The 60,948-nt window shown below is 33.1% G+C and overlaps 9 protein-coding genes across 15 annotated transcripts; 3 read left to right on the top strand and 6 right to left on the bottom strand.

Annotated features, from left to right (window-relative positions):
• Positions 1 to 3,752: 3,752 nt before the first annotated feature.
• Positions 3,753 to 4,931, bottom strand: LOC140878066 (uncharacterized). Its single transcript, XM_073281667.1, has 2 exons — positions 4,564 to 4,931; positions 3,753 to 4,395 (listed from the first exon to the last, which is right to left on the bottom strand). Exons 1-2 carry the CDS (start codon positions 4,929 to 4,931, stop codon positions 3,753 to 3,755), a joined length of 1,011 nt encoding a protein of 336 aa, XP_073137768.1.
• A 2,203-nt stretch (positions 4,932 to 7,134) lies between these two features.
• LOC140883795 (GCN5-related N-acetyltransferase 3, chloroplastic) lies at positions 7,135 to 9,652 on the top strand. Of its 2 annotated transcripts, none has more exons than XM_073290381.1 (4): positions 7,135 to 7,636; positions 8,082 to 8,140; positions 9,071 to 9,127; positions 9,377 to 9,652. In XM_073290381.1, exons 1-4 carry the CDS (start codon positions 7,160 to 7,162, stop codon positions 9,519 to 9,521), a joined length of 738 nt encoding a protein of 245 aa, XP_073146482.1. In that variant the 5' UTR covers positions 7,135 to 7,159; the 3' UTR covers positions 9,522 to 9,652. The 2 variants fall into 2 exon arrangements, with proteins under 2 accessions (XP_073146482.1, XP_073146480.1); XM_073290379.1 differs by having other exon boundaries at positions 9,068 to 9,127.
• A 280-nt stretch (positions 9,653 to 9,932) lies between these two features.
• On the bottom strand, positions 9,933 to 14,144 carry LOC140879478 (autophagy-related protein 18d-like). Of its 6 annotated transcripts, XM_073283188.1 has the most exons (7): positions 14,072 to 14,142; positions 13,815 to 13,886; positions 13,504 to 13,586; positions 12,414 to 13,198; positions 11,294 to 11,546; positions 10,365 to 10,488; positions 9,933 to 10,222 (listed from the first exon to the last, which is right to left on the bottom strand). In XM_073283188.1, the coding sequence occupies exons 4-7, from the start codon at positions 13,191 to 13,193 to the stop codon at positions 10,123 to 10,125; spliced, it is 1,257 nt and encodes a 418-aa protein (XP_073139289.1). In that variant the 5' UTR covers positions 13,194 to 13,198; positions 13,504 to 13,586; positions 13,815 to 13,886; positions 14,072 to 14,142; the 3' UTR covers positions 9,933 to 10,122. The 6 variants fall into 6 exon arrangements, 5 of the variants coding, with proteins under 5 accessions (XP_073139289.1, XP_073139288.1, XP_073139290.1 ...); XM_073283187.1 differs by lacking the exon at positions 13,504 to 13,586 and having other exon boundaries at positions 14,072 to 14,144; XM_073283189.1 differs by lacking the exon at positions 14,072 to 14,142 and having other exon boundaries at positions 13,815 to 14,019.
• A 402-nt stretch (positions 14,145 to 14,546) lies between these two features.
• LOC140879477 (uncharacterized) lies at positions 14,547 to 19,350 on the bottom strand. The gene is made up of 8 exons (XM_073283185.1): positions 18,563 to 19,350; positions 17,415 to 17,491; positions 16,763 to 16,931; positions 16,104 to 16,192; positions 15,839 to 16,003; positions 15,663 to 15,740; positions 15,059 to 15,162; positions 14,547 to 14,894 (listed from the first exon to the last, which is right to left on the bottom strand). Exons 1-8 carry the CDS (start codon positions 19,164 to 19,166, stop codon positions 14,789 to 14,791), a joined length of 1,392 nt encoding a protein of 463 aa, XP_073139286.1. The 5' UTR covers positions 19,167 to 19,350; the 3' UTR covers positions 14,547 to 14,788.
• A 4,612-nt stretch (positions 19,351 to 23,962) lies between these two features.
• On the bottom strand, positions 23,963 to 24,893 carry LOC140883315 (small ribosomal subunit protein eS27y-like). Its single transcript, XM_073289737.1, has 4 exons — positions 24,762 to 24,893; positions 24,572 to 24,673; positions 24,460 to 24,488; positions 23,963 to 24,332 (listed from the first exon to the last, which is right to left on the bottom strand). The coding sequence occupies exons 1-4, from the start codon at positions 24,762 to 24,764 to the stop codon at positions 24,206 to 24,208; spliced, it is 261 nt and encodes an 86-aa protein (XP_073145838.1). The 5' UTR covers positions 24,765 to 24,893; the 3' UTR covers positions 23,963 to 24,205.
• A 13,494-nt stretch (positions 24,894 to 38,387) lies between these two features.
• On the top strand, positions 38,388 to 41,436 carry LOC140882969 (uncharacterized). Its single transcript, XM_073289242.1, has 3 exons — positions 38,388 to 39,080; positions 40,266 to 40,538; positions 40,933 to 41,436. Exons 1-3 carry the CDS (start codon positions 38,523 to 38,525, stop codon positions 41,197 to 41,199), a joined length of 1,098 nt encoding a protein of 365 aa, XP_073145343.1. The 5' UTR covers positions 38,388 to 38,522; the 3' UTR covers positions 41,200 to 41,436.
• A 2,586-nt stretch (positions 41,437 to 44,022) lies between these two features.
• LOC140883441 (WRKY DNA-binding transcription factor 70-like) lies at positions 44,023 to 46,548 on the top strand. Its single transcript, XM_073289901.1, has 3 exons — positions 44,023 to 44,421; positions 45,684 to 45,785; positions 45,927 to 46,548. Exons 1-3 carry the CDS (start codon positions 44,090 to 44,092, stop codon positions 46,399 to 46,401), a joined length of 909 nt encoding a protein of 302 aa, XP_073146002.1. The 5' UTR covers positions 44,023 to 44,089; the 3' UTR covers positions 46,402 to 46,548.
• Positions 46,549 to 47,572: 1,024 nt separating this feature from the next.
• On the bottom strand, positions 47,573 to 50,831 carry LOC140883451 (WRKY DNA-binding transcription factor 70-like). Its single transcript, XM_073289918.1, has 3 exons — positions 50,488 to 50,831; positions 49,229 to 49,330; positions 47,573 to 48,195 (listed from the first exon to the last, which is right to left on the bottom strand). The coding sequence occupies exons 1-3, from the start codon at positions 50,808 to 50,810 to the stop codon at positions 47,697 to 47,699; spliced, it is 924 nt and encodes a 307-aa protein (XP_073146019.1). The 5' UTR covers positions 50,811 to 50,831; the 3' UTR covers positions 47,573 to 47,696.
• Positions 50,832 to 55,844: 5,013 nt separating this feature from the next.
• LOC140883450 (WRKY DNA-binding transcription factor 70-like) lies at positions 55,845 to 59,102 on the bottom strand. Its single transcript, XM_073289917.1, has 3 exons — positions 58,720 to 59,102; positions 57,639 to 57,740; positions 55,845 to 56,503 (listed from the first exon to the last, which is right to left on the bottom strand). Exons 1-3 carry the CDS (start codon positions 59,037 to 59,039, stop codon positions 55,993 to 55,995), a joined length of 933 nt encoding a protein of 310 aa, XP_073146018.1. The 5' UTR covers positions 59,040 to 59,102; the 3' UTR covers positions 55,845 to 55,992.
• Between the last annotated feature and the right edge of the window lie 1,846 nt (positions 59,103 to 60,948).

Genomic DNA, 60,948 nt, shown 5'->3' with positions numbered 1-60,948 from the left:
TTCAGACCGAAAGGCGCGCATGTTCAGTTGGTAAGACGCACTGGTTCGGCTCGAAGGGACGCGCACATTCAGATCCAAGAGACACAACTCTTCGGATTAATAATTAATTTTCGGAATAAAATAAAACAAAATAAATAAATTGTTTATTTATCCAAAAACTTAAATATGTGCCAAAGCCACGCCCACGCCTGGTCCGAGCCGGCCGGCCGATCGGACGGACGGCGGCGGCACGCGTGGCTTATGGTTCGAACCTAGCGTAGTCTAGGTTCGCTCCCTTTAACAAACATGAGTACCCCTTGGGACCCCAACCCATTGTCTAAACTTGGGCATTATATTGTGTCATCCATTCCCATATTTTACCAATGTGGGATAATGAGCATGAAAGCCCAATTCACCGTCTTATTTACCATCCATTATTTCCAACAATCCCCCACATGAATGTGATTTTATGCGAATATGTATTCATATGATAAAAGAGAGTTTCTTTCCGAAAAATTATTGCATGGGGAGAGGTAGCTTGCGGCTTTGAACCTTCCTTAGTGAAATACTATCGGATTTACTAGGCTACTTAGTGAACGTGATATTTTGAACTATTCATCCGTTGATGTAAACCAAGACAATAGTATTCACACAATAATTTTTCTCACACTTTATTTGTTCTCATGGTTTTGTCCGTTTTGGCCCTGGACAACATCTTGGATTCTTAAGTGTTTCATTGAAGCGGCCCGTCTTCACACTTAAATAGATGACCTCCTATTATATGAGTATCCTGTCATACCCTATTTTTTAAAGAAATATAGGAATCATTAAAAGTTTGTTAAAACTTATCCTCACTACTTGCACAGGTTGCACTTTTATCTTAGGAATGAGAATAGAATGAATTTCTAAGTGCAAGCGAACATTCATAACTTGATTTTCCCATTGAACCAAGATCTTGGGATCTCCAATCTACAAGGTTGGGTTTCCGCTATGAATATTCTTTAATTTTGTAGGTTTTAATCACATTCCTCTTGATAAGCAGTTTACTTGATCTCTCCCTAAATCTTTTGTCAATGGATCCGCTAAGTTATCTTTTGATTTGACATAATCAACTGCGATAACACCATTTGAGATCAACTGCCGAATGGTATTATGTCTTCGACATATGTGTCTTGACTTACCATTATACATACTACTTTGTGCCCTACCTATAGCCGACTGACTATCGCAATGTATCATTATTGCTGGCACTGGTTTCGTCCAACACGGAATATCTTCTAGGAAATTATGAAGCCATTACGCTTCTTCTCCCGCTTTATCTAGAGCTATGAATTCAGATTCCATAGTTGAACGAGCTATAAACGTTTGTTTAGATGATTTTCATGGCACAGCTCCTCCACCGATGGTGAACACATATCCACTTGTGGACTTTGAGTATTTTGTGTCTGAAATCCAATTTGCATCACAATATCCTTCAATTACAGAAGGATATGTTCCATAATATAATTCATAGTCCATTGAATACTTTAAGTATTTAAATACTCTTTCTAACGCTTTCCAATGATCATGACTAGGATTACTTGTAAATCTACTCAATTTATTTATTGAGTATGCAATATCAGGACGAGTACAATTTGTAATATACATTAGACTCCCAATAATCCTTGCATATTGCTGTTGAGATACGGGTTCACCACGATTTTTAGATAAATGTAAATTTAAATCTACGGGTGATCTTACAGGCGTAATATCATACACATTGAATTTCCTAAGTACTTTCTCAATATAATGAGATTGTGTTAGGGTAATTCCATCAGATGTTTTTTCAATATTAATTCCTAAGATTACGTTTGTTTTTCTCATATCTTTCATATCAAAATGTTTTGTCAACATTTTCTTAGTTTTCATGATGATATCATGATTACTACCCATTATGAGCATGTCGTCTACATATAGACAGACAATTACATACGAGTCATGTGTGCATTTTACATAAACACATTTATCACACTCATTAATCTTAAATCCATTTGACATAATTGTTTTGTCAATTTTTCCTGTCATTGTTTAGAAGCTTGTTTTAGTCCATACAATGATTTAATGAGTCGACACACTTTTTTTTCTTGACCGGGAGCAATGAATCCTTCAGGTTGTGTCATATATATTTCTTCTTCTAACTCACCATTTAAAAAGGCCGTTTTTACATCCATTTGATGAATTTCGAGATTATTTAAAGCAGCAATTGCTATAAGTACTCGAATAGATGTTATTCTCGTAACAGGTGAATATGTGTCAAAGAAATCCAACCCTTCTTTTTGTCTAAATCCTTTGGCCACTAACCTTGCTTTGTATTTTTCCACTGTTCCATCAGCTTTGTATTTCCTTTTTAAGATCCATTTGCATCATAAAGGTTTGCTTCCCGGTGGGAGATCTACTAATTTCCAAGTATGATTTTGCATGATGGAATCTATTTCACTTTTTATGGCCTCATTCCAAAGTGGAGCATCAGGACTAGATAGCGCTTCACTTAAAGTCCTTGGATCATTTTCTATAGCATAACTAAGAAAATCAGGACCAAATGTTTTAGCTATCTTAGCTCTCTTACTACGCCTTGGTTCTTCACTTTCACGAGTTTCCTCATTAGTGGATTCATGAACTCTTTTGAAAGAGCTCTTTTCTTTTCCTTCTTTACCAGGAAAGACGTTCTCAAAAAATGCAGCATTTCTTGATTCAATAATGGTATTTTAATGTATATCAGGAATCACTGACTTGTGCACTAGGAATCTATATGCACTACTGTTGTTTGCATATCCAATGAAGATGCAATCTACAGTCTTAGGTCCAATCTTCACTTGTTTTGGCTTTGGTATTTCTACTTTCTCCAAACACCCCCACACTTTCAATTATTTATATGAGGGCTTATGTCCTTTCCACAATTCGTAAGGAGTTTCATTCTTCTTTTTATGTGGAATTTTGTTAAGAATATGATTTGCCGAAAGTATTGCTTCCCCCCACAAGTTTTGTGGTAGTCCAGAACTTATTAGCATGACATTCATCATTTCTTTCAGAGTACGATTTTTTCTTTCCGCAACACCATTAGATTGTGGTGAATAAGGAGCAGTTGTTTGATGAATAATGCCAGATGCATTGCAAAATTCTTCAAACGGAGCAACATATTCACCTCATCTATCACTACGAATTTTCTTGATTCGTTTTCCAAGTTGATTTTCAACTTCATTTTTATAAGTTTTAAAAACTTCTAGAGCTTCATTTTTGCTTCTCAACAGAAACACGTAACAAAATCTAGTGCAATCATCAATGAATGTAATAAAGTATTTTTTTCCACTTCTAGTTTGAACAAACTTTAAATCACGAATGTCAGTGTGAATTAGTTCTAGAGGTATTGTACTTCTTTCCACTTTGTGAAAAGGTACTTTGGTTAATTTAGCTTCAACACACACTTCACATTTGTAGTTTGAATCAATCTTATTTATTGGAATAAGATTTAATTTTCTGAGTTTTCTCAAAGTGTTGAAGTTTACATGTCCTAATCTAGTATGCCATAAATTAGAACATTCAACCAAATAATTCAAAGTTTTAACTTTATTATTTTCAAACTCGCGAAGTACAGTCATTACATTCATCTTGAACAGTCCTTTTTCTATATAACCTTTTCCTAGAAACTGTCCATTTTTCATGATTACAACTTTTCCAGCTTCAAACACTATTCTAAATCCGGCCTTAACCAGTCTAGAGCTCGACACAAGATTCTTTCATATGTCCGGAACATAAAGGACATCGATGAGAGTAAGCTCCTTTCCCGAAGTCATCTTGATCACCACTTTTCCTAAGCCAATGATGTTGGAAGTCGCATTGTTACCCATATAGAGTTGTCTTTCACTTATAGAAGTATACTTCGAGAATAACTCCTTGCCAGCACAAACATGTCGTGTTGCTCCAGTGTCGATATACCATTCTCTAGGATGATCAACCATGTTAGCATCGAAGACTATTGCTGACAGATCTATCTCAGACAAGTCAATAGGCACAGATTTGTGTTGAACAACATTTGCTTGATACTGATTGTCCTTCTTTGGTAAGCGACAATCCTTGGCCTTGTGGTTCGTCTTCCCACAGTTCCAACATGTTCCTTTCCATTTCTTGTTCTTCCCTTGCTTCACATCTTTCCCAAAATGTTTCCTTTTCTTCGTAGCGTTTGGCTCCACCAAGTTTGCCTTTGCTTCCATCGGCATCTTACCAGTTTTGATCTCCGCTTTGCGATTATCTTCCTCAATTCGCAGTCTGACGATCAAGTCCTCGAGCCCCATTTCCTTGCGTTTATACTTCAAATAATTTTTGAATTCTTTCCATAAAGGTGGTAGCTTTTCAATCAGCGCAGCAACTTGGAAGGATTCACTGATCATCATTCCACAGCCATTATATCATGGAGAATGATTTGGAACTCTTGCATTTGGCTAATCACCGTCTTGGTATCAACCATTTTGAACTCAAGAAACTTTCTGACTACAAATTTCTTTGTGCGAGCGTCCTTGGTCTTATATTTTTTTCTCCAAGGATTCCCACAGTTCCTTAGCAGTCTTGGTTGCAGAGTATATTCTGTACAACGTAGTATCCAACCCATTCAGTATATAGTTCCGGCACAAGAAGTCGGTGTGAGACCATGCATCGAAAGCAGACCTTGCTTGTGTGTCAGCATCCGGTGCCGGAACAACAACAACTTCCTTCAAAAACCTCGCAAGATGAAGTGTTGTGAGGTAAAACAACATCTTCTGCTGCCATGTCTTGAAGTCGGTACCGGAGAACTTCTCAGGTCTCTCGGCATGCGCATTAGAAGCAGCAGGGGTCGTGACAACAACCGATGTAACAGGCGGCGGCGTGATAGGGGGTGGTGGTGGCGTTGGCGTAACTGGAGTCGGTGGAACAGCAGCCATGATAATTGATAACAACAGAATCTGTCTTAAACTTGATATCAAGTATATGATGAACAACCTCAGTACGCAATCAATGACACAACAATAGCGAGCCGAGAGTTTAACTCTCTATCTTTAAGACATATTTGCCCCACCTAGGTGTTTACGGGTTTAGCGCAAAATGTCTCCCAAGATAGAACGCTGACAACTTTGAGTAGTAACACTACAAACTCAAAGAACTTCGAACACAAAATGTTTTAAGAAACTCTTTAAGCAAGAGAAATGAGAGAGATCAGAACTCTCTATGCAAGACAAGAGAAGAAAGGAATGAGTGAATTGGTGAGAATGAATGCGAGTGGGGTGGTCTATTTATAGACGTTGGACAGTTGCATGCGGACGGATGCATCAGTTGGATGCACACTCGGCCGAGGGGATGCGCTGGTTCAGACCGAAAGGACGCGCATGTTCAGTTGGTAAGACGCACTGGTTCGGCTCGAAGGGACGCGCACATTCAGATCCAAGAGACACAACTCTTCGGATTAATAATTAATTTCCGGAATAAAATAAAACAAAATAAATAAATTGTTTATTTATCCAAAAACTTAAATATGTGCCAAAGCCACGCCCACGCCCGAGCCGGCCGGACGGCGGCAGCGGCGCGCGTGTGGCTTATGGTTCGAACCTATCATAGTCTAGGTCCGCTCCCTTTAACAAACATGGGTACCCCTTGGGACCCCAACCCATTGTCTAAACTTGGACATTATATTGTGTCATCCATTCCCATATTTTACCAATGTGGGATAATGAGCATGAAAGCCTCATTCACCATCTTATTTACCATCCATTATTTCCAACAAAAATATCTCTGAGACCGTCTCAAAACCTACTCTATTATCTCTATCTCGATTATATAGAGCACAAATTTTTATGTCCTAACTAATACATGGGTTTGTAAGTTGTATTATATTTAGTAATATCTATTTCATTAAGAAACTCATGTTAACTAAGTTTTGAAAAATCCGCTGAGCTGAAAGTCAGTTGGCGCCCACCTCATTTTTTTTAACAAAAAATTATTTTGAAATACACAGCCACATCATCAATCATCACCTTCACTCCCTTGTTTATAACCTTCACGCCTCACCCCCAACATCACTACCACAAATCATAATTTTCTATGTCAAAAATATTACTTTTAATGTAGATATAGAATTAGTCGATTCATTTCATAGATACCGATCAATGATCTATCAGACTAGACTGTCTCATCGTAGACATGTTCTTTCTCAAATCACAAAATATCATATTTTCATTTTTTTTAAGAAATATCATTAAACTTATTTTAAAAAATCTCTTATCCAAATAAAATCATTTTATATAATTATTTATACTCTGAAATGTTTAAATTAAATAATTGTATTACTCATGGCGTAAATAAAAAAATGGTTTTAATTTTTTTTTTACTATCAACCAAAAAGAAAATTCTTCATCCCACGCAAATTGGGGATAGGAGTAAATAACAAAAACAACGATTGAGTGTGCCACCCGATTCGCTGAGCGCCGCACATGGCTAATGAGAGTGTTACTCTGAGAATCTAGAAGACGTCTATATATAGCAATTGATATCAAAATAATTTAACTTTACACTATAAACCGTTAACAGGTATATGTATATCGTGTGCAGAAAGAAACTTAACATATACACAAGAACTATTATGAAATTGTCTCACATATTAATTTTGAGAGACAAATCTCCTATTTGACCTCACATATAAAAAATAATTAATGTTTATATCAAAAATATTACTTTTAATTGTAAATATATATAAAATTGATGTGTTTCACACACAGACACATATATTCATAAAATCGTCTGAAATTGACTCTAACATATATTATTACGATCACACGAAACTTATGCTTTGATTGCCAACGTAAATGGATTTTAAAATTTTATGAATAACTTAGTTTTGTTCTGTTTGAATGAAAAATTCAATCGGATTGGTATGCTCGAAAATGTATTATGTTATATTTTTTCCAAAAATAATATCTATTCCACTAGTTGAAAATCATTAAATATATATGAAATTTATATTTGTTAAGAACGAATGTTGTCAAATTATAATCCAAATATATATATATATATATATATATATATTGTTTATTTATATATATAATAATGAATTTAAGGCCATGAAGTTTTTATTTTAAACACCAATCCCTTCAAAATAAAGGATGTAGATTGGAGACCAATGGCAGCTGCAACAGCCGCACACGGCGGCAATCTAGCCACCGGACTCCGGCCCTCAACTCGACGGCGGCCACCGCTGCCACTCAAAGTTACAGGAAAAGTAAATTTCAACAATTCGCCACCTCCGATTTTCATCTCCACAGACATAGCTCACATAAACCCGCACCATCTGAAAGAGCTATACGTCCTCTGCAACCACTCCAGCCACCGCTTCCCGAACGTCGACGCTGGCGGTGGAGTCGAGCCTATCGACCTCGTTAAGCTCCGCACAGCCGTCTCTCACAGCTCCGTCGTCGTATCGGCCTTCACCAAGCCCGAATTTCTGACGCAAGGTTCTTCTAGTGGGGAGGTGGTGTCGAAATTTAATGGCATCGGTGGAGATTGGATCAGAAAAGTCACGCCGGAAAATGGACGGCTGATTGGCTTCGGTCGAGCGGTTTCGGACTGTGGGTTGACAGCTTCTATCTACGATGTCATGGTAAGGAATTACTCTTTTTTCAGTTGATTAGGTTTCGTTCTCGTGAGATGAGTAGACTGTCTATAAGTCAAAATTAATATTTTTAATATGAAAATAGTATATTCATGAATGGAGTTTTATTACATATAGGTCTCGTGAAATTGATCCGTGAATAGAAGATTTTTTATGTTTTCAATTAATTATATATTCCTATGATTTTTGTTATGATTCCAAGTTGTCAAGACATTTTGATTTCAAAGAACAAGAAATAAGAAAGTATGGGATGCTTATGGAAGTAACAAGATCGTCGTGATTCTTGATTTGTTTCCCTTCTTTCTTGATTTGACTGTAAAAGATTTGACAAAAGGGGAAATCATTGATTATTACAAACTTGATGTGACAAATTAATTTCCAACAAGAGAGTTGCATATTTCATGCTTGATAATCATGTTACAGTTTCTTACAGGTTCACCCTGCCTTACAAGGTAGGGGAATTGGCAGGATGATGGTTCAAAGAATTTTAAGGTTTGTGTTAATTAATGATGCTATTTGTAATACCTATGATAGTGTTTGGATCGAAAGAGATTTTAGGCTTCTCACTTTTTCTTTTAACAAAATTTTATAAAATTTTGAGACCCTCTTAAATACTAAATTCGTTCGCTAGTGTGTCATACATTAAATTAAATTGCAAATTAAACCTATCTATATTAACGTGAAAAATAGGTTAGTGGAAAATACCATCACCAACTTCTCACAAGTTTGAAAATAACTATCATCGTCAATCTACTATCTCACTAAACCTCTCACTCAGTCACTCACTCCATGTTTTGCTTTTAAAAAAAAACACTAGCAAAAGAGCACACGCGCATCGCGTGTAATGTTGATATTGTAATTATCAAATTATTTGTTGAAAGAATAAAAATATTGTAAAATTTCAGTCAGTAACGGAAGAGTGAGAAAAAAAAAGTTTACGTGGAGAAAACTTCCGGTGATTTTGATGATAAGGTGGAGGAAAGCAGTTGTGTTTTTAACATTTTTATGGTGTGTTTGTACATACCAATTGGTTAGTAAGAGGGGCTGAACCTTTATAAATAGTACTAGTCTCGGTGGCACACGCGATGCGTGTACATAAACAGTTTTTCTTTTCAAATTTGAAATAAATTTGTTGGGTGATCCAATCATTATCCAAGTTGTTTGAAGGAAAAAAAAAAAGGATGATATTTGAAATTTCAAATTTGTCATATCTTGTCATACCACCAGACAAAAAACAGTTACTATCCACTTCTCAGCCTTAATAAAATAGAAGAGATAAGGTATAAAAAAGTTTTATTTTATACACGCAAAACGTGTGCAATTTTTCACTAATTTTTATTTAAAAAGAGTTGAGAAGTGCTCTCAAACACTACCTATATCTTACGAGCTTAAAACGCACTAAAGTTCAGTTTTCTATAGCAGAATGCTCACTAGCATGGGTGTATATGACATTGCTGCGCTTTGCTCAGACAAAGAAAGGTAACTTCCATGGAATCTTTGCACAATTTGACATTGAATGGCACTTAACCATCATTTGGCTGGGATTCAAGTTTTAAGCATGAGGCGAAAATACAACTGAGAAAGATAGAAAGATGATGGAAGGAAGGGGTTAAAGCTACGATTCCATTTGAAAATTGCCACTACTTTTTAATGGTTCCCTATCCCAAACCATGTTTGTGCTATGCTCCATCGTCGCTTTCAATTCTGTTATCTTCGATACTTTTACAGGTTATTTTTCGGAGCATGTGGATTCGGAGACGATACATTGAAATCCACGACAATGATGTATACAAGAACGACTATTAGCCCTTCATTAGATGAACAAGCGATGGCTGCTGGTAGAAAGCTACTGATATTTCCCCCAAAACGATGACTTTGAAACGGGGAAAAAATCATTCTTTTATTACACGCAATAGTTTATTTGTGATGTTTTTGTTATACTTTTTGTAAGCATTGATTGATATCGACTTTATCTTCCGAAACACTGTTCAATTTTTATCAAGTTTTAGCCATTTTTATTCCAGTGATCGTGTTTGTTAATTTTTCTCGAATCAAAAAATAAAAAATAAAATAGCTCGGATCATCGCCCAAGAATTATATTTTATATTTTAAAATCACGATATGGAGAAAGGCTAAGACGACATTATGTCAGTTCAAAACTTTGTTTACGAAATGAAGTAATTCGATATTTTACTAAGCGAACAAAACAAGATCAATAATTTCTCGGTGACAGTATCAAAAATATTTACTTGGAAATTTGTACCATTGAAACAGGTCACAAAAGTTCACAGTGAATTGCTTTTTACTAATTTCAGACAAATTGCAGACTCGAATTAACATCCACTGATATAGTAGGGCATGTTACCAATTTACATGAGCTTAGAGATATGATATGTACATTTTATAGGGACCAAATTGATGAGTAGATGGATATACACAGGGAGGGAAATGCTAGTAGGTCATGCTATACCAAGTTAGCTCGGCGGAGCACTGGTTTCAGTTTTGAGAAATCTTGTGCATTCTTGTTGCACCATCAACCCTCCATTCGCTGGATCGAAGCTGCACCTGTGGAAACTGATGGTGGATTCGACAGGAAAAGGGAGTAATGCGTAAGGCAGATTTTTTTCACATATTTCACGAGTGGAGAATCACAGAATAATAAACGTACGACACTTGATAGGATTGCAGCGATTAGTGAATAAACAGGTGCTCTTACCTTCCATCCATGCCAACAATAATGACAGAGTTCTGAGAACCGAAAGCTGCAATGAATGGAGTACATTCTGGCAAGTGTAACTGAGCAAATGACCATTCAGAGCTGAAATATTTAGGTAAAACCCCTGGAGAAGTTCCAATAATACGATATTAAAAAGCAATAAGTACAATAAATAATAAATATACAAAAATGAGACAAAAAATTACAATTTTGGCAAAAATGGGAATTTGTTGTAAGAAACCATGTAAGCTTGTTGGTAAAACTTGAGCTGGATATGTAGGAAGCTGATGACAGGAAATCCAACTCTACTAGGGCGCAAAGTTACCCCCGTAGAAAACATTTATCAACAGTAAAGTTTGTAGGAAAATATGCATCCTAGTTTGGAAAATTTTAGTTTGATTTAATTAAATTAAGTAGGGTTGCATTGATTATGCTAGGGTTTCAATTTGATATGTTTCCTTGCAGATTTACAGACAATCAGGTTTGAAGTTTTGATCCATATTCATTCACATATTTACCAAGAAAAATATCAAACCTATAATATACTTCTCCATCAAATTCTCCATCTCCCACGAGTTTTAATTGTTTGGCCTGACAAACATCACGATGAGAAAGCACCTAGAGCATGGCTAAAAAGGTGGTACTGGAAGAGTTGGATCAACAAAACCATTTCATGGTAAATGATACACAATTGACGCAATTAGCAACTGAAAAAATTAAGCTACTGCTTCAACATGAAGATGTGAAAAACTATGGGCACATTTCATTACAGTAGAATGACAGTTGGAATAACTAGATATACTGGGGAAAACACTTTTTTGTCAATGCAAATCAACCTCAACATACCAATCAAGGCCCTCTACCAAGTCAAGACTTAGCCACTTACATCAAAGAGTTTCTTGAAAAAGAAAGGGACTCAAATGAATCACCTTTCATGAAAGATAATGATGAGCCAGGATTAGCACCGGTGCTTGGAGAAATCAGGGGATCAAGGGAGTTTGAAGAGTTCTGACTAAAGAAACCCTTAGCAGCAGCAGAAGCAATTGAACTGTCCTCACCCACAACCCTCACCCTGAGACTAAATAAGTGAACGGTACCTTTGTCACTCGAGACAGCCAACCATTGTACATTTGGGGATAAAGCAATACTGTATATATCTGCTTTGTCTACCCCTCTGCGTACCTGCAGCAATCATAACACCGAAATAAGAAGCCTGTAAAAATGAAATGGAGCACAAAGAATAGAACGCCATTAGGATCCAGTAAAAAAAATGTAAATACACTTACACCAGCATACAGAAAACTAATTGACTGCACCCCTGATCTCACAAAAGAAAGTCCTATGGCTTTTGATGCTCCTTCATATTATGGTGTTTAAATTGTTAGTGCTCCCCGGGCCCACTCATTGATTGGTTGCAGAAAATTATTGCACCAGACAAATGTCAAATGTAAAGTGAAAACTAAAACCCTTCTATACCATACTATGAATCTTTCCTTCTTCCTGTTTGGCGTAATTCATTCGTGTGAGTTAAACTCTTTCAGTCTATTACTCAGTTTACTCTATTTTCTTTTAAAACACTTAAAAATGTTGTTTTATTTTCCAAATTAAGACCCACTATTCAAGTCATCTAAATTATATAACAGGAACGAGGAGTATAACCAGCCTATTAAACTATCAGTTATGCATGCAAACTGAGAACTCAGAATACCATACTCTTGAATCAAACCTTAATGTTCGTACGACAAAAACATCGCAATCGATAGTGGATAGATAGGAATTGAACTGAAGTGTCTTAATGGAAATACCTTCAACTTTGCTAAGCATATTTACAAATATCGATAAAAGCATATAGAAGGGACCACATTTCCACAAAATTGTGAATGATCGTGAGTAGCAATGGGAAGAGAATTGTTCGATACTTAATGCACAGGTAAGTACTTAATGGAAGATGTGTAACAAAGAGTTGGTACTTGATGCACAGGTCTCAATTATATTGTGTCATGCATTTGCTACCTTAACATACTCGTGAGATTCACAAAAAATTATTACCTCCTGTAATCGAGTTCCATCCATAGTGTTGAAAATTCTTATCAGAGTGCCTCTCATGCTTGCAGTGGCAAGAAGAAGCCCATCCATGGTCAAGGTCAAACAAGAAATCTTAGAATCATGAGCATTGATTAATTTTGTCATATTCAGACCGAAATGTTCGACCCGCACCTGTCCTCGTCGCAGACCTGGGCAAGCCAACACAGATGTATTAAGGTGATGTGACAGGCAGCAAATTCCCCGGGGATTTGACAAGGTCTCTATTTGATGAAGAAGTTTCAGATCCATAAAATTATAAACATATATCTTGTGCTCAAGAACAACGACAACACGATCCCGTCTTAGTTTAACAGCACGAACCTCAGATCTGAAGGAAAATTCACCGATGCACCGGCTTTGATGATCATCCCAAATAATAACTTTATTTGGAGGGTATTGAGCATTGGCACTACTGCCAACGAGAGCTAAAATATTGCAACGAAACAACATTTCAACTATCTTAAATCCACCACTTTTTAGATCACGCCTGAAGGTTTCTTTGAAAGGATCGCAGTTGTATATACGAAAGCCATGACTCGTGCCAGCGGCAAAGCAACCATAATCCTGATTCCAAGACACAGAATATAACTCTGTATTATCATTGTCATTAAACTCCGAATCAGATTGCATAAGAGGGCCAGAAACCACGTCTATAGATGCATCATGACCACCATATCCTGCAGGTGGAAGTATCCCTCTAGATGTTGAAACAGCAGATGTCATGGTGGATGAGTGAACAGTCATCAGCACTACAGCAACAAGAAGTAGATAAATCCCAAAAACTTGGTTCAAATTAACATCCTTGGTATACACAAGAAATTTCAACTAAAAGTTTTCAGCTCAAGTATATCACTTATAAATGACAAATCAGCAATGTGTGTTATTAATAATCAGTTAATATATTCTATTCAATCAAAATAGAAAATGTAAACAAACTTCTTGATTGGAGCTCGCTTCAGGATGGTAAGTCATGCAAATTCACACATTTTTCACTTCTTGAAGAATCAAAAAACAACAAAACAAGTCCATTCATTTTTGACACAGCTTCAATTACCGTATGTTACTTATGCAGCATGAAATTCCATCTTTCTGCGCCACGCATCAAAACAGCCAAACATCTCATAACCCTCCCACTACCTATTAGCCACAAAGAATTACGGAGATGACACAGATTGTATCATCAGACACGATTACGAAAATGAAAACACAAATAGCATCTCACACCCAGGAATTTATTTCTGTTTTCCCATAAAAAAACATCGATAGACACAAACTGCTGATACACTATCCGAGATCAAAGTAACCCAAAATTAAATAACCACGATCAATAATTAAGATCGAAAAATTAACCAGACGATGACTTACGAAACTCGATCGCTATAAAATTATGCACAACGCTGGCATTCCATCATGATTTCACCATTATATTTACGAAACCTGCATTGTCGTTGATTATTATGATTAAACAAAAAAAAAAAGAGTAAAGGACACTCATTATAAAATCAAATCCAATCCAATCCAGAAAATTTCCCTCCATTTTCACCGAAACCCCTAAATACTGACATCATTACGCGTATCGCATCACTGAAAATATGTAAAATTTGCAGAGTTAGAAGCGTCACCTGCGGTGCTGAAAGTGAATTTCCACAAAAAAAAAAAAAAGGACTCGGCCAATTTCCAAGTAGATTTTTCTTCAAGCAAAATGGGAAATTTAGAGTGAGAAAATGGGGTGAGGTCCGATTATGACACGTGGTGGGACACGATAATCTGACGGTATATAACAGTTTGATTACGAAACTGATTTTTTTCTCCCGCATTTTGCGGGACCTACAATCTCCATATTTACTTATTGACCTGACCGACCACACGGCTAAAATCGTTAAAAAATAAAAATAAATAAATAAAATTTAATACTCATTTGGCTTCCAAATCCAATTTTTTTAATATACATATACATCAATTTTAAATTATGAGAATCGTAACGAAAACTACATCAAGCATGTAAAAAGGAAAAAAAAAAAATACATTAAGCCAACATTTCGAGAAATATGTATAGTTTTCATCTCATTGATTTTAAGTTTTAAAAAATAAAAGAAAAAAAATATACACAGATATGTAACTCATTGATCCTTTGATACATTCGTTGGATGAATGACAAAGATACAAGTATAATGAATGAGCAGCATACAGATAATCTCCAGTAAATATGCCTTCTTAGACATTGTGTCAAAGATCAATCACCAAGATTGATTGACCTTGCAGTTCTCTTCTTCGCTTAAATTCGACGTGATGGGCTTGGAAAACGCGATTGTTGTGGATTTCAAGATCACGTTAGGGGATTAAAACAACTGGAAGAGCAGAGTAGTTGATCCATCCCCGTATGAACGAAGATCGGCAGGTCGAACCAGTGCCCTGCATAAAGGGCAAGTCCTCTCTCTTTCGAACCTGAAAGAAGAAACAGGGTCGAGATAAATGCTGCCAAATGCTAACGAGGTAGGTTCTAACTAATTACTGACGTATGCAAACATAATACAGTTTGAAAATACGAGTGAAACTGTGTATTATCCACGAACATTAGAAGAAAGTAAGCACTGGGGGGAAAACACTACCATTCTGAAACACAGTCTTCACAGAATATATGTTTGCATCGTAACAAAATCGGGGTGTGCATCTTCTCCTGGCATATAGCACATAAATCTCCTGCCGCATTCACCTGAGCAGAATATTTTGATGTTCAGTTAGTATGCAATGAATTCTATATGCCTAATTGGATGCAAAGCTAACATTGTGGCACAATGTGGGTTAGATGGTAAAAGTTAGTGATGGAAGAAAAAAACAAAGAACTTCAGAGAATTTCACGCGACTCATCAGCCTATAGCCATGTCCAGTCAACTCAGGAAAAACCAAGTCAAGTGGATCTGATAAATTACACTTTTATCAGTTCATCCTATCAATATTTAAAATATGAAAGAATGGCACTTTATGAGCTGTTAATCAGATTGATCTCATTTGTCAGGAAATTAATTTGAAAATGTGGATGAAAAAGCACAAGTTTTTATCACAGATTGCCACGAACACAGAGCCAGACATTGATGCGACATTGAAAATTTAGGAGTAGCCAAAACCATTTTAAAGCTATTATAACATTTTAGATTATTGTACGTGAAAGAGGGAGAACAGATGAAAATTATTAGGCCACCAGGAATATTGCACCTGCTCTGATGTGGCATAAGACCCAAAATGAATGTCCTTCCGAGATAATGCCTTCAAAGCAGCAATAAAGGACCGAACCTGCAGGGCAATAAGACAGACATAGAGCCAATGTCTTTTAAGTTTTGGATTTCAAGATTCGAGAACCAGACACAATGGGAAGTCAGCAAATAAAATACCTTCTCAACAATTGATGTAAGCTTGAAGGTTAAATACAGCCCTGTTGTCAGTGATGAAAAAAGACTGCCATACTCTTTGTTTAGGAAGAATCTATACCATACCGGGGTCGGTAACAGGGCACGGTACAGAAGCAGCATGTACTCAACCAGAGTCAACAACTGACCCTGAATGATCAATATATTGCCATTAGATTCCAGTTCAATTCAACTGCACATTAAAAGATCATATGCTAGAAGTGTATCATCAACTCAGAGAAACTGTTACCTGTCTACGAAAATTGTGGCCTCTACCATCCTTAAAATACATTAACAAAACCAACTTGAGAACCATAGCTGTCTGGCACACCATTGCATCTGGCAGCAACAAAAGAAAGCAAACATAAGCCATAGTTTCCAACATAATGAACCAACAAAAACCACCCACTGAACCAAAGAAATGGGAAAAACAGTCTCCCAAGGAAAGGTTAATGAATAAAGAGCACAACTGACAAAAAAGAAAGGCATGACAAAATACACGTGAAAATTTAGACGCATTGCCAGAATCTCCTGTTACAGCAGATAACTGGTGATAACATGATCCAGAATGCATACTAAAATACATATATATAATGACAAGGCTAAGCTTTTCAGACTCCACAGAATGAAAAGGAATGAGAGACTAAGACATAGCATTAGTAACTGCAATACTAAAAAATTATCAGGAAGTGGCATCTTACTAGCTATATTGGTTACATGATGACAAATCAAACTAAAACATCTTTTAAGTCCACAATAAGTAGAGTGATCTTTAAAGGACTTTCCTAGAAAAAATTTTCAGGAAAGAAAAAAAAATGATTCGTTTACTAATTTGAAAAAAGAACAAGAACAAGTGTTAGAACTAGCGAAAAAAAAAGAGGATAACCTTAAGAAGGTTAAAAACCATACCATTTACCAGGATGATGAATACTGCATGCCAAAAAGGTGGGGTGGCTTTTGGAGGAATCATTAGTAATGAATAGTAAAGATCATCCTTTCGATACCACCAGTAGATTCCAAAAACATGAAGCAAGAATCCAAGGGAATAACCAGCAAGGACAGAAATCTTCCTCTCTCTCTGCAAAACCCGGTGTCAGTAAATTCTGAAGATTTTCCTTTCAATCATTTTCTAAAGTGGAGCAATGAGCCAAAAAACTTTGGGTCTGTTTGGTTTTGTTTATAGCATTTCTGAAGGTTGGATTTGAGAAAAAGCGAGTCTTTTGAAAATGTATTTGGGAATTAAATACATGTTTAGTATTTTTTGTAGAAAAAAAATAAAAAAGTTTACTCTGGTAGTCAAACTGTGCAAGCCTTGGTGAGGTGAATGATTTTTTAACTAAGGGGTACTTAAAAATTATATAGCATATTGTATCATATTACTAATATAATAAGTAATAATTAAGCTGTAGCTCTGAAAATAGGCTTTTAGAAAATGAAATAAAAAAAAGATAGCGGTGTTGTTTTGGTTATTATAGATTGGAAAATAGTTTCTGAAACAAAACCAAACATAGTCTAAATTTTTATATCAAGGATTAATTCCTCAGAAAAACAATAATCACACCTTTAGAGCTGTTTGCTTCCGAAGAATATCATTGGACTTGTACAAAACAGCAGTGATCCAGATAACACCAAAAAATCCTGATTGAACACACTTGAAAAGGTCAAGAATAGAATTTAAATTATGTCTGAAGCCGTTTACATATTGGTTTTAGACTTTTAGCGACTCCAGAACATATAACACCAGCTGTAGAATATCAATGGTATCACCAGTATTATCTGACTCATTGAGTAAAGAAATCATTGTTCCGACAAGCACCAGAACAGTGTTTTAGGAGCCAAAGAGAAAATAGCATGATCATAAGGCACAATATTAAATAAGCCCTTCAATTTCAGACAAGGTGGAGATAATGGCTCACTTTCTAATCACTGTTGATAAGACAGAAGTAGACAGATGAACAGAAGAAACAAGTTTTAAGATAACACAAAAATAACAATAACAGAACATCTAGTTGCCAAAACAGGATAAAAGAATTAGTTTCACCGAGTGGAATTCATATTTGGTGTTGTCTAACCATGATCACCGAAGAAAATATAATTAATTTAACTTCCTTCCCAGATCATCCCAAAATAAAATGCATGCTATCATTTGAATTAGATCTGTAATTGAGAGACGACAAGTCCACTGATACAACAGAACTCGAACGATATAACGTCAACTAGCACAACGAAGTTATCACATCAGCACCTTCGAGGATAAAAATCCACAGCACGGATAAACTGAAAATTTTCAAATGATCAGATGAAATGAGTCGATGGCTGTAGCTCACTCCACATCTTACAGTTACCTATCTCTAGGTTTACAAATACTTGAATTTGAAACTCATATTTGGCTAACATTACTCATCTAGTTTTCAGGTTCCTACTATTGGGGAGGGAAAAAGAAAGATAAGATGCAATATTAATCTATCCAAATAATCTTAAAACCTGAAATGCCTCTCGAGTCAGCTCAGCCCAGGGCAACAGTAAAACCCACAAGTAACCAAACGAAAGACACTAAAGTTCGAGAACTGAACTCGTTTAAGAACAATAAAAAAACAAGAGAAATTGAAAATTTACCACAATGATCCAAATACAATTCATTCACAAAAAGTAATCCATCAAACAGCACAAACAAATCAAAGTCCAAGCAAATCCCAACACAAAGATTACCTTGAAAGTGTTGCCGGATGAATACCACCAACAAAAGCAAAGAAAACGGAAGAATCTGCTCAGCCCACCTAGCCACTTGCTGTATGTCGTATCTCTGATATGCTGATGCCTCCCTATTCTGATTATTACTGTTGTTATCATCACTAGTACTATTACCCCCATTCCCATTAAACCCCTCACGAGGAACCATAGACTCGTCCGCAGTCAATCCCACCCCGGACCCCTCCCCATTCTCACCACTATTTACAACCCCAACCCTATCTTGCTCACCAATTATTCGAATCGAAACTTCCCCACGACCATTGCTGTTACCATCGACACCACCATCGGCATCAATCGAACCCGAATTGCTCGGGCCTTGAATATTCCCAACACTCAGGTCATTGACATCCCCATTCTCGGACATAAGAGGACGAGCCTCCGAGTAAGGGTAATCGGGTCGGACTCTTAAAACCCCAGAATATTCCAGTAGCGATGAAATTGGAGACTGCAGCAGCCGCATAAGAGTGAATCGAGGAGTTCTTGAGCTTCCTCCGTTGATACTTGATGATGGAATCGACGCAGAAGAATCCAAACTCGAGCCATCAGAATTTGATGTCTCCATATGGTTAAAAGTTGCACAGAAAAATTTCTCGATAATCAAATATCAATTAAGAAATTTTTTTTTGACGATTTCTTGGGAAAAAAATGGATTACGCCATTGAGAAATTCATCAGCCCTTATGGAAATGGCTTAGAAATTTTCACAGAAGAAAAGTCAGACAAGCGGAGGATTAAACAGTGAGGTTTACGAAAAAAATATAATATTTCTTCTGCTTTGGAAAATAAAGAAAGAAAAGAATAAGACAATTATTGATACACGTTTTCACGATAAAATACACCAATTAATATTATATCACGGTTTGGTTTGGATGTATTATTAATCTATATAACTTATCTAATCCAATTTTACGTTTTTTTGTCTTTTTATTTATCAATCTACATCAATCAAATCATTAATAATTTATCTTACATCAATCAAATCATTAAATTTAAATTACTATAATATCTCTTATAAATAATTTTATTCATATTTTATTTATTGTTAAAAGATCAAAATTGTAATTTATCATTTTTATATAAAATTTAATTAATCAAATCAAATAAATTATAATCTATCAATCAAATCAAATATTATATTAAATATCATTTCTTATTTATTTTTTATTACATTATATTACTTATCTATATATTATTTATCGGGCGATAATATTCACACTCCAAAAATTTATAATCACACTTCCATTTTGACATTTAATGTATTTTGTTACAAAATTATCCTCATTTAATTATTTCAAATTTTACAAGGCTAATTTTTCCCTTTTATAAACATATATAATATATATAAAGCAAGAGCTAACACTTTAGTGGTCTCTTGGTATGCTCACTTAAATTTTTATTTTCAAAAAAAAAAACCCCACAAAAAAATCGAATTGCCAAAAAAAAATATAATCAAATACTTGAAAAAAAATTTAAATTTATATTATATACACACATAACATAATATTTGTATATAACATTACACACACAATACGTGTGCGGTGCGGTTAATACTTAATTATGTTTCCAAAATGATTCACTATCGGGTTATAGAGTTTTTCAAAAAAAAAATATTGCAAAATTAATTTTTTGGAAAGATTTTGAAATACACTAAATTAATGATTTAATCCGTTAATTTTCTTTCCAAAAAATATACTTTGTAAGTATATTGTTTGCATAAATTAAACAATTTTTAGTTTAGAAACAATATTTAAAAAAATATTTGTCAAATATATTTTTTAATATTATGTATCGTTGTTTATATTATTGTATAATTAGAAAAAAAATTTAATATAAAGTGAAGCCAAATGCTATTAAATTTTTTAAGTCAAGTAAATTAATGTTTACGATTGAAAATATTTTTTATTTTGAATATTTTTTTGGTTTAAGATGCTTCATTGGTGTATTTATAATTTATTAGTTATATGTTTCGAAAGTTAATTTTATTTAAGATAGTAACAAAATTTTATCATTAGTAATATACTGTAACAAATGAAAGTATTATTTGTAAATTTTGTTGGATTATAAAAAATAAAGATAACAGAAGCAATACTCGTGATTATGAAAATACTAATAAACACATCAAATTAAGCTTTTTTTATTTTTGTTTAAATTTTGTACATTATTTTAATCAAACTCATTTTATGACATAATAAATCGCTTTCTTCTTATAGTTATACCATATTCTAACTTGTGGATGTTAAACTTAAAATATTTAATAATTAAATTTTCGAAAAAAGAGTAAATATCTAATCTATTTAATTAAATTCAAAATCCATTTAAGAATATTTTTGAGAGGGGAAAGTAATATTCTCTTATAATAACCCCGTAAATAACGTGATTTCATTTTAAAACTCAAGTATATAAAAAAAGGATATATTGGTCATATGAAAATATGAAATCATTAGATGAGGGTAATTTTGTAAGAGAACACAATAAATGTCTAAAGTAGAGTGTAATTATAAACTTTTAGAGTTTAAATATCATCACTCTTATTCATCTCATCACTCAAACCAAACGAGACTAAGACACAATAATAAATCATCCCTCTTGATATTGACTTTATTAAAGAGAATATTTTATTTAATATGATATCGGGGAATTTTTTTTCTTAAAAAAAAAGTGTGAGAGATCGTACCAAAAATTATTACATATATTATATATCTTTTATATTAATTTTTTGATTTAGTCAAATTTATTTAATAAATAAAGTACTTTTTTAAAAAATAAATAAAGTACTTTTTTCGGTATCATTGTTAACGTACACGGTGGGTAGACTACGGAAGAGTCAACATAACCAAGTTTACCACTATTGAAATTCTTACCGATTAAAAAAAAGTATATATTTGTTTTTTTTAAAAAAAAATGGTTCGATGTTGAAGGGATTTCATCCCACATGAATGTTGCCCCATTAACAGGTTAAATTGAGGGATGTGCATGAACGACAGAGATCTGAGTGAGGGAGCAACATGACCAACTCCCAGAAATTCCCAGAGCATATCCCACAATAAGTGAGCAGAGAATATGCTCCACACGAAGATCGAATCCACAACGCTGGAGAATTCTTTTCCATGTCAGTCCAAGTCTTATCAATTCGTCTATGTCTCTGTGGACATTATATATTTTATAATATAATAATATAGGGTTAGGTCTGTGGGTACAAGTATTCATTTATTTAATTAAATATATAAGTAGGACAAAAAATATATATTTAAGGTGGATTAGGTGGCCTAGTGATTCAAAAGTACTTGTTCGGTGCACTCTATCATAAATCCAATTTGGTCCCAAATCGCAATAGAGCAGAAAATTTTACTAACTCAAGGGATATTAATTAAATATCTAAAAAAATCCACGTTAGATCAAATGAGAATGTTTTAAAAGATCAATTTTATAAAATGAATCTTCTACTCGATTCAATGTATTAAAAAAACATAATTTCTATGTCAAAAAAAATTATTTTTCATTGTAAGTATGAGTTAGGCGCGTCCCACAAATATGATTTCATGAAATCGCTTTATAAGAAAGCTATCAAAGCTTGACTGGTACAACCGCAGTAATAATCCACGTGCTTATTTAATTAGGAAACTTCATCTCACTCTTGCACATGCGACGTTCGGCTAATGGAGTAGCTAATCTACTTGCTCGGAAAGCTCTTTTATCATCTTTCACCTTTAGATTTACTATTGTTGCCTTCCCAACTAGGTTTTCAGATATTGTATTGTTGGATATTTTGAATTAATATTATTGAACTTTTTCTAATAAAAAAAAAGGTAGAAAAGAAAGCTATTCCATAACCAGAGATGATTTTCTAGTTCCCCTATTAGTTCAAAATAGAGGGTGAATAAAAAAAAAAAAGGTAGAAAAGAAAGCTATTCCATAACCAGAGATGATTTTCTAGTTCCCCTATTAGTTCAAAATAGAGGGTGAGAAATTTTGGGGAATAAAATTAATTATTTAGTTTTTAGTTTGGTTTATTACATTCTAGAATTTTATTCTATGATTCAAATTATTCGTATGTTCAATGTTTGGACTTTGCTCTAGCCGCTAGCTTTGTATCTGACTATATGCTTATTATTTGGTGGGAAAGATGAAACATGAATTGATTACATAAATTTGTTTCATCTAAAGTTTAGCTAAAATTTTACAAATGATTAAAATTATAAATCATTGTGTTGTTCATATATATTAAAATATCCATAATAAAATGGGTCATTTTTTTTATATAAATGTACCTCTACTTTAATTAATTTCACCTGTATTAATTTTTTTAATAAAATTGAACATGCCTTGAACGAAAAGTACATGCTACTACCCATTAGCATGTGTTTTTCGATTAACAGGTCTCAAATTATTTTTTTTTTTAAAAAATGAAAATGCATCGTGAACGAAAAACACCGAAATATTATTAGAAAAAAATGATGTATTTATAATTTCGTTTTTAATGTTAAATAACGTTCAAAAAAATTATGAACTTCGAAATAAAAATATCATAACATAGTTTTCAGATTTCAGGGACATTGTGGATGTTCAGGGGGGCTGTATTATCATTTATGTTTCATCAATGTACAAGTAAAGATATTTCTAAAATCTTTATTGGGCCCCCAATTATAATTATAATAATCAGGGAAAATACATGTGATACTTGCACAAAACGTCGAGCTTTCCAAACCCATCCTTGTGGTAAACTTTTTAAAAATTTTAATCCCCAAATATTTCAACTTCATGATTTTTATAATGAAATATAAAAATTTCACCTAATTATATTTAGCCGTTAGGTTTGAACATAAAGGTAACATTTATAATGAGAGGGACGAAGGCTGTTGCATTGAACTATTAAAAAAAAACAGAAAATACCATTCATTCATTGTAAAATACAGAAACTAAAACTATATATTTATTCCCTTTGTAATCATCCTTTGTTTCATTGGAGGTGTGTGTTTCAGATTCTATCTAAAAATCCCTATCTCCAGATATAATAACTTCATATCAAATCCTTCCACGCAAATGCAACCTAACTTATCTCAAAATCTGCATCAGTTACCCTATTTAAGAGAGCTCAAGAGTTATCATCCAAGGCCGATGCTCACTGCCAGTGCTTTGAACTAGGCAGAGCCTGGAACCTGATCTTAAGTGCGGAACCTGATCTTAGTTACCCTATCAAAGAGAGCATGCATAAGAGCTATCTAACATGATTGTCTACCGACTACCGGGCTTAAGGATATAGTCACTAACCTAAACCAAAGTACCACCACATGCCATCAAGATCGTAGCCAGCGAATCATATCTCGTACTAAAGAATAAAACCCAGAACATCACCACAAACTTATAAATTAAACAACATATGCATTGGTTTGATTCATATATAGCAAAATCAACTCAAATAGATCCAAAAACATAAGTCACGTATGTTTCAATTTGTCCAATGAAATTTTAGCAAGACATGCTAATAAATAAAAAGACTCAACAGCAATTCCGAGCTATTCCACTTTGAATCAAGTTCTCGTTCCAGAAATCAAATCACTTTCATTGACCTCAAGAACGAAAACAGAGAATTCATCACCAATCTCTAGTCTCCCTTTCTCCGGAAGGAACATCCCTCTGTAAGCCTCGCACGCCCCCCAGTTGGTTGGCACAACACAGTCTGACAGTTGCCACACACCACCACCGACTGCGAATGGCTAAAAACCGTGGTTCTACAATAAACACGAACAAAATCACAGATGAGCTCCCAAAAATTTCATCTTTCATTAATCAAACCAAACGATACACGGAACAGATAAAATTCAAGAATTTCTTGGGTGTGGAAAGAAATCATCTTACATGTTAAAGCAACCCTGACACTTCACATCCTACAATAGGAAAGAAATAACTAAATAAAAAAATAACAAAATTAATCAATAAAAAGAGAAAAAAAAGAGCGTGATTGCGGTACCATGAAGAATGAATTTGGGGATTGGACCAGACGCTTGAGCTTATGCTTCCTCTTTTCAAGCTCAGCCGGCGGATTCAACAAATCGTAATCGTTTGAGAGAACCTGATGATATGTGAAATCAACTGAGTCGAAATCCTTTGGAAAAAGATTAACAAATCGTGCATATCAATAGATTTATACGGCGACTCACCATGTTTACTTGGGGGAATGGAGGCGTGCAAAAGCCCTAGCCGGCAAGCGCTACAACGAACGAGATATTTGGAAGGGGAAGAGAGTTTGCTTTAGGGTTTTGACGATGATAAATATAGGAGGTGGCCAGCTGGGGTCCTCCAAGGTTCATTTTGCCTTTTTTTAATTTAATAATTAATAATAATATACAATAAAATACAAGTATAAAATTTTTGTTAGTTTATTATTATTATTTTTAAAAAAAAAAAGATTGGGTTTGTTATCGGGCTTAGCCCGTTAACTATGGATAAACAAAATAGAGTTAGATTCAATTTATGAGGGGTTTGTTCTTCTTTAAAAAAAACAAAAACAAAATCGAATTGGTTCAGTTTATAATAAATATTCGAACCCACTCAATATTATTTGGTTTCCAAAAATTATAAACCAATAAACAAAACTAAATCCACCCATTTTATTATCTATATTATCTATACTATACTATTATATAAAACATGAGCTGATGAGCACATTATAATAACTACTTTGAGGACACCAAATTTACTTATTCCAAAAGAGTAATGCTACATATACAATCAAATTTGTACAACAATTTTTACACCACAAAAAATTCAATACTGTTATAAATCATCAAAGAATAAGAGAGATGAGTAGAGAGAATTCATGAGATTGAATTCAACCACCCCTATTTATAGGGATAAATTACAAGATATAAATCTTTACAAATATTATCTTTACATATTTATTTTGATCACATATCTTTAATAAGATAATCATCTATAAAAATAATATATTTATAACACTCCCCCTTAGATGATTATTTGCGCAAGCAACCAATTCTTCAAAATCTTCATTTGGCAAGATGGATGCTCGGGAACTTCATCGGGACTCAAGTGTTGCCTCGTTAAAACCTTGACAGTAAAACCCCGTGGGAAAAATCTGAACGAAGAAAAAAGAGTACAACAACATATATTTTTTTTGGATATCTTACCGACGATGGATGCGCCTCGTTAAAACCTTATCAGAAAAAACCCAGTGGGACAAAATCCTAATGAAGGAAAAAGAGTACAACATCTCTTGAAACTTGTTAATTTCCTCATTAAAAACCTTGTTATGAAAAACCACGTGGGAAAAATCATAGACAAGGGAAAAATAGTACTTGATCCCCCTCTTGCAAGCATCACTTTCAATTATTAACTCTTAATATTTCAATCTTATGCACTAATTTGCCAAAAATTGATTCAGATGCTGATTTTGCCATATATATGGTACTTCAAAACTAAATATATTTTCTTCTTCTTCAAGTTGGCAAAAAAAATATTTTGAGCATCGAATCTTTCGAGGATGTTTCTATACGTATCACCATCAAATCAGTGCATTCACGATAAGTGCAAATATTTTCTCATAATTCGCTTGAAATACTTTGAGAAACTTTGCTAGTATATGCTCATATTGCCACATATCATTGTTATTGAAAGTTCAACAAGTTGTAGTTCAAAATAATCATTATTTTGCGTAATAGCAAAACACACGAATGATTATATCATTTCGATCCCAAATAATTTGTGAAATATCATATTTTGATATACTTGTTATTCTTCGTGAATAACATAATCCAAATTGGATTATTGGAATAATTGATCGTTCACGCTTCTATCGTTCTTTTTCATTTACTTGCAAGTAATATAAGATATGGTCCTGCAGGACATTAATTTATTTCATAACGACCAACCTCCATTATTCCTTTCACATTGAGATATTCACACATTTTCTTTAAAGGGGTTATTCGTCACTAAAAACGATTTAAATTATTCAACTCGAACATAAATGAAGCTAAACGATCTTATACACAAGATCAAATAATGTATTTGAGATTTAAACTTTGAACATCATGTTAACTTTATATTTCATTGGGATCGATCTCAAATATTCTTGTAGCTTCTATTTCCTCCCCTCAATGTTGGAAACATTGTTTTACAATAATAATAAATGAGAATTTTGCGTCATAAAATCTCATTTCTCAAAATAATTGATCATAAGATTCAATTTATTTCCAACATATTTACAATCAATTCAAGAGATTTATTGTACTTAATTTCTAGTACAAACATTAATTTTCAGTACATGAGCATTTGACATAATATTTATAATATATCTTTCAGATATCCCCAAATATGAAGCATTTATTTTCACGATTTAATAGTTGATTGGAGGCAAAATAAATCAACTAAACCAACATATTTATAATCATAAAATTGATATGCATATCCTCTTTTTTGATCAAGCTTGTCTTGATTACATATTCTGAAGTTTTTCTCAATACGTATTTTTGCAAACATTATTTTGCGCTTTGTGGGCCCACGTTCATTCCAGATAATATGGGAATTCTATATCAATTTGAGCTAATGATAGTGATATCAAATTTTATAGGCCAATAAAAATTCATAAAATCTTCTGGATCTTTAATTCAAAAACTTTCATATTAATAGTTTTTCAACTATTTATATAATTTGAATGCTCAATTCAATCCATTATTCCAAACTCTGAAAGTATTTGTATCAATGATACTTATGGAGCTTTCTAGCTCTTTTAGAAATATTGATTTTTAATATAATATTTAAACCAAATCAATATCTACTAGATTCAAAAATCCATATACGTCAATATTGTATATCACTATTTTATAATATCTAGCACATCATATCAAATTTTTTTCATCGTCAATCAAACGATCTTCAAGATCTTTCATACATTCATATCAACATACGATGAAATATATAATTTCGGTAGACATCAATGGTCTCCACAAACTTTTATATTTTGCTTTATAGATATCAATAAATTCTCTTTACGTACTTTGGGTACGATAGTGATACGAGATACCAATATACATTTAGTACAATACTTTATTATGACGTATATCTCAATATTTTGTGCCGAATTTATGATTCATACCTCGCTTCATATGAGATGACATTTTCTTTCTTGAAGAATTAAACTACAGTGTATTAACTGTGTTAATTGGCACTGTCACATTCACTTAAAAGAATGGACCACATTAATCAGACAACTTTCATAATTGTCTTTCCTTGAACAAAATACTATAAATAAGATATTATAATTAAATAATAAAATATCGGACGTACCTTTTCAAATACCTTTATGCATCAAGTATATCGTTTACCTTCAACAATAACATTCAATTTATCACGAATATCGTTTTACATTAAATTCATGTTCCTACATGTAAGATAATAACATGTGATAAAAATACTCTATCATTCATTTAAAAAATAATAGCTTAATCAAATGATTGAAAACATTCAAAATTTATATCCACAATCAAAATTGAGGAATTTAAAATCCATAATCAAAATTTTACGGAATAAAGATATAACAACCCAATATATCCTTAAAATATAAAATTTTTCAAATCAGAAATTTTATCACCAAATTGCATAATCAACATCCCATGCAATATATTGACTAATAGATTCACAAAATATGTAGTTCTTATTTTATATCATCATAATAATTTATGTGAATCAAAACACAACATATGCTAGATTTTTCCACAATTTAGTTTAAACAAATAAAAAATTAATTTACCAAAAATAATTAGTTCAATAAATAAATAAAATGACTTGAAGTTAGTCATAAATCAACCCATTGACATCATCATGCATAGGCTACCATCAATCCATCATCGTCGTTGCCCAATATAGATGATGGTCCAATTCATTGGGTTTAAAATTTTATTTTTATTTTCCGGTTGATGGTGTTGCGATCTTACTACCGCACATTCATAATTTTCAATCAATAGCCTATGCAGTTCATCATTGAACATCAAGTCGCTATTCATAAAAATAGTGACAAATAATAGATCATGCTTCTTCTAGAGCATTAAAAACAAATATACGATTTGAATCGATATCAAGTCAATGTCTTTTATATATATCTCACATATATCTTTAATAATATTTTCTTATGGATATTGACAATTTTAGATCATATATCGACATTCATTGAGAAATTGTACTAAATTTCCCAATTCATAAGATACTCAATAACCAAAAGGACATTATATTATATTCTTCGAGAATATTTCCAAATCTTGGATCTTATATTAATATTCTTCACGAATATTATCAAATTTTGCATCTTTTTATCAATATTGATATATTGATATATTTTGACATGAGATCTATTTTTCAATGATATTTGTAGATATTTGATATCATATCAGATATCAATCATGATTTCTTCACTTTCTCAATATACGAAATCATATATCAGATCTTTATCATGAATCTATTCAGATTCTCTATATATTATATTATAACTAGGAATCTCTTTAGATTCTCAATATATTTGATCTTATATAAGATCTTTATCTTGAATATCTCAATATTCAATATATTATATCATGAATTCATGAATATCTTTCGATATATCAAAATTGTAATCATGAATCTCTCAAAATTCTCAGTATATTATATCATGATCATGAATTTCTTTAAATTCTCAAAATCATGTTGTGCTACTTTATAGCCATCAACATATTCATGATATTTCATGGGCACCAATATATCAATTATTTTCATTGTGCTACTTTTAGAGTAGCAATGAATATCTCTTTGTGCTACTTCTAGAGTACAAATGAATATCTCTCATAAATTTGAGTATTGACAACACGTTGTGCTATTCCAATAGCATCAATAAAACGAGAATTATTTTCATTCTCAGTTAGTTACAGCATCGTGTTGATAACGTGTTATAAATCATAAAAGAATAAGAGAAATGAATAGAGAGAATTCATAATAGAAGAGATAATTCATATGAGTCAATACTCAGGTGTAATTTTCATTGAATTCAACCACCCCTATTTATAGGGAAAGATTACAAGATATAAATTTTTACATATTTATCTTGATCACATATCTTTAATAAGATAATCATCTATAAAAATAATATATTTATAACAAATACAAAATTTTAATTTATCAAATCTCACGATACATTGAATGCAAAATCTTACGATATCATATCAAAATCTCACGAGATAATAGCAAAATATCACGACATAATTGTTGTAAATATCGTTGTACGATATATTGGTTGTACCTCTAGCATTATTCATTCCAAAATTACCCTTTTCTATCAACTACCCACTAAATCTCTTCCGCTCCTTCATGTTTTACTTTTTTAAAAAATATAAATATAAAAAGCTTCTCTTTTACACACGCAAAATGTGTGCATTTTTTGATACTCTTTATAGAATAAAGAACTTATGTCGTTCTCTAGTTTTATGCTATAGAGTTTATATGATTAAGGCTAACGTTGGAGCGGTCTGCGGTTGGAACTATGTGTACTAGAATGATTGTAGCACGTAGAAAATTCTTAGGAAATGCGATTACTTCCCTTATTTATATGTCTTTCTCCTGTAGGTGAACGCATCACAAGACGTTGGATCCTCTCGTGGTAGAACTGTTCTTTCCTTTTGATAAATACCAATGGCAGTGACAACTGTTAGAAAATCAAATCCAGTATTCTACGAAATAAGATGAGTATCTATCGTCAGAAAGAAAATTAGAACATAATTTATATGGTTTCGGTTTGATTTAACTTAGTTTGAACGATCAATTTTAAAATTTTTCCAAGGAACTTTTCGATCGTTTTTAAAACATAATTTACAATTTATAAGTTATAAGTATCATAAATAGATATATCAATACGCATACAAATATTAAACAATTTAATATTATAATTGATGTTGATCAAGATAATTAGACAGCGTTTGAGAGAGCTTTTAAAAAATACTTTTCAACTTTTCCTTAATAAAATTTTGAATTTTTGTGAAGTTTTGTGAAAAAAAAACTGAGAAATGCTTTTTAGAAGCTCTACCGAACACTATATAAGTAGGCAACCTTCATCTCGATGACTCGGGGTTATACATTGGTCTTGATTCTCGAGGCTTTTTATCATATGCTCATTTATCTCTACTTGCCCAAAATTCTTAGATCAGATATTTTTTCTGATAAATATTTGTATACCCGAGTGATCTTTCAGGATCAATCACACGTTATATATGTTATGGTACTGTCAAATAATCATCAATAATCAATAAAACCACAAGTTGCAAAATGAGTTAAGATATAATGAACCACATTCTTCACAAGACTGCACTTTTGAATCACAGAGAACACGAAAAAAGAAAAAAAAAACATACACTATTTTGTGATCCAATGAATCGGGAAAAAATAACCATGTAAAAAAAAAAATCTAAAAAAAAAAAACACCTATCAATCCCATTATCTCGTGAAGGATAAAAAAAAAAAGAAAATTGCTTCGAATGTGTTTAAGGGAGGGGTTTGGAAGGATTTTAGGAAGCATTTCTTATATTCTAGTGGCACGAAAGTGCTTTTGAATGTTTGTGAATGTCAACTTCAGCTAGGAGTGTAAATGAGTTGATCTAGTTCGCGAACTTTTCGAACCAACTCAATAAATATTCGATTCGTATTCGAACTTATCGAACTCGAGCCGAATCCGAACATGTTTGAATTTTTTTTCAAGCCGAGCTCGAGCAAAATTATTTTGTTCGATAGTTCGCGAGCCTTAATATTTTCTTAATATAATATAATGATATAATAAATATATATACATTTCGAACTTTTTCGGACATTTCGAGCTTTTCGAACCATAATATCCGAGCAATAGTTCAAATAGTTCACGAATAGGTTCGAATATTTCGAGTCGAGCTTGAGCCAAAATATTTGAAATTTTTTAGTTTCGATTCGAACTCGAATATATTTAATTCGAGCCTTAAATTTTTAACATTATTCGGTTCGATTCGGTTCGTTTGCAGCCCCAACTCCAGCTTCTATAACTTTTAGCCAACTATAAGCAAGAGTGATATGCTTTTTCCTGTTTCTATTTTTTAGTTTAAAGTTTAAAATTATAAGTTGACATTTATATCATTAACATATTTATCACATTACAAAATTATATACTCTTGATTCATTTGACCTAATTTTTTCTCCTCACATGAGTTTTTTTTTTTATGTAGTTTCTAGTATAATTTATAAAATTTCAATCATATATTTTTAAAATAAGTTTTTATTTTTTTATATAATTTACATTTTCACAATTTGTGTTTACACTTATTTGTTGTATTTATACAAATTTTGTCATTTATTGTACTTTATTTTTATTAATTTTATATATTTTTCAAGCATTTGTATAATAAAAAATTAATTTTGGTATAATTTTCATAATATAATAAAAATTATATAAATAAATTTTTGATGGTGTGAGTATCAAAACTTAAATAATTAAAAGAGATCAATTTTATATAGTTTAAGGGAATGATTCTTAATTAGTTTACAATTAAACTTGAAAGTAGTTATTTTCCAAACTCTAACTTGCATTAATTTTAAAAATATATTTAAAAAAAACTTCATATTTTAATTTTTCACCAACTTCAAAATAATAATATGAAAAAAATCACTTTTAAATGAACAAAACTTTCCAAAACATTCCGTAAATATGCGGACCCACTGTTACAACTTACAAAGTTCCAAATCTCAACAATAACTATTTTTTCCTCTTACATAATAGTGGTACTTATTTTATCTTACAATTTGCTCTATTTTTTTAAACATTTATGTATTATACTTAATTATTTAAGTGGCGACAGAAGTACACGCAGTTGCATATGCAATATAATACATGAATATTTTATGTGTTAGGTGAATTCAGCAAACTTTATTTGACTAAGTTGCTGTCTTTTGTGGAAATTGGAAAAGCAACGTGGCCAATTCTCCATCTTGCATTCATGAGCAAATTTGCCTATAAATAGGCTCCTCATTCGGCAGATTATATTATCCCATTCTTCTCTTCTTTTGTATAATTCATAACAACTGGTATCAGAGCTGTTACGGTGTCCGGGAGCCTTGGTGAAATTTTTTTTAAAATTCTTAGTATGCTCTGTGGTTGCAGCTTTGTCTGATCTTCCATATCAGAAAAGATTTTTTGAATTTTTATTAAGGCAGTTGAAGCAATGGCCGGAAATGACGGATAGGGATCAGGAATCAATAAGTTCGACGACACAAATTTCATATTCTGGCGGTTATAGATTAAAGATTATCTATATAGCAAGAAGCTACATCAACCTCTATACGGGGTGAAGCCAGAAAAGATGGAGGATGATGAGTGGGAGCTTCTTGACCGACAAGTGTTAGGGGTAATACGATTGACCCTAAAAAAGAACGTGACACACAACGTGGCGGAGGAAAAAACCACGGAGGAGATGATATCCATTTTGTCGGACATGTACGAGAAACCATCAGCAAATAATAAAGTGTTTCTCATGAAAAAGTTATTCAACTTGAAGATGGAAGAAGGTGCTTCGGTGGCGGCACACATAAATGAATTCAACACGATTGTTTCCTAGTTAACATCGGTTGAAATCAAATTTGATGATGAGATTCGTGCACTTATTCTTTTGGCGTCTTTGCCAAATGTTTGGGAGCCGATGCAGACAGCGGTTAGCAATTCTGCTGGAAAAGGAAAGTTACAATTCAATGATGTCAGAGATCGAATCCTTGGTGAAAAAATTCGCAGGATGGATTCGGGAGAAGTAACATCATCGAGAATTGCCTTAAATCTCGAAAACAGAAGTAGGGACAGGAGCAGTGAAAAAGGTAATAACCGATGGCGAGGCAGATCCAAATCAAGAACTGGAAAAGACAGAAATACCTTTGAAAATAAATTGAAGTGCTGGAGCCGTGGTGAAACTGGTCACATGAAAAAGGACTGCAGATCACCCAAGAATAATGCAAATGTTGTTACTGAGGATGTGCATGATGCCTTAGTATTATCAATGGAAAGCCCGATTGATTCTTGGGTTATGGATTCGGGAGCTTCATTTTTATACCACCGATGATCGTGAGGTGTTTAGTAATTACATTGCTGGTAATTACGGAAAAGTTTTTCTGGCAGATGGAAAAGCTTTCGAAATAGCTGGTATGAGTGATATCAGTTTGAAAATGTCAAACGGGTCTATCTGAAAACTCAACAAAGTGAGACATGTACCAAAGTTAACCCGGAATCTGATCTTAGTGGGACAGCTCGATGACGAAGGCCATAAAGTGACCTTTGGTGATGGCTCTTGGAAAGTGAGCAAAGGAGCCATGATTATTGCTCGAGGAACAAAAACTGGAACCGTTTATATGACTTCCAGTTGCAGAGACATGTTGGCAGCTGTGGATGCTGGAGCTAACTCAAGTCTATGACACTGTAGACTTGGACATATGAGTGAGAAGGGAATGAAGATGCTGATATCAAAAGGAAAACTATCGGAGTTAAAAACTGTCGAACACAAACTGTGTGAAAGTTGTTTTCTTGGAAAGCAGAAAAATGTGAGCTTTTCGAAAGGCGGTAGGGAACCAAAAGCATCAAAGTTGGAGCTGGTTCATACTGACGTGTGGGGGTCATCTCCTGTGACATCCCTTGGCGGCACACGATATTATGTCACATTTATCGATGATTCGAGCAGGAAAGTCTGGGTTTATTGTTTTAAAAATAAGTATGATGTTTACACCTTTAAGAGGTGAAAAGTTATGGTGGAGAATAAGACCAACTTGAAGGTGAAGTGCTTACGGTCTGATAACAGAGGAGAATATGAAGATTTTGAGTTCAAGAAGTATTGTGCACAGAACAGGATCAAGATGGAGAAAACCATTTCTGGTACACCTCAACAGAATGGTGTACACCTCAACAGAATGGTGTAGCTGAGAGGATGAACAGGACCCTGAATGAGCGAGCCAGGAGCATGAGATTGCACGCTGGACTGCCGAAATCATTCTGGGCAGATGCAGTTAACACTGCAGCGTATCTGATCAACAGAGGACCTTCGGTACCACTAGATTGCAGAATACCAGAGGAGGTCTGGAGCGGCAAAGGAGTAAACCTTTCGTTCTTGAAAGTGTTTGGTTGTCTCTTATATGTTTACATCGATTTAGCCAACAAAACAAAACTTGATCCGAAATCAAAGAAGTGTTTCTTTATTGGTTATGGAGATAATGAGTTTGGTTATCGGTTTTGGGATGACCAAAATCGAAAGATCATTCGGAGCAGAGATGTCATTTTCAATGAGAAAGTTTTGTACAAGGACAAGTCAGACATTGCAGCAAGAGATAAATTTCCTGAAGTCCAGAAGTCAAATGAAGTGTCATTGATAGATATTCCTATGAATTAGTCGGAGGATAGTAACCAAGAAGAAGAAACTGCACAAGAAGTTGATCCACAAACTCCGGTGATTGAACTCAGGAGATCGTCAAGAACAATCAGACCATCTCAGAAATACTCTCCTGCACTTCACTATATTTTGCTGACTGATAAAGGTGAACCGGAGACCTTTGAAGAAGCGATGCAAAATGATGATTCAATCAAGTGGGAGTTATCCATGAAAGACGAGATGGATTCACTGTCATCCAATCAGACTTGGGAGATGACAGAACTTTCGGAAGGTAAGAAGGCAGTACACAACAAGTGAGTGTACCGGATCAAAGAAGAAGTTGATGGCAGCAAATGGTACAAGACAAGACTTGTTGTAAAAGGCTTTCAACAAAGAGAATGCGTTGATTACACCGAAATTTTCTCTCCATTTGTGAAACTGACCACTATCAGAACAGTACTTGGACTAGTGGCTAAGGAAAACTTATATCTGGAGCAGTTGGATGTAAAAACGGCGTTTCTTCATGGTGACTTAGATGAAGAAATCTATATGAAGCAGCCACAGGGATTTGAAGTACGAGGGAAGGAAAAAATGGTGTGCAAACTTCAGAAGAGCTTGTACGGTCACAAACAAGCTCCAAGACAGTGGTACAAGAAGTTTGATGGATTCATGAACAACAACGGTTTCCTGAGGTGCCAGGCGGATCACTGTTGTTATGTGAAAAAGATTGATGGTTCCTATATCATTCTACTGCTATATGTGGATGACATGTTGATAGCAGGATCTTGTTTGAAGGAGATTGAAAAACTCAAGAGAGAGTTATCAAAAGAATTTGCAATGAAGGATTTGGGAGATGCAAAACAAATTCTTGGTATGAGGATCTTAAGAGATAGGGTGAACGGAGTCTTGAAGTTATCTCAGGCAGAGTACGTGAAAAAGGTACTTAGCAAATTCAACATGGATGGAGCTAAACCGGTTAGTACTCCTTTGGCTAGTCATTTCAAACTAACCAAAGCTCAATCACCATCGACGGAGCAGGTGCATGCTTATATGAATAAGGTTCCTTATGCCTCTGTTGTCGGAAGCCTCATGTATGCAATGATGTGCACCAGACCAGACATAGCACATGCAGTGGGAGTTGTGAGCAGATTTACGAGCAATCCAGGAAAACAACACTGGAAAGCAGAGAAGTGGATTCTCAGATATTTGAAAGGTACTATTAGTTCATCTATGTGCTTCAGAAAGACAAATTCAGTCTTACAAGATTTTGTAGATGCCGACATGGGTGGTGACCTAGACGACAGATTGATAACTACTGGATATGTGTTCACATTAGGTGGTACGGTAGTAAGTTGGGTGTCCAAGTTGCAAAAGATTGTTTCACTTTCGACTACTGAAGCTGAGTATGTTGCAGTGACAGAAGCTAGCAAGGAGATGATATGGTTGAGATCATTCCTTGAGGAGTTGGGTCAGAAGCTTTAAGATAGCACGTTATACTGTGACAGTCAGAGTGCTATTCATTTGGCAAATAATCTTGTTTATCATGCTAGGACGAAGCATATATAGGTTCAGTACCATTTCATCAGATCAGTTTTGGAAGATGAAATCTTGATGCTTAAGAAGATTCCTGAAAGTAAAAACCCAGCTGATATGTTCACAACAGCGGTGACCACTGGCAAACTGAAATTATGTTCGACTTCAGTTGGACTGCAAGTATAAGAGAGGATGCATGAGCTGCTGCTTTGACTGTGTGAAGCCATGATTGAAATCAAGTCTTCAAGTAGGAGAAATGTTAAGTGAATTCATCAAATTTTATTTGACTAAGTTGCTGTCTTTTGTGGAAATTGGAAAAGCAACGTGACCAATTCTCCATCTTGCATTCATGAGCAAATTTGCCTATAAATAGGCTCCTCATTTGGCATATTATATTATCCCATTCTTCTCTTCTTTTATATTAACAAAGAGAGAAGAAAATAAAGAGAGTTAGAGATAGAGTGTGAGTTAGAGAATTATTTTCTCGGTAATATTCGGGGGTTTGTGATAGTGTGAGAGATATAGTGTTTAGTATACACTTGTAATATTTTTCCGGTTATAAATATTTGCAGTAGCTCCGTAGAAGTAGCCTATATTGGGTGAACCACGTAAATCTTGGTGTTCTTGTTGATTATTTTATTTCGTAATTATTATCGTCATGATCGCTTCGGCATAATTCATAACATTATGAGCTTTTATTCATGAAATAATGTATTATTAGTAATTAAAAATTAATTATTGGTAAGATAATAAAAAATTAATATGCTAATGTAAACAAATTGATATTTGAGATGTTTGAAATTATATAATCATAGAAGCAAAAATGATACAATTAGTTGAAAAAAAAGATGGAAGATGTTAGTGGGAAAAAGAAGTTGAGAAAAATGTGGACAAATGCACTCAACCTTTATATAATAGTATAGATAATATAAATAAAGTGGTTGGATCGAAGTTCTCGTTAATTTTTATTACATGCTCTATATAATTTTTGCAATTAATTAAATTTATCACGGATATATATTCATAAAATAGTTCATATATATTCTATATTGAAAGTGAAAAGTAATTTCATCATAATAATTTTTTTTGTGGTTCGAGTCGAATATCCATCTAAAAAAATTGATATATAAAACAATATTATAAGCATGAACATAGCTAGAAAACTCAACTAATGGAGCCAAAACAATATTTTATCAGACGAGGAAAGTGATGAGAAAAATATTTAAGAAAATAACTATTACGGTGAATTTGGAGGCTAACATGAGCAAAATTGGGAAGAGAGGTGCAACCACCGAACCTCCGTAACTCCATTTATAAGGATTTTTCTATATTAATCCTTTGGTGGACAATATTATTAATCCTTGTATAACTTATTTTATTCAATATCGCGTTCTTCTTGTCATATTATTTATTCATCTCTTAATTATTAATTTTACATCAATCAAATCATTAATAATTTATCTTACCAATCAAATACTTGAATTTAAATTACTATATTATTTCTTATAAATAATATTATTTATATTTTATTTAATGTTAAAAAGATAAAATGATCATTTAACATTTTTTTATAAAATTTAATCAATCAAATCAAACAAATTATAATCTATCAATCAAATTCAATACTACATTAACTATCATTTCTTATTTATTTTTTATTACATTATATTAATTGTTTATATATTATTTATTATAAACGGTACCAAAATGATTATATAAAAGTAATCATATGTTTTTCTTCAAAAAAAAAAAAAGAAAGTAATCATATGTTTGGTCACTAATATTCTATAAAAATTCTTAAAAAAGAGAAAAAATACATCATGGTTCGAATATCATTTTTCAGTGCGTGTGCGTATATATATGGTCTGGTAGACCTCGAAAGAAGCGGTTTGATTAATTTTCTTCCTGCAAGTCAATCGATCATACTCCGAGTTTGTGATTATCGTGAATCTAATCCCGTTGGGAAATTTCAAGCAGAAACGAAAGAGAAAGAAAATGGCAAAATCTTCGTCATCAAGATTTGTTTTCAGGTATTTTCATCACATTACCTCCAAGTCCTCAGCTCATGGTAGTCCCACTACCAGTGGTATTTCCGATTTCATCACCAGAAACCCTAAAATAATCCAGAACCCTGCTTTTTCTACACGGTCATCAAATTCTCACAGATCCTATATTTCATCGGCACCCACTGCCACGAAAATTTACGGAAATCTAGACCCAGATGTGAGATTATTGCTGAACAGAAGTAATTTGGGGTTTAGGTACTTTTCATCTAAGAATTATGAGATGGGCTCGAAAAAAATTACGGAAAAAATGAGAAACCCTGGGGCAACTGTTACGAAGGCGTTTATACGCTATAAGGAGGCGGGGAGGCTTCAAATCGAGGCATTTTGGAAGAGAAATTATCTGGTGATACTGGGTGCTGGTGGGCTGGTGCTGTGCATTTTGCTGTGGAGGGTCTTGTTTGGGATTGCTAATATGTTTATTGGGTTTTCTGAAGGCATGGCAAAGTATGGATTTCTAGCTCTTTCATCGGCTATTGTGGCTTTCGCGGTGAGCTCTGATCTCTTGTTTCCGATGTTTGTAGGCATTGTTCAACCTTACTTTCTGTTGCAGTTTTAGTGTTGGACATGGTTGATTATTCCATTGATGATGAGTGAATAGCTTTTGTGCTGTTCATGATATAGTGGCATGTTTTGTTTTGTTTTGTTTTGTTTTTTTTTATAGTTTTGCTGTCGTAGATTCAGAATAATATGACTACAGCAGCGTGTAGTGGCATATACGTATATTTGCTTCCCTGTGTTGAACATGTGGATACGTTATGAGTTGTTCTTTTCTCCTGCACCTGTACGTGACCATAGCATGATTACAAGTTAGTGTACACACAGGGCCTCAACCTTGCAGGGGTTAAATCGTGTCTGAATTCTGATATTAATCTTTCATGTTTACCTTGTAATGTTGTATTGAGTTACAGTGAATGTAGTTAATCATGTCTCACTTTTGATTGACTGCTGCGGTACAATGAAGGCTCAACATCAAACGAAATCAATTGGACACCAGACACTTGACATATGAAAGGAGCAAAGAGAAGATACTTTGCAGATGGCTTAAAATTTTTAATTGAACAACTCTTAGCTTGCAGAAAATGTCTGCACCGACTTTTCTTAATCTTGCCTGCAGTGCCGTTTTGCATTTAGCTTGAGACATTACAATTGTCCCCGACCTTGAGATGCCCGTTGTAATGTATCCACTAGGCCTGTAGCTCCTTGTCTTGAGCTGCAGTTTCTTCTGATTTTATTGTTGATACATCTTTTTGTGTCTGTGTCTATTTTTTTCCTCCCCATTTCCACTGCTAACTTGGCTGGTTGGTGCAGTGAATTGTGTGATGTGTTAAATGGGGAGATGGGGGATGACTCAAGTAATTCTCAGGGGAAAGAAAGAATCAGTGGTATATAAATTACCCCACATATTTTGGATAAATTGAGGAACAAGAAAGGGAGTGATTATTGGATTTAACTCAATAAATTTTACACAATGTGTTGGTATCCATGTGCTACATTTGTCTGGCCACACATTTTCTCTCTTCTCAATGAACACTGAAATGGAAAATTTCGGTTTTCGTCTTTCCTTTTTTTCCATTACAATATGTCAATATCACATGCAATTCAGACCATGCTTTGTAACATTAGCAGAACATCATGACTAACAATGATAACTTTATGTTTTTGTCATGTCAAGGGCTTGTATGTTCGTGCAAGATTCACGGTTAATCCAGATACAGTTTACAGAATGGCAATGAGGAAATTAAATACATCTGCTGGAATCCTTGAGGTCATGGGTGCCCCACTCACTGGAACAGATTTGCGAGCCTTTGTGATGTCGGGTGGGGGTATAACGCTGAAGAATTTCCAGCCAAGCTTAAGGGGCAAAAGATGTTTTCTCATTTTTCCTATACATGGTTCGGAAAGGAAAGGTTTAGTCAGTGTTGAAGTCAAGAAGAAAAATGGCCAGGTTTTCTTCAACCCACATTTTTCACTTTGACTAATTTGTTTTATTAATGAAATGGATGTTGTTGGTTGATTTAAGTAAATCAAGAAAAACTCCCCTGCCCCTTCGGTTTTTGGTGTAGTACATGTTTGGAAATCATCATACGATGTACTTGTAGACTACAGGTTTTTACCATTCATTTCTGTCTTGTGAATTTAAGATGCACATCCATGTCCAAATAAATCATTAACTTTGGAGCGGTTCTCTACATTCGAATAAAATGAGTGTGCTTTTCTTTTTTTTTACTTACAAATACCTCCAAGCACCAGTTTTGCATCGATTCCCAATGAATTTGAGTTTTTAGAGTTGAGTTTTGTGGGGTATAAATATCCTAAATTCTACCTCTACCTATTGGCAGTATGATATGAAGTTACTGGCAGTGGATATTCCCATGGCAAATGGACCTGATCAACGGCTGTTCTTGATTGGCGATGAAGAAGAGTATCGGATTGGTGGCGGTTTGATTTCTGAACTACGAGATCCTGTTGTCAGAGCAATGGCAGCAACTAAGGAGTTTGAAGATCGTGATGAAATGGAGGATGAGGAAGACGCTGCAAGGGAACTTGAAGAAGCAGAAAGAAAACGTCGCGAAGAGATTGAAAAGCTGGAAAAAAATGAGACTTAGTAACTATGCTTCGGTTTTTCATATCCATTTTGTTCCTTTAGTTTACCTGGAGTTCTTTTGCAGAGCTTGTATCTTAACCTAACAAAAAAGTGCTTGTCATATACTGTGCACATAATGTTTTGAAGAATTATCGATCAAAAGGCTCGAATGGGACTATTCGACCCATCCATATTCAGGATCGAACGTGAATTTAGCTGGTTTGCAAATTTTTAGAATAGATAATATCATTTGGTTTTACTCTGAATCGAATGAAACATGTTTCAATATATTTGAAACTGATTTGCATGCACTTAATTCATCCAGCAGACAATAACAAACAGGCAGCTGGATTTGAGATATAAGTTTTCTCCATTAATGGAGTTGATAATTGACAGGGAACTTCTGCTTTAAAGCGCCGATGCACCCATCTTCTTCCCCCGGCGAAGTTATAAGCCACATCTGGCGCTCTCTTCACCGCTTCGAAAAGTTCAGTCAGTTCTTTCTCCATTACTTCTCAAGCTTTATCAGCCATGCCAAACAATACAAGATATTGTTTGGGATAGTTTTTATTAAGCACTTCTCAAACTTTGATAGAGTTCTAATTCTAAGTTAAATTGTATGTTTATAAAGTTTGTTTTTGTAACGAAAAACCAAAAATGTTAAAAGGAACAAAATACAAAATTCTATATAATAAATACAGAATTTTTGGGAAAAAGCGGGAGATTTGAGGGGAAGAAGAAAAGGAGGGGAGGTCATGTGGAGGCTTGAGAAATTGATGCCATCAATTAATTAATTAATTATTATAAAAGGCTAAGTCGAAGAGGGCAAACTAATAATGCAATTACTATTCGAAGGGTTAAGTGTATTTATTGATATTATTATTATCTTATTATTATTAAAGTAGAGATCTTTAATTAACAAACTTTCAATTAATTAATGAAGCTTGATTTGAAATTATCATTATCTCCTAATTTAATTTTTAATAAAACCAAAATTATTGGGCAAAATAGTTATTTTATAAGGTTTTCTCTTTTTTAGACATTAAAAGCTTATTTTGTACCATTTGATATTATTTTATTTACAAATATGACATTCATTTTATAAAATATTTGTTTAGAAAAACATTATATTTTATTTTTTTAATTTTAAAATTTATTATTTATTATCTTTTTTAAAAAAATCAAAATATACGCACGCAACGTGCGCAACGAAATATTAGTTATTATTATTATTATTGTTGTTGTTGTTGTTATTTATTTCGGCACTTGAAATATTTATATTTTGCTGTGTACAGGTTGACGAAGTAAAACAATTTAATTGTTTTATGGGATTAAAAATCTTTCGGTTTATTGATTACATCTGAGCATGATGTGACGATTTAACGTACAATTTTGGTTATTTAAAAATATCAACTTGAACGAATTAAAGAAGAAAAAATTATTGTACTTTATTTAATATTTAATTTATTGTCACCCTGTTGTAGGGGTCTCAATTTAGACGGGTTTGAGTCGGGTTAACGAAAATAATTTTAAAATTTTTTTCAATCCGAACTCGAACTAATCCAAAAATGCCCAACTCTAATCCCAACTCGCTAACCCGATTAAATCGATCAATCCGAATCAATTTAATTTTATTTTTTTTATTTTTTTAAAAAATAATTAAATAAATATTCAAAACACACAATAATAATAATAATAATATTTAATTTAATAACATAATAACAAAATCTAAGTTTATATATAATTTAAATTTGAAATTTTAGTTGTAGAAAATTTAAAGTTAACTTATTACAAAAAATAAAAAAATATTTTAAAAAATAAAAATTGTACAAAATAAACATTAAATGACGAAAATATATTATATCAAAATATAATAATTTTTTTTTTCAAACATACCACTTATAAAAATGTAGTAAATTTTTCTTAATTTTATATAAAAATAATTATTATTAAAACTTTCGGGTCATCTCGGATCAACCCGGCTTGACCCGAACCTAACCCGAACCCGATTAATTTTTTCGGGTTAGCTTTCGGGTCAACCCGATTCGATCTGAACAAAAAAACCCTAGCAATAACTTGATATTTTTTTGGTCAATTCATGTCGGATTTACGAATTAGGTTGAGTAACACCCCTAACCTGTTGCCCCATATTTCCGTTCGTTCCATTTCAAATATGACATCTAATCAACACACAACTTGAAACAAAAAGTTAAAATATCCTAATTTTAAGTAATTATCTAGATCATATAACAGCAATTTCAGCTTTCAAATAATATAAATATATATATATTTGAGTTGGAGGAGGAAATTTTTGTTACAATTGAGTATCGAACTCGAGATCTCGTCACACATTTGAGACTTTAGTGTCAGATGAGTTACACGATATCGGCTCAAATAATCTAATTTTGAAAAAAATTTTACGTGAGACAATTTTACGGATCAATTTTATGAAACAAATTTGATCCGATCAAATAAAAAATAATATTTTTATACCAAAATATTACATTTTATTATAATACCGAAATGGATTGTCACGTCTCATCGATAAATATTACATTTACCAAGGAAATAGAACAAGTACTACAGGGGCTCGTTTAGTTGATGATGTTGTGTTGATCAAAAATACGTTTAATAATTTGATGGTAAATTACAGTTTTATTATTTCAAACAGAAAAAAAAAATTCAATAAAATAATAAGAAAATTTAACGAAGCGTCATAAGATGACGTAGGTAGAGATGACGTCACCGTAACTTGGCCTTATCGAACAGCTGTGATTTCCTTTTAATTTCCACTCTCTTTCGGACAACGTGAATAAATAATATATTATTATATAGTAATAAATCAAACCCAAAGAAATAGTAAAACAGACCAAAAACCTCGCAGATCTCAGAAAACAAAAAAAAAAAAAAAAATGGGGAACTCGAGTGAGAATTTGGATTTGAATGCAATAAAGAGAAGATTAGTGGAAGAGCTAACCAACGGCAGAGAAAGTGCACTCCAACTCCAAGCCCTTCTGCGTAAGCTTGATGATCTTTCTATGAATGATTCGGCTCAAGAAGAAGAGGCGCTCGCCATGAAAATCTTGACATCTTTCACTCAGGGCCTCTCAATCGTCACTTCCGCCGCCGCTTTCTCAGCCCAGATCGCCGCAGTTCACTGTCATGGAGGTGGCGCCGCCGCCGCCGGGATGAACAACAAGAAGAAGCATGGGATCAAAGATCGGAGGGGCTGCTACAAAAGAACGTACGTGAGATTATATATATCTTACTTCTTATATATATATATATATTACGTGATTTTTATTGGTGACACATATTTGATAATAATATATATATATTTTTAGATAATTTCATATCTTTGATATTTTATTGAGCTAGAGATTATTTTTGTCTCCAGATTATTTTCCTTGGGTCGATCTCTTTTTATGTTTCGTGGAATCGATCCTGAAATTTATCTCACAAAATTGATAAATTAGTCAGCGAAATCTTGGCCGTTTAATTGGAGCTTTTTGTGTACTTGAAATTGATGATAGGTGTGAAAAATTACAAGATCATTGATGATGAAAGCAAGTTAATTACTTAAATATTTTCACTTTTTTTACGGTAGTAGGTACTTTTTTTAATACGGGAATAATTCAAATCAATCAATTTATCTAATAGGACAAAAGACGTACACCTACGATCGATGCTGATTCGTCGTTTGTGTTGGCAACTTGATGGATATATATATAAAGCAAACAAGAGAGGTTGCTTTTGCACTTTCCTTTTGATGTACGAATAATACATCATGAATCACAAAATTACAAATCAATAAAAGTTTGTGTTAATTAATTTGTGGCCATTGGGGAATGATTATTTGTCTAAATTCATTGGGTGCATTTGGTCATTGTACGAAGAGATAAGGTTTTGTGGAGCCAAATGCACCAACTCAATTGACTGCCTATTAATATATTGATGGGGTATACTTCAGTGGGGTGCTAAATATGAACTAATTAATTAACTATTATTTTCAAAATATATAAAATAAAAGAAGTAATTAGCTAGCTAGGAAACTAAAAGATAATATTTGGATTGCTTCTAATAAGAAATTTTTCATCACAAAATATTTCAAACACTTCCTAAAACTAAGGCTCCGTTTGGATAAAAGTATTTCAAATCCATGGATTTCAAATGCATTTTTGTTGTTTAGAGAAGTAGCACCAAAAAACATCAAATCTTCTTATTTTATGTTTATATGGTAATTCATGGTACTTAGGATGAATTTTAAGTTAATCCAATAAATTAGTGATTTAGAATATTTCTAGTCCATCTAAGTAATATGTAAATAATTAAGTTATGAATTTGAGATTTTTTTATGTTTCATTGTTAACACTAAAATTATAATCGAAATCCTTGGATTTGAAATACTCCAATCCAAGCACAACCTAAAAGTAATATTTATAGTTTTCTTGCTATGATTTATACATTAATCCACAACTCATGAAATTGTATTGAATCTTTTTGCAGAAGAACCTCAGATTCATGGACAAAGATATCTCCAACCACAGATGATGGCCGTGCTTGGAGGAAATACGGTCAGAAAGATATATTGAGCTCTGAGTTTCCGAGGTACTTAATTTCTCATTAACTAATATTCCACTTAGGTCGTATTTGAGAGATATTCTAAGAAACACTTCTCGACTTTTCCTTCACGAAATTTCGAGTAACGAATGCAATTTGTTTGGTACTGTCCATGTTGTGCATGCATAGATGGTACTACAGGTGCACACACAAGCATCAAGGCTGCAAAGCCACAAAACAAGTCCAGAAAATCAAAGAGGAACCACTCATCCTATACCAAACCACTTACTTCAACCATCACACCTGCGCGGATTCCCCGGCTCAACTCCCACACGAACTCATCCTCGAATCAGACCCAGCCAACTCATCGAATCTACTCAGCTTCGGACCATCTCCAAACCCTGTGAAAATTTCGTCGTCGTCCGAGGAAGACAAACATATGGTTTGTTTCCCTCCTTGTAAATCATCAGGGATTAATATTCGTCCGAGCCCCTGGCCGGAGGCATGGTCTCCAAGAATATTGGCCTCTGATGATGACCTAGAAGAGGCGGTTTCGGGGTTGTATTCGTGTGCATCGATGACTGGTTCGAAGCATGGGATCGATATGGATATGGATATGGAGGTTAATCAACTAAGTGATATAGACTTCTATGAGATTATGTAAATTGAACTAGCTAGATTGATATTATATTACGCATCTTTTTCATGCAGATCATATGATGTTTGTTGTGTGTGACATAAATTAAAAGACTTGTAATGTGTAATGGCTATGTTAATATATCTAGCTCGTCTGATAAATTCCTGCTTAATAAGTTATAAGTTTTCTCCATTAATGGATCGTATATATTATTAGCCAAGATTAAAAATATCACAAGTTAATCGATTAAATCATTTAGTTTTTGATAATTTAATGATGCAAACGAGTCAAGCAGCAAGTTCCATTACAAGAACAAAATCTATATGTAGATTTTCTCAATTCAGCACATATACATTTCAAACAAAATCTATATATAGATACATATACCAAAGCTATCTGTTAAAAGTTTTCTCATTTCAGCACATATTTTTTACAGCTCATTCAACGAATGCCTACTTTTTCTTCTTTCTTTCTTTTTTCCCTTTTTGGTTAAAACAAAAGGAAAGAAAAATCCCAAAGCCGAGATCCCTTTAAATTATTTGCCAATGGGATCATAACTTTAATTTCTATGTCAGAAAGTAGATTTTTACCATAAAGTGAACACTACTGATTTTGATATACTATTACATCGTTTTCACAGCGAAGATTGCATGTCGGTCTGTATAAATGTTTTCTTATTTGAATCTTTATTTGTTTCTAGATGTTATCAAATTTAAATATACTTTTTGATTTTTGACAATTTAAGTAATGTTTTGGATTGATTCTCGAAAGCACTTTTGGAACTTTTCTTTAACAAAATTTTGTGATTGAAGCAATCTTAAACACTACCTTAATCATTCTTCATTGGAGTGGTGCTGTGCTGATTGACACTAAACACATTGGCGTTGCATAAGTTTCACGTCAATGACACGATGGAAAAATAACTAAAATGTCAAAAAACAAAAGTTTCACGTCAATGTCACGATGGAAAAATAACTAAAATGTCAAAAAACAAAGTTAGCGGATTAAAACTAAAATTTTAAGCTATTTTTTTTTTAAAAAAAACAATCATAGATAGAAACAAAAAAATAATTTTCCCTTTCCATCAAGATATAATTCCCCATCAACAAATTTAACATATGTAATTAATATATAATTGCGGGGAAAGAAATTTATATATAGACGTGAGAAAGTATGTAACATCTTATACGTGCATATCCATTCGATATATAAACGTACGTAGTTTCGTATGAAATTATTACACAACGTAACATATGAATGTCGCGTCGAACATGCAATCAGTACATAAAAAGACAACATTAAACATGAGAAAATTTCACATTTTACCATTCTTCAATGTCTATGTCACCAAGCTGATCAACTTCCATATCAAGTAGTCCATGAAAACTATTCATCGATGCACACGAATATAAACCCGAAGCCTCTTCCCCTAGATCATCATCACCAGGGACGGCAGGTATTGTTGGAGACAAGACCTTACATCCAGCACCGATAATTCCATGCCACGAGCTCGTGTTTAGGCATGATTTGGCATAAGGGAAACCAACAGTTCTTTGTGTGTCTACGGCCTCGAATTCTTGTTTCAACAAAGAAACATTGGCAGGTTTTGGGGAATGGTTGTAATTACTTCCTTGAAAACTGAGCAGATTGGATTCCATCGGGTCCGGTTCGACGATGTGATCATGAGGAAGCATCATCTGTGTGTCTGTGCAAGTGTGATGACTGAAGTATGTAATCTGGTACAGTGGATCCTCATTGATTTTTTGGACTTGTTTTTTAGCTTTGCAGCCTTGAGATTTGTTTGTGCATCTATAGTAGCATCTGTATATTTACACACTGTTACTTATTTACACATCACGAGTAGCACAACGTAGAGTGAATTTTAAACGACACCATTATTGGTTGAACCTGAAATTCATCTTAATTAACATGAAATTAATATTGTATATATACATGTAAATGATGAATTTAAAGTTTATCGAGTTACTTCTTTTAACAACAAAAATACATTAGAAATTCAAATTAGTTAAGAAATCCTTTCACCCAACCGCAACCTAGTCGACAATGAATTATATGGAGGGATGATGTTATAGTATTGTGAAAAAAATATGATTCTCGGAAGAAAGCATAATCCATGCATATATAATAGTTGAAGTAGCATAAAAAGAATTTAAGGGAAAAGAATGTCAAATGAACATATTTTGTAAAGATTTGAAATTCATCTAGATTAGAATAAACAAGTTAGAAAGTTCACAGGATTTCATTCCATAAAAAAAAATAAAAAGCTCAAACAAATGATATATAAATATATACATTTAAATCTCGAATTTGAAACCCTCCCTCCCAATACACCATATGGTGTAGAAGTTGAAAGTGAAACATCAAAAGCTCATTACAATTCTTTAGTACTGCATGAACTAATTTAATTTTTGTATATAATTATTCAAAATCACAAAATTTCTATTTTCTAGGTCTAGAAGTCGAAAATGAAACATCAAAAGTTTTCGCTCAAAAAAAAAAAAAAAAAAAAGGAAAAGAAAAGAAAAGAAACATCAAAAGCTCCTTAGCTTCTTTAAACTCACAAGTTTTTATCACTATTCAATTTCCTCAAGGAAATGTACTATTGACAGCTGACCTAAACTGATCAATAAAATATTTTAAATAATCTTTCTTGTAAAGAATTTCATGATTCCCACATCCAACATGCTCTAGCTATCTATGTGGAACATCCAGTTTTTTTGTTTTTCTTTAAATAACATATAATTTGAGATAATTTCCCTTTAAAATCATGGTGGCATGCGTACTTAATTATATTTATAAGGCAATATTATTGCATAATATTTGATTAATTTACCTCGGAAATTTGGAGTGCAAGATAAGTTTTTGGCCATATTTTCTCCATCCACATCCATCTTCTACCGTAGGGGACTCTTTCATCCATGAATCCGAGGTCCTTCTGCAAATTAAACCCATAATACACGTGCTAATCAAAACAAAAGCAAAATCCAATTTCAACAACATATGAAAAAAAATTCTAATAATTAAAACTATAACCATTAATTTATGGGTATCGATCTCTATACTAAGGGAGTGTTTGCAATAGATTGTGCTTTTGTAGAAGTGATTAATTTATAGATTATAAAAAAATTAAGAAAAATCAAAAGTTGGTAGTGTTTGAAAACAAATGTGAGAATCTAAAAATCAAAGTTGGGTAGTGTTTGATAAATAAGTGATTAGAGTGATTTTAACAATGATCTTCTCATTAGAATCACTTTTGGAGAATCATAATCACCACATGACTAGCTTTTGGATTTTAATTAAGTTAAACATAAGCTAACACATAATCTAGGTTTAAGAAACACACAAAAATGATTTTTTAAGCTAAAAGTTAACAATAACTTTTTTTTAGTGATTGCAAACACTCCCTAATCATATCCCATTTAATCTTAATCTCTTTAATTAGTTACATGTAAATTAAGCTCATATATTTTTGAACGAATAGAGCTGTATCCTCGAATGAGTAAATATAATCATTAATTTCTAAGACAAATGGGGAAAAAAAAGTTGATTTTTCACTCTTAGACGACCTGAAAGATTTGTACACTGTTCCAATTCTTGATGACCACAGTAAATGAACATGCAATATTTTACTATTGAAACATAAAAGAAAATACCACATAAGCAGAATATGACATCGAAAAAAAGTTAAAATTAAAACCAATCGCCAATCAACCAATAATTTCTTTTGTTTATTTGTTTTTTTTTTAAAAAAAATATGTACTTGCTATTGGAATTTGGAACTAGGCCAAAATTTATTGAAAAAAGATCAATTTATCAAAACAGGAAAAGAATGGAAAAGACAAAAGGGAAAAAAGGCATCAACTTTTCTACTTATAATTGAGTAATCTACATTCTACAAGTATTGAAAAGATCAGCATCTAGAAAGTATGTGCAGTACTATTGCATCCAATCTTTCCTCGAATTACCAAATTGGTAATTCTTGATTGGTGAAATCATTTTTGATGAAGTAATCAATTCACTACATAAAAAAAATCACATTATAATATATCAACATATTAATGTGTGCAAGCTAGTAACATAACAAGATCTCACTTTCTCTTGTAACACCCCCGCCTATCTTTGACCACTTTCTTCGTCCCCTCTCCGGAACTAGTCGAGCCCCCGCTGTCGCCTCCGCCACAGTCAACGGCGGCGATCTTAGCTGATAAGATGGCGGTGCACGAGCTCGCGATCGAAATACCGTAATCGAAAGATCTCAAGATATTTTTGGAAAGTTGTAGACTTGAGATGGACCCTTCATCTTGAACAGGATTAAGAAGAAGGGTTCGGAGTTGGATTGCACTATTTTTGCCTGCTAATAACTCTTCCATCAATCTTTTCTCTTTTGCACGTAAATTTTCCTTTAAATTCCTCATTTTTTTTCAGCTCAAAGGAGATCTAATTGGGTTCCTCTTTAATTTTCGGTACAAATGATTTATGGAAATATTAATTATATTGTCGGAAAGAGGAGAGAGTGGTAGATATATCAAATTTATGGGAAAAACCCTTGAAATTTTTTAGGTTTGACAGAGCCCAAGAGGGTGACGTAATCGCACTATGTCATTAGATGACGTAATAATCACATTATTTTATAGATAATTATTTGTTTTATTATTTTTTGTGGACGCGATTTATTTGTAGATTTAATATACTTAGGTCTCCGTGTATCGAGGAAATGCGCTACATAATCGAGACTATAATAAATATCTTTTATTAAGAAATTTCATTTTATTTCTAACAAAAACATTATCATTTTAAATAATTTTCAAACTTTATAAACATGCATCGCATTTTCATAAAAATATTAATTTGTATGCATATAATTTTGATATAATAAACAATCACCGTAGTTATCTATGTAACCACATACTAATCAGATGAAATACACCTATTTAATATATGAGACGTCGTCTCAGCGATACTCATATAATATCAAAACTCCACTAATGTGTATGAAAAATCCACTGTCAAATTGTTTTCGATGTAATGTACTAAGTCAAGTACGTACGTAGTGTTTTATTCTAATTTATTTCCTTATAATTGGCCCTCATATGGTGTGAATACATAATTTTTGTGACGAAAAAGAATCCAAATTCTAATGTGATGATAAAGTCCAAAATCTTGTACCACGGTAAATGAAGACAATTTTAGAATTTTAATTTTTTTTTTATATTCAGCTATTAAGTACCCCTTTCAATTCGCTTGGTGGGCAGGGCAAGCAAAGTGACATATTACTAGCCAGGAATATAATAAATGCTAATTTATTAGAATCAATTTTATTCGGTAAGAAGAAAGTGGCATACTTGGCGTCACCTCTATGGTATATATATTACGTTGAATTGAAACATAATCAATTGATCAATTAATTTTTTTTGCTTTTAGGGATGAAAAATGAGCATGGGACCGGAATTACGTGTAGATCACAATTGTGGAATTACGTGCAGATTAATTTTTCTTGTTAATTACTACTAGAGCCTGATCCGTACATGTTTCGCGTACATGTATATATAATTTTTAGGAAAAATAAATTTTTTGGTCCATCAACTTGTCCATGTTTTAGTTTTGGTCCATTAACTTTTTCGACGTGGGTTTTGGTACACTAACTTTGCATTTTAAGTGTTTTTTGGTCCAACTGCGTATGTGTCAATTTTAGATTGGCTCATAATGATGACGTGGACCAATCAAAAGCTGACACGTATGCAGTTGGACCAAAAAACACTGAAAATACAAAGTTAGTGTACCAAAACCCACATAAAAAAATTTAATGAACCAAAATCCAAAGGGGGTAAAGTTTCTGGACTAAAAAACTTATTTTTCCTAATTTTTAATTTTTTTAAAATTTTATTTAGAGCTAAATCAATATTTTGTTATATTAATTTGATTTGTATTAAAATAAAGAAAATATAAAAACATTTAATTTACACCAATGTTGAGTATGCATGGTATAGATTCAACTTTCAAGGCATTCGCTTGGGGACCTGATGTAACATACCTAGCTAATGGGTTATGTATCGTTCATTGGTACGAGATCCATGCGTGTTTCGTGAGACGTCGCACCAATCCAAAAACTATCACTATCGATAGGGATGTTCCAGCAGAGGTCGTAAAAGGGATGTTCATGAATGTGTTGACGCCCTGGTCATTGGTGAAAAGATGCTGCGGAATAAATCGTATTATATCGTAATCCAAGTAAGATAATTAGCAAGAGGATACTTTATGAAAACATGTCTGCTTTTGAGGATTATAGTGATCCGACCGGATCACATATTAATTAAAAGTTTATAGCATGCAATTAAGTTAAAGCGATAAACTTAATCAGAAAAATTAACTGCAAAAACTAAAACCATATAACATCACAAAGCAACTCCAGCAGAATATATACAACCGAAAAACAACAACAAAAACTTGTATCAACTTATATAACTATATCAAATCAACTGTATCTGAAACCCAATAGAAAAAAATGGACCAAACAGAAACACCTCCACATGAGCGGCCACTGGCTCCGCTCCTAACCCTTCCTCGAGCTTCATGTCTCGTCCAACCTGAAAAATATCTCATCGAATGGGGTGTCCAAGATAAAACCAAAAACGTGAGTGACTAATGTCCATTACGTAATATATGGGAATACAAACCGATATGATGCATGAAAGTGATATGACTGGGTGACTGGCTAACTATGTCAATCCTGCTTAGAGTAGATGTCATGGCCCATGAGTAAATCTGAGGTCCAATCCACTGGGTATCTCACACGTCTAAATCACCTCAGCCTCGATCCATTTCATGGTGGTAGCTCCTCGTGTCAGATCATATAACAAGGGTGTAGGGCTGAGCGCCCCTACTATAACGAATATTTCGAAAGAGATATATGTTCAACATGAAATATGCACATGCAACATATGTATAAAACAGTAAAACATGATCAAAGTACATAAATGCAACATATGAGAATGCATGCTCGCTGTATATCTCAATCAGTACTTGCGTACTTTTAATAGATAGGTCAAGTGCAATTAGGGTCTACCTAGGGTTCAAGCCTACATTCAAGTGATTATCATATCACTAACACCGATCTAAAAGTTTTAACTAAACTAATATAGATACTCACATTAACTATTAGGATTGCCCGCTGATATCGAAGGTCCCAACTCTTATGCACAGGTTCACTATGATCTCGAAGGCCAGAAGCGCCTTGTGATTGCTCGGTTCTTGAGTATATAGCTAAAACACTTGATATAAACACTGAACACAAGAGAGAAACTCACAAAATATGCATGAAAAAATGAATCTCAGATGACCTATTTATAAGCAGTGTTCTAAAAAGCGGCGCCTAGGTCTGCTTAGGCGCTAAGCTGTTGTTCACCGCCTCGCTTTCTTGTTAGGCTATGCCTCTAGACGTTTTTCCCCTAATCTCTCGCCTAGGCGCCGCCCAAACCGCCTAGGAGTCGCCCAAGCCGTCTAGGCGGGTAGAAATCCGCCTAGGCGGTTACTATTTTTTATAATAGAAAAATGAAAAATCAAAAACTAAAACAAGAGAAGCGGCACAAGAAACAAACACAGAAAAAACGAGAAGGGCAGAAAAGAAAGTCAAGCGAAAAATTAAATCTCATATTACATATAAAAACTTGATATCTATTAATATCTATGTTATTGTTGTTGTTGTTGTTATTATTATTATTATTATTAAAATTTTATAAAAATTTCGTATAAAAATTGAAAAACATAATAAAAATTATATTTTATAGTAAAACTCATAAAAATATACCTTACTTAGGTTTTATAAAAAAAAAACCGCCTAGGCGGCTATGCGCTAGGCGATGGGTCGTCATCCTTGTACCGCCTAGCGATTTTTAGAACATTGTTTATAAGTGGAGTTCAGATGATCCGATTCTAGGTTCGGAAGATCCGATTTTCCATGGCTCGACACGTTTATGGACACCTATTTTCGGAAGTTCCGATGATCTTCGGACGATCCGATCATGCTCTTTGGACGTTCCGAACTCACATGAATCCTACCTGTACTCATCACCGTTGACACCTAGAAAATCTACATGGCCTAACTCTGATCTCGTTTGGAAGATGCGATCTCACCGTCTGCTTTCGAATCTGCTTCCCCACTACACTTCAGATAGTTCGAAACTAAATTCTTTGATTCCGAACTCAATCAAAAACTTGATTTACTTAAAGTAATGATCATGTTTAACATTTTATTGACTTAAAATGGTACGTGGGTCACTCACTAGTCACTACAAATATAATATATTTACAACATTTAAATGATCAGAAAACGGAACGATGTTAGGTCGTGCTATAACCAGTCGAGAGAATAAGAAAACTATGTATCAGAGTTATCTTATCCAACTGGGTTCAAAACATCCTCCGACCTTCCGTCGTGTCTGGATAAAAACGTTAAATTGGTTATTTAAATAAACGAGGCAATATTGTTCTACTTTATTTACCGGCCAAACGATAAATTCTATAACAACAGAACATATATATCTATGGTGATCATTGCTCACATGGCCACAAACTGAATCTTTTAATTACATGTTGAAAATTGTGTGAACATAAAAAAAAAATCAATATATATATGAACAATACGCGGATGGCCCATAAAGAAAGACATTCATCATATATGACTGATCTCCTATACAGAAGAGACATTAATTAGATGCACCAAATGTCACCTAAATGACATTCATTGCTGGAGAAGGAAGGAACCAACTGCGTGAAAGACACAAGTACATGAATCCAGGTGCTCGAATAAGGATATAATAACATTCATCACAAATTATTACACAACATATGAATATCGCGTCAAACAGGCGTCTCGGCAATGGTATTCCAAGTTCTCCTCACGCTTAATTGGTTTTAAACAATCCCAATCTTTCTCGGTATGGAAAGCTGAGAAGCAGATTACGATCTGATCTCGTTCCGAATACAGGATGCGATGGCAGTCATGATGCACAACTAGTGAGCTTGTATGGTCACAGCAACTTATAAATTCAATTTTCTCAATCACATTTCATGGTCACAGCTTTGCACTTTTGTGACAATCAAGCTGCCATTCATCTTGCAACTAACCCGACATTCCACGAACAAACCAAACACATTGAGATAGATTGTCGTTTCCTTTGTGAGAAACTCAAACAATGGGTCGATTAAGCTTATCTTCAACTGGCAGACACATTTACTAAGCCATTACAATCCAGCTCATTACATCCATTATTATCCAAGATGGCCATTAAAGACCTTTACCCTCCACATTGAAGGGGCCGGGAGTTTTACACTTTAATTAATCTATTAACTTAGTTAATAGGTAGTTTAAATATAGGTGGTTAGCGCATTATGCCACATGTATAATCACTTTTACTTTGATTTTTCTTCTGTAATCTTAATTTCATTCAAGAAAGTAAAGAACTTCTTTAATTTACACAATTCTGTTCTCTTGTACATTGCATCCACGATTCACATTCCTTATTGCTATTAATTACGGGTAATAAACATGCACTCAATACATAAACAAGACAACATTAAACATGAGAAAAAGTTCGCATTTTACCATTCTTCAAAGTCTATGTCACCAAGCTGATCCACTTCCATATCAAGTAGTCCATGGAAACTATTCATCGATGCACACGAATATAAACCCGAAGCCTCTTCCTCTAGATCATCATCACCGGGGACGGCAGGTATTGTTGGAGACAAGACCTGTTTACATCCAGCACTGGACCCCGACCCGATAATTCCGTGCCACGAGTTTGTGTTTAGAGATGATTTTGCACAAGGGAAACCAACACTTTTTGTGTCTACGGCCTCGAATTCTTGTTTCAACAAAGAAACAATGTCAGGTTTTGGGGAATGGTTGTAAATACTTCCTTGAAAACTGAGTAGATTGGATTCAATCGGGTCCGGTTCGACGATGTGATGTGGAAGCATCATCTGTGTGTCTGTGCAAGTGTGATGACTGAAGTATGTGATCTGGTACAGCGGATCCTCCTTGATTTTTTGGACTTGTTTTTTAGCTTTGCAGCCTTGAGACGACTTGTGTGTGCATCTATAGTAGCATCTGTTTATATATCATAAACACATACAAATTCAATCCAATGGTTATCAGGAAAGGAGATGGATTTGAAATCCATGCATAGATTTCGATTATAGCTTTATAACAATGAAACAATAAATCAAATCTTAAATCCACAAAATTTTCAAGTGACGCCATTATTGGGTGAACTTGAAATCTATATAACATGAAATACTATTATAAACATGTAAAGACTAGTAAATTTGAAGTTTACTACATTATTTCTCTAAGCTAATAAAAATACATTTGAAATCGATCCATATATATGAAATTCTTTCATCCAACCGCAACCTCAACCTTATTGACAATGAAATATTACATATGGAGGATGTTATAGTATTGTTAAGAAATATGAGTCGGACGATACAACACTTGTCATAACCCATGCATGATAGCACCCCAAACATTCTCAAAGTTACATTACAAGTTTCATCCATGTGTATGGGGATCATGAGAATGGAAGGAAAAATTTGAAGTCGTATATATATATTTTAGTGGATCACACCAATTATTCCTTGTTTTCTAGCTTGACCTTTGCAAGAATCGTTGAAGTTGCATAAAAGAATTTGAGGGAAGAATGTGAAATGAACATACTGAAATTCATTAGATTGGTTAATAAACAAGTCAAAAGTTTGTAGAATTTAAAATCCATGAATTTCAAAATTAAAGAGCTCAATTTGAAAGCCACCCATCCCATTACACCATATGCAGTACGTAGAATTTGAAAGTGAAACGTCAAAAGCTCATTACAATATTTGTAGTGCATGACATAATTTAAATTTTGCATATAATTATTCAAAATCACAAATTTTCTATTTTCTAGGTCTAAAAGCTGAAAGTGAAACATCATAAGCTCATTAGCTTCTTTAAACTCACAAGTTTTTATCATCAAGGAAACTTACTATTGACAGCTGATCTATTACTCAATAAATTTTTTAATAAAAATAATCTTTCTTGCGAGAGTTTCATAGCTCTCACATCCAACATATACATCCATTTTTTTTGTTTTTTTTGAAAAAAAAACATGTAATTTGCGATGATTAATTCACCTTTAAAACCATCATGGGGCCCAAATCCTAATTAATATTATAAGACATGTCATAATACTTAATTAATTTACCTTGGATATTTGGAGTGCAAGATATGTTTTTGACCATATTTTCTCCATGCACATCCATCTTCTACCGTATGAGACTCTTTCATCCATGAATCCGAGGTCCTTCTACAAACCCATAATACATGTGTTCAAAACAACAACAAAAATGCAATAATTTCAACAACATATCAAAATTCTAATAAAATTATAATGATTAAGGACATTTACGGTATCGATCTCTATACTAATTACATCCGATGGATCTGAATCTCTTAATTGGTTAAGGTAGTGTTTGGGAGAGCTTCTATCAAACACTTCTAAGCTTTGAATTTTTGTGAAAAAAAGCTTTGATTTTTGTGAAAAAAAGCTGAGAAATGCTTCCTAAAAGTTTTCACAAACACTATCTACATGTAGATCATATATACTTTGAACAAATAGGGACAGCCGTATCCTCGAATGAGTAAATATAATCATTTTGTACACGACTGAAAATGAAAATATATATATATATTGGTTGATTTTTCTTCTGAATTATCTGTACACTATTCCAAGTTTTGATCATGACCACAGTAAATGAATTAACAATATGCAATGTTTTACTAATTGATACATACAAGAAAATACCACACATATATATAAAAGCGGATTGTGACAGCAAAAGTGTTTAAATTTAAAACTAATCTCCAATCAAGCAATAATTTCTGCGCTTGCTAATGGAATTAGACCAAAATCTACTAAAAATGTTATCAAAACAGAAAAAAGAAAAAGGGGGGAAAAAGGCATCTCCTTTTTTTTTACTTAATTAAGTAATAGAGTACCGCAAGTAGTGAAAATATATTGCAAAATTGATTAGCTCATGATGAAATTAAAGTACTGCTAGCCAGAATATGACAATCCATCTCCATCTATAGAAAGTATGTGCAGTAGTACTGTTCAATCCAATAATTCCTTAAATTACTAAATTGGTAATTCTTGATTGGTGAAATCATTTTTTGTGAAAGTAATTAATCAATTCACTATATAAAAAAAAAAATCACATTATAATATCAACATATTAATGTGTGCAAAGCTAGTAACATAACAAGACATGGTAATTTAATCTCACTTTCTCTTGTAACAGCCCCGTCTATCTTTGACCATTTTCTTCGTCCCCTCTCCGGAACTAGTCGAGCCCCCGCCGTCGCCTCCGCCACAGTCAACGGTGGCGATCTGAGCTGATAAGACGGCGGTGGCGATCGAAATACCGTTATCGAAAGATCTCAAGATATTCTTGGCAAGTTGTACACTTGAGATCGACCCTTCATGATCTTGAACTACAGGATTAAGCAGAAGGGTTCGGAGTTGGATTGCGCTATTTTTGCCTGCTAATAACTCTTCCATCAATCTTTTCTCTTTTGCACGTAAATTTTCCTTTAAATTCCTCATTTTGTTTTTTCAGCTCAAAGGAGATCTAAGAGAGGAGGGTTTGGTTTCCTCTTTTATTTTCGGTACATAATGATTTATGGAAATATTAATTATATCGGAAAGAGAAGAGAGTGGTAGATATATCAATATCAAATTTATGGGAAAACCCTTGAAAATTTTGAGGTGGGACAGAGCCCAAGAAGGTGACGTAATCACACTATGTCATCAGATGACGCAATAATCACGTTATTTTGAAGATAATAACAATTATTATTTTTTTTTTTGTGGACGTGATTTATCTGTAAATTTATATACTTAGGTCTCCGTGGACCGTGTATAATCGAGGGGAGTGGATCCGGCCACAGTAGGGAATGCTGTGGTACAGCACCATTTTCCCATTTTTTTTAATATATATATTTTGATTTTACTTTATTTGTTTTTTGTTTTTTGTTTTTTTTTAATCTTTTTTTAATACATTTTAATTTTTTAATTTTTATATATTGTCAATTTTTCTTGTATCAATTTTTTTTAAAAATTTATTCTTTTACAATATATAATATAATAATATACCAACGGATTAAATATGTCAATATGGAATTATAAATAAATAATTATATGTTTTATTTCAAAAATAAATAAGCTCGGTAATCAAAAAATTAGAAAAAAACTGAAATGCAAATGATAAAAAAAATCAAACTTTTTATATTAAAATATTCTCATTTCCTGTTATAATTTTTTTAAAAATGAATAGAAGAAGAAAATTGTGCAGTAGTACTAAAAATTATCAGTATAAAAGTATAAATTATAACAAAAAAATTATACAATAAAATTTGACAAGATAAAAAGAAAATAGTATATATATATATATATATATATATATATTAAAAAATTATAATGTATTAAAAAATAAAAACAAAACAAAACAAAACAAAACAAAACAAAAAGTCATAAAGCGTAAAAAAAAATTAAAATATATAAACTAAAACAAAAAAAAATAAAAATAAACTAGTATATATATACTTTTATACTGATAATTTTTAGCACTATTACACAATTTTCTTCTTTAAATTATATATATTATTTAAATTTTAGTTTTTTGGACTTTTAGTTTTCATCTTTCTTTTATACCCTCTCAAAATTTTCTTTTTAAAAATTTTTTTAGCTTATTTTTCATTTTTTATTTCATTTTTTGGACTTTTTTTTGGACATCGTTTTTTTTTTTCTCGTTTGGGAGGAAGACATAATTTGTATTTCATTTTTACTCATTTTTCACATGTTTGACTATTTTTTTTTCTACTTCTATTTATTTTTTTAAAAAATTACAACAGGGAATGAGAATATTTGAATATAAAACATTCGATTTTTTATCATTTGTATTTCAGTTTTTCTAATTTTTTTGTTATCAAACTTATTTATTTTTGGATTAAAACATATAATTATTTATTTTTGTTTTCATATTGACATATTTTATTAGTTGATGTATTATTATAATATATATTATAAAAGGATAAATTATAATAAAAAAAATTGATAATATAAAAAAACTAAAAAAAATAAACTGTATTAAAAAAAGGTAATCAAAAGAAAACAAAAGACAAATAAAATAAAATCAAATTCTATATAAAAAAATTAAAAAAAAATAGTGATGTGGTGTCGTTTTGACACCACAAGATACCCTACTGTGGCAAGGGAAACAGTAGGGGATCCATTCCCATAATCGAGACCATAAATAAGTATCTTTTATTAAGCAATTAGATTTTTTAACTCTATAAGCATCATTGCTTCGTGAAAGAAGGATTGTTCAAGATCATATATATAGAAATCACGAGAATTTTATCCAATTGATATATATGTTATAATTACGAGATGGTTGTACAAGATCATTTACAATTGATGTGGAACAATTACACACAAACCATCTTACGCGTGC

Source organism: Henckelia pumila, chromosome 2 (assembly GCF_033568475.1).
Source record: "Henckelia pumila isolate YLH828 chromosome 2, ASM3356847v2, whole genome shotgun sequence".
Lineage (NCBI taxonomy): Eukaryota > Viridiplantae > Streptophyta > Magnoliopsida > Lamiales > Gesneriaceae > Henckelia > Henckelia pumila.
This window is presented reverse-complemented; position numbering and strand designations above follow the sequence as displayed.

Excerpts from the sequence above, each read along its gene's own strand:
- LOC140878066 (XM_073281667.1), bottom strand. The coding sequence starts at position 4,931 with ATGGCTGCTGTTCCACCGACTCCAGTTACGCCAACGCCACCACCACCC. Across the intron at positions 4,396-4,563 it reads ACCAAGACTGCTAAGGAACT|TGAATCCTTCCAAGTTGCTG; the intron begins GTGGGAATCCTT and ends AATGATGATCAG.
- LOC140882969 (XM_073289242.1), top strand. The coding sequence starts at position 38,523 with ATGGCAAAATCTTCGTCATCAAGATTTGTTTTCAGGTATTTTCATCAC. Across the intron at positions 39,081-40,265 it reads CGGCTATTGTGGCTTTCGCG|GGCTTGTATGTTCGTGCAAG; the intron begins GTGAGCTCTGAT and ends TGTCATGTCAAG. Across the intron at positions 40,539-40,932 it reads TCAAGAAGAAAAATGGCCAG|TATGATATGAAGTTACTGGC; the intron begins GTTTTCTTCAAC and ends ACCTATTGGCAG.
- LOC140883450 (XM_073289917.1), bottom strand. The coding sequence starts at position 59,039 with ATGAGGAATTTAAAGGAAAATTTACGTGCAAAAGAGAAAAGATTGATG. Across the intron at positions 57,741-58,719 it reads CGGGGCTGTTACAAGAGAAA|AAGGACCTCGGATTCATGGA; the intron begins GTGAGATTAAAT and ends ATGGGTTTGTAG. Across the intron at positions 56,504-57,638 it reads TTGCACTCCAAATATCCAAG|ATGCTACTATAGATGCACAC; the intron begins GTAAATTAATTA and ends ATATATAAACAG.
- LOC140883795 (XM_073290379.1), top strand. The coding sequence starts at position 7,160 with ATGGCAGCTGCAACAGCCGCACACGGCGGCAATCTAGCCACCGGACTC. Across the intron at positions 7,637-8,081 it reads CTTCTATCTACGATGTCATG|GTTCACCCTGCCTTACAAGG; the intron begins GTAAGGAATTAC and ends AGTTTCTTACAG. Across the intron at positions 9,128-9,376 it reads CTTTGCTCAGACAAAGAAAG|GTTATTTTTCGGAGCATGTG; the intron begins GTAACTTCCATG and ends ATACTTTTACAG.
- LOC140883451 (XM_073289918.1), bottom strand. The coding sequence starts at position 50,810 with ATGAGGAATTTAAAGGAAAATTTACGTGCAAAAGAGAAAAGATTGATG. Across the intron at positions 49,331-50,487 it reads CGGGGGTGTTACAAGAGAAA|AAGGACCTCGGATTCATGGA; the intron begins GTGAGATCTTGT and ends TTTAATTTGCAG. Across the intron at positions 48,196-49,228 it reads TTGCACTCCAAATTTCCGAG|ATGCTACTATAGATGCACAA; the intron begins GTAAATTAATCA and ends GTAAATATACAG.
- LOC140879478 (XM_073283187.1), bottom strand. The coding sequence starts at position 13,193 with ATGACTGTTCACTCATCCACCATGACATCTGCTGTTTCAACATCTAGA. Across the intron at positions 10,489-11,293 it reads ATCATTATCTTTCATGAAAG|GGGTTTTACCTAAATATTTC; the intron begins GTGATTCATTTG and ends GAACTTCTCCAG. Across the intron at positions 10,223-10,364 it reads ATTGTTGGCATGGATGGAAG|TTTCCACAGGTGCAGCTTCG; the intron begins GTAAGAGCACCT and ends ATCCACCATCAG.
- LOC140883315 (XM_073289737.1), bottom strand. Across the intron at positions 24,489-24,571 it reads CCCCAAATTCATTCTTCATG|GATGTGAAGTGTCAGGGTTG; the intron begins GTACCGCAATCA and ends TTCCTATTGTAG. Across the intron at positions 24,333-24,459 it reads TGTCAGGGTTGCTTTAACAT|AACCACGGTTTTTAGCCATT; the intron begins GTAAGATGATTT and ends TGTTTATTGTAG.
- LOC140879477 (XM_073283185.1), bottom strand. The coding sequence starts at position 19,166 with ATGGAGACATCAAATTCTGATGGCTCGAGTTTGGATTCTTCTGCGTCG. Across the intron at positions 15,741-15,838 it reads TTACATCAATTGTTGAGAAG|GTTCGGTCCTTTATTGCTGC; the intron begins GTATTTTATTTG and ends ATTGCCCTGCAG. Across the intron at positions 14,895-15,058 it reads GAAGACTGTGTTTCAGAATG|GTTCGAAAGAGAGAGGACTT; the intron begins GTAGTGTTTTCC and ends TTCTTCTTTCAG.
- LOC140883441 (XM_073289901.1), top strand. The coding sequence starts at position 44,090 with ATGGGGAACTCGAGTGAGAATTTGGATTTGAATGCAATAAAGAGAAGA. Across the intron at positions 44,422-45,683 it reads AGGGGCTGCTACAAAAGAAC|AAGAACCTCAGATTCATGGA; the intron begins GTACGTGAGATT and ends ATCTTTTTGCAG. Across the intron at positions 45,786-45,926 it reads TTGAGCTCTGAGTTTCCGAG|ATGGTACTACAGGTGCACAC; the intron begins GTACTTAATTTC and ends GTGCATGCATAG.